The sequence below is a fragment of the Oncorhynchus tshawytscha genome, linkage group LG04, assembly GCF_018296145.1.
Source record: "Oncorhynchus tshawytscha isolate Ot180627B linkage group LG04, Otsh_v2.0, whole genome shotgun sequence".
NCBI lineage: Eukaryota > Metazoa > Chordata > Actinopteri > Salmoniformes > Salmonidae > Oncorhynchus > Oncorhynchus tshawytscha.
This window is the reverse complement of record NC_056432.1, coordinates 27,383,000-27,436,925: the sequence shown is the minus strand read 5'-3', so window position 1 is coordinate 27,436,925 and position 53,926 is coordinate 27,383,000. Positions and strand designations below refer to the sequence as shown.

General features: G+C 42.7%; 1 protein-coding gene across 10 annotated transcripts; it reads right to left on the bottom strand.

Moving 5' to 3' along the window:
- Positions 1-7,022: 7,022 nt before the first annotated feature.
- LOC112248453 (fibroblast growth factor receptor 1-A-like) lies at positions 7,023-52,878 on the bottom strand. 10 transcript variants are annotated; one of them, XM_042320536.1, is made up of 18 exons: positions 52,811-52,878; positions 36,346-36,526; positions 22,121-22,369; positions 21,899-21,988; positions 21,077-21,249; positions 19,065-19,188; positions 17,806-17,996; positions 15,273-15,423; positions 12,365-12,561; positions 11,800-11,945; positions 11,548-11,669; positions 10,828-10,938; positions 9,717-9,943; positions 9,519-9,641; positions 9,330-9,400; positions 9,086-9,223; positions 8,215-8,320; positions 7,023-7,989 (listed from the first exon to the last, which is right to left on the bottom strand). In XM_042320536.1, exons 2-18 carry the CDS (start codon positions 36,497-36,499, stop codon positions 7,813-7,815), a joined length of 2,550 nt encoding a protein of 849 aa, XP_042176470.1. In that variant the 5' UTR covers positions 36,500-36,526; positions 52,811-52,878; the 3' UTR covers positions 7,023-7,812. The 10 variants fall into 10 exon arrangements, with proteins under 10 accessions (XP_042176470.1, XP_042176473.1, XP_042176471.1 ...); XM_042320539.1 differs by lacking the exon at positions 52,811-52,878 and adding an exon at positions 52,113-52,804 and having other exon boundaries at positions 12,371-12,561; XM_042320537.1 differs by lacking the exon at positions 52,811-52,878 and adding an exon at positions 52,113-52,804 and having other exon boundaries at positions 12,365-12,558.
- Between the last annotated feature and the right edge of the window lie 1,048 nt (positions 52,879-53,926).

The window sequence follows — 53,926 nt, the reverse complement described above, 5'->3', positions numbered from 1 at the left end:
AGAAGAGGGGCCATGCCTGCAGGCATCACTTTTGTGAAGAGGCCAACACGCCTTGTCAACCTGACACAGCCATCTGCTGGTAGCTTTACACCCACCTACACAAAACCACTGTTCTCCATCTCCTCTTCCCCAACCACACCCACACTACCAGACTCCATAAATGCTTGAGTCAAGTAGCTTCTTGCCACAGTGTCCCCTCCAGTCCAACCTCTTTCACAGTCATAATCCCTCATTCATGGAATGAATTAGTCACCATATGTTTTCACAAAATATAGACTTGAAAACATTTAACATTTTCAGAGTGGCTATTAATAGGTGATGGAATGTCACTGCATGGGTTAGTTGTCCCGTTCTCTGTCTCTCTGTGACGTGTGAATGCCAGGGTTTATTCTTTCACTTTGAGCACAAGACCACTTCCATGATGAGCATGGAGGGAGGAGCAGGGCAGGAAGTGAGAGACAATACTGTGACGGCCAGTGAGGGACAACCTAACTGACTGTTGGGGTTAGTGTAGAGCAAGGCCTTTCCTGGACAGGCCTTGCTCTACGCTAAACCCTATTGTCAGTTCTGTCCCAGGGCACTGGCGGCCTGTCACAGACACAGCCATCCCACAGACATGGGCCCTGCCAACAGCTGTCATATTGACCTCTGTATGCTGTTAGAGATTCTACACTATACTGATAAGACTGCTGCTTTCTTTATCCTTTTGTTTTGAAAACATTTACATCATAAAAATGACATATAATGTACCACTGCAAACTATGTTGCAAGAACTGAACTACACCCAAAAACCACAATGGCCACAGTCGGATAAAAACCCAGACGATCATCAACTCCTAACCCTCAATAAAGAGGATGGAGAAACAACCCACCAGACAAAGTAAAATATATAATTTCTGACGTTATTTTAGGATTCAAAACATAACTGAGTAATTCACAGCCCACATTTATCTCCCTTGTTTGTGCTTCAAAATGGTTATTTTGATTCGTCTGTGTTGGTTACAGCTCATTGTAGGTGACATGGTCTTAGTGGCTGTTAAAGAGCTCTAACAGCTCTGACAGCACAGTGCCCCCACACTCTGGAAAGTGCCAGTGCCCCCCTTGCTCTGGACACTGCCCACTTCACTATGGCAGTGCCCCCCTCGCTCTGGACACTGCCCACTTCACTATGGGCAGTGCCCCCCTCGCTCTAGGCAGTGCCCGCCTCATTCTGTGGGCCCTGCATGTGTAGACACTCTGCCTTTAAGACAGGAGACAGGCCTCAGTCTCCTCCACAACACATAGCAGATGGAAGCTGGCCGAATTGATATTCATGAGCCCCTGCATTGTCCCACTCCCCTTTGTTCCCTTCTACCCCTCATGTGCAATGACAACCCCCTCCACTTTTCTCCTCCCTTGTTCCCATAAATAATTGTCTCAATTGCAATGAAACAGCCAGAGGCGCACAACAACAGGCTGATGTCACCACTCCTCTCTCTGGTGGAGGCTTTAATAAGCAAGTTTCCCCCGCCACCTTCCCAAGCCCCACTCTCAATTGAAGCTGAGTAATGATGGCTGATTGACAATGCGTCACCTCCGTGGGGAATCTGCAAGGTGAAGAGCAGGTCATCTGTCAGTCCTGACAGGCCACAAATTGTGGACAATAATGGAGGGTTTCTGTAGCTTGAAAAAACACAGAGACAAGGAGCCCAAACTTCAATAAATCAAGACAACTTAAATGAACAAGAAAATAAATAAATTCATCTGAGTCCCCACAGTCATGGTCAGTGTTAAAACACCAATGACTAAACCAGCACTGTGTGGAATCATTACGCATCTTAATTAAAATTAAATCAGATATTTTCTTGAGGCTAAAGCAGTTATTTAAACAAATATTTTCCAGGCTTTAAATGAAGACTCATTATTGACTGTTATTTCTCACACTTTTGCTTGTTTTCTCAGTCTCAAAGACTCCACTGTGAAAAAAACTGCATAGACCAACATATGCTGGTCACTACTGCTGGTTTTGCTGGTGACCAGCCTTCGCTGTGTTTTGGACACTGGTGACCAGCATATGCTGGTATGCTGGTTAACAGCATACCAACATAAACTGGTTACCAGTAAATGCTTACTTACGAGCCCCTAACTAACAATGCAGTTTAAAAAAAATACAGATAAGAATAAGAAATAAAAGTAACAAGTAATTAAAGAGCAGAAGTCATTAGAGACGGTAGTGGCAACATTACGTACAAAATAAGTAATTTTTTATTTGACAAAAACACAAATAAACACACTAAAAAACAAAATCGATTGGGGACACATAAACGTCTGCCTTCTTCTCCGGGGCCATTATTACCAGGCCTACATTATGCAGGCTTGCAAATGTATGTTTAATTCCTATTGGAATCCAGAAAGTGGGGATATCCAACAGTTAAAACTTCTATTCACCCACAATCTGCATTCAGAATGACTGGCAAGGTTAGAAAGACAAATAAAAGAGACAGCCTAGGAACAGTGGGTTAACTGCCTGTTCAGGGGCAGAACGACAGATTGTCAGCTCAGGGGTTTGAACTTGTAACCTTCCGGTTATTAGTCCAACGCTCTAACCACTAGGCTACCCTGCTTAATCGTATTACTTTGTTACTTTTAGATTACTTTCCCCTTAAACAATTCCGCCACTTTTCAACATCATATTCATTATCTCCAGCACAATACCAGTGTCTACATGTGAAAATATAAGAAGAAAGGTCCTAAAACATGCTTCTCTGTGACATCACAGGTTAGGATTAAAAGTAAGAAAATCTGTGATTTTCAAAACTCGTAATGAGTTCCTAGCCAGAGGGAGGGTGTCTTCTTGCTCCCCACGTCACCGTGAATCTCATAGTGTTTGAAAATCAGTTTTTAAAATGAGGTTGAAAAGTGGTGGAGTTGCCCTTTAAGAGGCATTAGAAGAAGACACAAATGCATATTACCAAGAAAATTACATCTATTGCAAGATAAATTAATGTTTGAGGTTACATAGCTGGCCATAAATGAATGTTGCATTTCAGTTTATATGTAGGTGTTGTAGGCTTCTTTTAACCCATTACCTTCTCCTACAGATATAACCTAATTGTATTATCTTTACATTAAAAACCAAAGTCTGTCAGATTTCCAGTCATTACAATTAATTGAATACCCCTTGATCTTCAAGAATATGACTTGGAAATATGTAAATATAGATTAGCGTAACCCATAAACTAAGGACTTACAGTGGGGCAAAAAGGTATTTAGTCAGCCACCAATTGTGCAAGTTCTCCCACTTAAAAAGATGAGAGGCTTGTAATTTTCATCATAGATACATTTCAACTATGACTGACAAAATGAGAAAAAATAATCCAGAAAATCTTGGCCATAGTGGAGTTTGGAGTGTGACTGTTTGATGTTGTGGACAGGTGTCTTTTATATTGATAACAAGTTCAAACAGGTGCCATTAATACAGGTAACGAGTGGAGGACAGAGGAGCCTCTTAAAGAAGAAGTTACAGGTCTGTGAGAGCCAGAAATCTTGCTTGTTTGTAGGTGACCAAATACTTATTTTCCACCATAATTTGCAAATAAATTCATTAAAAATCCTACAATGTGATTTTCTGGATTTCTTTTCTCATTTTGTCTGTCATAGTTGAAGTGTACCTATGATGAAAATTACAGGCCTCTCATCTTTTTAAGTGGGAGAACTTGCACAATTGGTGGCTGACTAAATACTTTTTTGCCCCACTGTATTAGCCTTTAACCTACTCTGCTGTTGATGATTTTGTTGTCATGGAGGACTTATTGGTCTCATTGCTTGGAGTTGAAAAATAAATGCTACTCTCATGGAATGGCATGCTTTGAGCACTACTGAAGTGCTATTTGCATGTGAAAAATGTATTCCAAACGCTGCATTTGGTATAGCCCTTCGTGTAGCCAACAAAAGCCTATTCCTGATCTTTTCCCACAATCCATCAAACGCATTTGGTGTGTTAGACGTCTCTGACTTGTGGTCAGACTTGCTCAGGCGGAACAAATGTACATTTACGACCTTTTTACCATACGGATTTGAAAGATATTCAGAAAACTGAAAAGGTGTCAGATCGCTTTCGCAAATATCCTTTCTGGATTTAAAAGTAATCCTAGAAGTAATCTAGTTTTTCACAATATTATTGCTTGTGATATACCAGATTAGTTAGTTTTTTTATAATCAGTTACAAGTAAGAGATTAATCCGTTATTCCCCAACCCTGCTGTTCCGACGAGTTTGACATTTTGGCTGGTCTGAGGCTGGCTTTTTCAGCAGGGTCAAAAGCACATCCAAATAACAACAAAGAACAATAAATGATGCTTGAAGACATCATCCAGTGTAGCCTGTATACCAAAATAAACAGATATTAAACACTAGTCTTATTTTAACACGGTGCTCATAAATCAGATGCACCCCAAGCCAGTATGAAACTATTAGTAGAGCCCTGATCATATCACTGTTGCTGTACTGAACACTAACTAATTAACTTTGCCCCACCCAACTCTTCCTGGACCATCTGTCAGAAGTGATAATACCATCCACTTAATTGCATCTGCCTTCTTAGCGATGTACCATTAGCCGGCTATAAAGCAAGGTTCCAGGGGTCCATTTTATTTCCATATGGAGCCCTTGATGGTCACAGCCACAGCACACGGAAGTCCTTTTATTGGTACACGTTCCCAGGGATTAATACAATTCCACCCAAAACAAATCAACATTCAAGTGACATCTTTGGCCTCAGAATCCAGGAAGGGAACAGAGGTGGCTTCTCATTTCCTGGTTAAGGACTGATGAGAGGCAATGTCCCTGGAAAAGCCTTTTCTGATAATAGGGCCATTTGAAACTTTCACTTAATCCCCTCTCCAGTACTAGTCCTTAGTTACCATTCATATTTCAGTTCAAGTACACTGGCCTGAAGGATGAAATAGCTCACACAGAATCAAAACCCCAACTCGTTCTTGCATCCTTTCCCTTTTAGCAATGATATACAGTAGGTACTAAAGGCTAGATCCATTGACCCCAGCAGTAAAAGCTAGCTCTTAACAGGGAACAGGAATTGTCCCTCTGTGTGACTGGTTTAAGCCTGTTGCGTGGAAACAGCAATCCAGGTGATGCATCAGTCCATGGCAGGAAGCCAGAGGCAGATATCAGGGTCGGTGGAGGCTGATGGATGGAGCTGGAGAGCCAGCCAAACCAAGCCATTCACACTGCAATAAATGACATGTTTACAGCTGCCCATGGCTCTCTGCACTAGTGGACATTTCTTCTGGTGTCAGCAGCACATTAAATATGATAATCACCCCCAGTAACCTGAGCTAAATGGGGAGATTGAAGTGACTATCGCTCTCGCTCTGTAAACACGATTTACATCACAAACAACAAAATCAAGATATTTACAGACCCGTTTATTAAGCTCTTTCAAACTGAGCTTTAAATTAAGAGTTTTTCAATAGCATTTTATTTGATGTAATTTTTACAATGACACAAGCTCTGAAAACAAATGGGTCTCCTGGTAGAAGCATGGAGGGGATCAGTTCATTACATGGCAGGCATGCACAATGAAAGTGCATGGTGTTTTCTGAAGCATATCATTCTGTTTTTATTTTAAACATGGTTAACTAGAAAAATGTACAGCTGTGATCATACTTAAAATAAATGACCGATCATCAATGAGAAGAGGTACATAAAAGAAGAACACCCTCACACAGGCACAAACTACTACAGCATGGATTTCAGTGAGAGAACATTGCTGGTTTCTCTAATCGACATCAACTGCAGACGTGGAGCTAAGAATAACGCTGTTTTGCAGGTTGACATGAAAAACATTTGTACTTGAAAAGAAAAATATACGTAGAATGTTTCCACTAATGGTTAAGCGGCTGATTGATTAAAGGAAAAAAAGCAAAGCTGACAAAGAATTGAGACAGCAAAAACTGGCCATGTAATATTCAATACAATTTAAAAGTAATTTCATGTAGCAAACTCCCCTATGGATTATACTGAAATGGATCATACATTAGCATCCTTGTACAAAAACAAATATGGTAATAAAAACAAGAACAGTGTAAATATATATATATTCTTATTAATGCCTAACTGTATTTACAAGGACATACTAGTTTGAAAGAATAACTGACCACTGACCCAACATACACCACATAACCAAAAGTATGTGGACTGCTGCTCGTCGAACATCTCATTCCAAAATCAAGGGCATGAATATGCAGTTGTTCCCCCCTTTGCTGCTATAACAGCGTCCACTCTTCTTGGAAGACATTGCACTAGATGTTGGAACATTGCTGCGGAGACTTGCGTCCATTCAGCCACAAGAGCATTAGTAAAGTCAGGCACTGATGTTGGGCGATTAGGCCTGGCTCGCAGTCGACATTCCAATTCATTCCAAAGGTGTTCGATGGGGTTGAGGTCAGGGTTCTGTGCAGGCCAGTCAAGTTCTTCCACACCGATCTCGACAAACCATTCCTGTATGGACCTCGCTTTGTGCACAGGGGCATTGTCATGCTGAAACAGGAAAGAGCCTTCCCCAAACTGTTGCCACAAAGTTGGAAGCACAGAATCGTGTAGAATGTTTGTATGCTGTAGCGTTAATATTTCCCTTCACTGGAACTAAGGGGCCAAGCCCGAACCATGAAAAACAGCCCAGACCATTATTCCTCCTCCACCAAGCTTTACAGTTGGCACTATGCATTGGGGCAGATAGCGTTCTTCTGGCATTAGCCAAACCCAGATTAGTCCGCCGGACTGCCAGATGTGAATCGTGATTCATCACTCCAGAGAACACGTTTCCAATGCTCCAGAGTCCAATGGGGGAGAGCTTTACACCACTCCAGCAGATGCTTGGCATTGCGCATGTTGAGCTTAGGCTTGAGTGCGGCTGCTCGGCCATGGAAACCCATTTCATGAAGCTCCCAACAAACAGTTATTGTGCTGACGTTGCTTCCAGAGGCAGTTTGGAACTTGATAGTGAGTGTTGCAACCAAGGACCGAGGATTTTTACACGCTTCAGCACTCCCATTCTGTGAGCTTGTGTGTTCTACCACTTCACGGCTGAGCCGTTGTTGCTCCTAGACATTTCCACTTTACAATAACAGCACTTACAGTTGACCGGGGCCATTCTAGCAGGTCAGAAATGTGATAACGTAACGTGTTGGTGCCACGTTGAAAGTCACTGAGCTCTTCAGTAAGGCCATTCTACTGCTGATGTTTGTCTATGAAGATTACATGGCTGTGTTCTCGATTTTATACACCGGACAGCAACAGATGTGGATGAAATGGCCAAATTCACTCATTTGAAAGCATGCCCACATACTTTTGTATATATAGTGTATACAATGTATGAATGTCCCTTGGTAATATATTCTCTGGAATTGGTCATTTATTATTGATTAACAAATACAACAGACATAATTCTAACTCTGATCCATCTATTTCATAATCTTTTCAATTCAATCCTGTCTGTTTCCCTTGTTCAGTGGAATGCTCAGAGTAGAGAAATTAGTGAGTGTTTCTTTCTCCTGCACTGTTTGACACAAACAGAAAGAAAATCCCAGCAATACAAAGTGCCCTGAAAACATTTCCACCTCAACCACGAGCAAGCAAACTGCCTTGAGTTCTTGATGCCCTACCGGTCAGTTTAAACATTTCCGAAGTAAGCCCGTCACATTCTCCACTGGTGTGTTACCTAGTCTCTGGGAGGGTGGGAAATATCCATACCAGGCCAGTTGTGCAGAGGAGAACACAGGAAAATGAATATTTGGTATTTGAGGGGAGTGAGGTATCAGCGTTTCTTGATGGCCACCCCGTTGGAGTGGGGAGGAAACTTTGGCAGGCAGGGCTCCTCAGCACCAGCATCGTGGGAGAAGACCGAGTCCTCGCCCGAGGAGCAGGTGGAGCTGCGTGTGTCAGGGTAGCTGGGGGAATACTGGTCCAGAGGCACAGACAGCTCCAAGTACTCCTGCAAACACACACAGATGGCATTTATGAGAGAAGATTAGACACTGGCCAGAACAGTCATATCTAGCTTTGGATATCATTACTTTTACACCCACATACAGACAAGTGGCTTAAATGTGAAGTAAAAACATTAACATTTTGCAGTTATACTCCTGACAGTAACATGAGTGTATCAGCTCTGTTGACTGTGTGAACTGCTGAGGTGTGCTCAAATGTGGGGACTCACCTGGTTGGACGTCATGGCCAGGGTGCGGTCCAGGTCTTCCACCAGCTGTTTGAACGTGGGCCGGTGAGAGGGAACAGCATGCCAGCAGTCCCTCATCATCATGTATCTTTGGGAGGGGGGAGAAATGTAGAAAATAGAGCGGGAGAGAAGGAGAGCGGGAAAGGTAGATAATTCTGCTGCTGGCTTGTGTCAATATCTTTACTGCGGCGTCCCTGAGCTCTGGGACAGTATCTTTACTGCGGCGTCCCTGAGCTCTGGGACAGTATCTTTACTGCGGCGTCCCTGAGCTCTGGGACAGTATCTTTACTGCGGCGTCCCTGAGCTCTGGGACAGTATCTTTACTGCGGCGTCCCTGAGCTCTGGGACAGTATCTTTACTGCGGCGTCCCTGAGCTCTGGGACAGTATCTTTACTGCGGCGTCCCTGAGCTCTGGGACAGTATCTTTACTGCGGCGTCCCTGAGCTCTGGGACAGTATCTTTACTGCTGCGTCCCTGAGCTCTGGGACAGTATCTTTACTGCTGCGTCCCTGAGCTCTGGGACAGTATCTTTACTGCTGCGTCCCTGAGCTCTGGGACAGTATCTTTACTGCTGCGTCCCTGAGCTCTGGGACAGTATCTTTACTGCTGCGTCCCTGAGCTCTGGGACAGTATCTTTACTGCTGCGTCCCTGAGCTCTGGGACAGTATCTTTATTGCTGCGTCCCTGAGCTCTGGGACAGTATCTTTAATGCTGCGTCCCTGAGCTCTGGGACAGTATCTTTAATGCTGCGTCCCTGAGCTCTGGGACAATATCTTTGCTGCGGCGTCCCTGAGCTCTGGGATAATCCCATAGTATCCATTCGAATGATAAAACACTGAGGAAGGAGGCTTACAGTTCATGGGTGCAGGTGGAGGGCTTGTCCATGCGGTGGCCCTCCTTCAGCAGCTTGAACAATTCCTCCACAGGAACCCCCGGGTACGGCGAGCCCCCCAGTGTGAAGATTTCCCACAGCAGCACCCCGAAAGACCATCTGCAGTCAGTTGAACAAACCCGTCAGTCAACACACAGGTTACATGAATCTGACCAACTTCTGCACATTCCAACAAATAGTGAAGGTGCATCTATTCCATACTCACACATCACTTTGGTGCGTGTATATCCGGTCAAATAGAGCTTCTGGGGCCATCCACTTGACTGGCAAACGACCCTGTGGGTTAAATGCTAGTGTAAATTGGCTTATTTACAAAGGAGATGGAATAAGGGGAAGCAATTCTCACATGAATTGGCATGGCTGAGGTAGGTAATGTAATTAGTAGCACACTCACATTGGTGGTCTTCTTATAGTAATCAATATGGTGGATATCTCTGGCCAGGCCAAAGTCTGCGATCTTCATCACATTGTCCTCAGTCACCAGTACGTTGCGGGCAGCCAGGTCTCTGTGGATACACTGTACACAGACACATAAGAACTAGGTCTAGCTGGCCCAGCACATACACTGCATCTTTACTGTACTATACTCAACTGTGCTGATGTACGTAGAGTCGGATCCTGATGTTACCTTCTTAGAGGACAGGTACTCCATGCCGCGGGCCACCTGGTAGGCACAGGACACCAGGTCTTTGATAGACATGTTCTCTATGGGCACCTGGTCAGGGTTGTAGCAGTACTCCATGCCTGGTGGACGCCGAGCTCTCAGGTACTCCCGGAGGTTTCCCTTGGAGGCATACTCCACAATAACATAGAGAGGACCTGGGGAGGGAGGGGGAGACTAGCGTCACTCACTATTCAACACCACTAGAGGATGTGGCATTTAGAATAACTTTGTGACATCTGACAAGACAGACTGATAGGAGCAAAATGGCATTTCAAGCAGTGAGGAAGGATTTCATTGAGGGGTGGAAGGGTCATGGTGAGAGTTAAGCTCTGAATTATAACCAACAGCTGTATCTTTCTCCTAACATGTCACACACACAGAGACAGAGAGAGAAGACTAATGGTGTATTCTGGACAGCCATTTTGTAGTCAGGGGGAAAAAAACATTAAAATCACAGAATTAAGATTGTACAAAATGTAAATAAAGAACAAGAAAAATAATCTATATGTCTGTTAACATGTGTACTCAAGTGTTTAAACAAAATCTACATCACTATCTATAGTAAATGCATTGACTTGAAAACAGTTTGCCAAAAAATTTGAGTTTTTTGGGAAACCGGTGGGAATAATCTGTGCAATGCTACCAGATTCCTACAGTAACTTCTACTAGAACTTCTCAAGGGACGAGGTGGAACAAAAACCAGCCTTGTGTCGAGGACAGAAAGCTCTGCAATGTTCACAGCAGGGTCAGAACACAGTGCTTGGTGCCAGGGCTTGTCAGTGAAGATTTGAAAGATATGGCAACCCTGGCAGCAGCTGTGGTCACCTCAAACTGAAAGCTCGGAAGTTAGGTGTCAGAATCCCTTACTCATAACATTGGACACATTTCTGCATGCTGATCTGAACATGCTGTTAAACAACTGAACAATGCAAGGGTCTCAAAACACCACATTTTTCTCTAAATTAAACATGTTTTCAGCATTTCTGAATGAAAGATTTGAAGGGAAGAAGAGGGGGGTCTGTGCCAGTGTGAGACCCACCATCCTGGGTACAGGCTCCCAGCAGGTTAATGATGTTCTTGTGCTTCCCAATGATCTTCATCATCTCCATCTCAGAGATCAGATCTGACAGGTCTTTCTCTGTAGCATCAGCTGAGTGGAGGAAAGAAATTCCATTTGGTTTTACTCATAAAATTCACTCAATCTTGAAACCTCTATGATTTGCAAATAATAAAGAATTCCCATGTACAGTAAATCAATCCAAGTTTGTAAAAAACGAAGTAGATTATGCTACACAAAATGATTTCAAAGTACATTTACAAAACTATTTAAAAATGTTTCAAAGGCACCACCTATACGCAAAAGGCTACAGACAGTCTACTTCCAGAGGGACATTCAGGTAGTGGGGGGGGGGGTCAGTCTGGAGATAAAGGCAGCACATAAATTGTTATTTTCCTACATTCCCACCCCCACTCATCACAGTTTTATTAACACAGTCACATATCCCAAGTCAGGGGGTTCTCATACATTTTTACTCTGGTCTCCCATTTACAGCGGCCAGGAGCCCGCAGCAGATGCCTCTTATGTCTGTGCATCACGGCTCTGAGTAAAACTCTCCTCCCATCTTGTAATTATGGTTGTGGCTTTCTGCTACCTTCTATGCTCCTTTTAAATAACTTCAGAACATGCAGTATAGGAGAATAGGCCATGTGCCCAAATCACAGGTTCGATATGGTTCATGAGGGGGAAAAAACGACTTACATTTGAGCATCTTCACAGCCACTTTGGTGATCCTGTTTGGCTTCTCTTTGTCCATCCCTACAGCCTCTCCCATCACCACCTGGCCAAAGCAGCCTTCTCCCAAGGGTTTCCCCAGCACCAGTCTGAGTGGGTCAAAGGGTGAGGAAGAAACAAACAAATTTGAGAGGATTGTGACAGACAGGCAATTTTCCCATTCAAAGGTGTGTTATGTGATGTCTGTATTTGATAGGTGTGTTCCAGTCATCTGGGTACCGGTCTCTGGGCAGCTCCCAGCGTGGATCCTGGGGCAACTCGTACTCAGACACCCCAGACAGCATAGGAGAGCCGCTGGATGAGAGGCGGGAGGGCCGCACCAACATCACCCCGGAGTGGAGGGAGGAGCTAGAGTCCACTGACACCTGGAATACAGAAGCCTGCTGTTACTCTCTCATAGTGGAGCCAGGAAAGGAACAACAGACAGAAAGATGTCCAGTGTGGACAGAAAGTAAATGTACAATTTGTTAAACCCCCAAAATGTTACTGAAATAAGTCTGTAGACACAATGTCACAACTAATTGATTCCAGTGGAAGCAGAGAGCAGGATGGAACGAACACCTGCCCTCTACTCTCACTAACCTGAGTCAGCCCATGGGCTCTTTGGGGAACCAGAAGCTCAAGGAATTAATGTTTTTTTATTTTCACAATATAATGAACACTTCCATTTGAAAATAATAAGTTATACAAATTCGAAGATGCCATAAAGATTACACTAAATGGGATGAGAATACTACAAAGAGCAAGAAAAGGTATAAAGATTTCAAACCCCCTATCTACTTTCTGTTACCTGTCTGCGCAGGGGGATGCTTTTAGCCAGCTTGTGGACAGCCAGCTGACTGCTGAAGTCACTCTTCTTTGACGAGCTGCGCATCTTTAAGATGATGGCCACGGCCACCATGACAGCAATGAGGAAGAAGCCCACACAGTAGATCAGCACTTCCAGGTAGGTTTGGTTGGGTGGTGGAGAAGGGGGGACTGCTGGATGAGGGCAACGCGATAGGATAGGTGGCAGGAAGTCAGCCACACTGGGTCAAATTGCAACTACAGAGGTCCATGCATTCTCAAATACCAATCACACTTTCACCACACACAGGCATTTAACACACACAATCACCCTGATGCGTTCACTAAGACCACTCAGCTGACATGTACAGAAAAACAGAGCCCTTGACACCACTGGCACAAAGCGCAGAGCACAAACTCCTATTGTGGCACCATGATCACTTCTTTCAGGCATAGGGTTTTACTCCACATTCTTTTCCAGTGTGAGCCGCAGCTATATTCTCATCAGCCAAGTTCTCTTGAGTTGGGACAAACCCAAATATATTACACAGAGCCTTTTGCAAACTGATGAGCATTAAACTGGATGTACATTAAAATATACTAACTTGAATGTATTTATTTGTGTGCAAAGGCTCTGTTTTTAAGGAGAACATATATCACAGGCAACAACAAAAAAAACATGCCATTGAACACCGACACACATTTTAAACATGTTCAATAGTAAGTTTAGTTAAATTATTTGTCTAAAGTAAAATGTCCCATTCTGACTTCCTTAGGGCACATAAAATGGTGGTTCTGCATAAAAACCCAGTTTTAAATGGCTTGTGTGGTGGTTGTTGGTACAAACAATTTTCATTATGATTTCCTTGTAATTACAAAATTTGACATTGATTCATGATAAGGAGCAAACCACCTAGGTATTGAAGTAGACTAGACACAAAATATAACATTTGTTTAATCAAAAATCTACTTATCTCCAATTCAGAACAGTGTTGTAATATTTTGCAATATAGATTCAAATCACCATATTAGACGTTTCTTTTTTTACCTCGCTTTCCAAAAAACACCAGAATGATACCAACACCAGCAACACAAGTGAGCTGCCCTTGTGTCTAGAGGCTGAATGACAAGCAGCTTGATAATTGGACAAATTCCAACCCTGAGGAATGAGCTGTCCACTACAGTGGGCCAATTATCAAAGCTAGCCTTAAGAGCAGGCTTTGTCCTCACAGCAGGAAATGACATCAGGGATATATGTCATTTGCAGTGCTTGTCAGAAAACATTAGCCGTACACATAATCAAATGTAAACACCATATTGAAACCAGAATGGGAGAGACATAGGTTTGAGTAAAACACCAACAGTACTGCCAAACAACCCCTTTTCAATGTGAAACTTCACCTTAAAGCAATAAAGTAGAAGTGCATTGTAATGTTAATCACTTGAAACAACGTGGAAAAATGACAAATAATTTATGAAATTGGCCAAATAATGTTAATTGTAGTAATTCATTTTTATTCTACTTTCCAATATTGAGGGTATAAACACTTGAACTTCACTATTCAAGGGTTGTCAGTTGAGGTTAGTACTTTCTATGGGTCAGATAGGGTGTTTGGCATTCTGTTATTCCATAAAACAGAAGACAGAGGGGAAACATTTCTCAACATGGACCATACTGTCCCATCCAGAAAGGTTGGATGGGCCTGGAACATGGCTTACAGGGTGAGGGTGAAGGTTAGTAGCACAACTTGGCCTGGCTTCCACACACATTTACATTGTTCACTGAAGTAGGGTCTACAGAGACCATATTCAGAGAAATGTGGAAAGCGGATGACCAGGCCAAAGGGAAGGAGGAGGAAGGAAAGGAGGAAGTAGAGATCAGAGGAGAGAACCATTGATACCTTTAACAACGGACAACCATGCAGAGTGATGAGATAACCCGATAGAATTGCCCGCCAAGCAGGTATACTCCCCAGCGTCATCAAAAGACACATTCCTCAGTTGGAGGATTTCCATTTCCTTGTCCGTGGTGTTAAGGCCAGCAGTCTAGAAAAGAACAATGGAAGCAGACCCAACAAGAGGCCCAGAGGGAAAAGGGAGGCATGAGTAAAAGATTCTGAAAAGAGGAAAACTTCTGGTAGTGGAGGGGACAGGACAGAGGGTGGCTGGGGTGTTCACCCCCACCCCCCCTCCCCTCTCAGTCCAACACCATCCCCCCTACCAAGAGTAAAAATCCACACTGCCATTAGAGGGCGCTGACAGAATCAGCCCTCCAGTCAGTTAGTGGAGGAGCTAGTTAGGTAGAGACCGCACCACAACACTGAACACCTTCACTGTACCATCACCATTTGAGGAGAAGCAGGGACGGACATCCAATACCCTATAGACTCATCTCTACATGCAAGAGATGAGCTACATGGAAAACCCCTCAGCAGAGCACAGTCACTCAAGACCACACACACTTCACCATACAACAAATCCACAAGGAGAAAAAAAAGGAGCTCATCGAAAGATGGAACGGCTGAGTAAGACAGATGAAAAGCAGTGGGGGGAAAAACAAGGCAGTAATAGGAGCATAAGACTTTGAAGGGCGAGGGAGTGAAAGTAATAGCAGTGGATGGTAGGAGAAGCCCTTATTTGGATGGCACAGGAGAGGCATGGGGCAGGGAAGAGAAAGCAGTCCAATATAAACGAAGACTAAACACATTCAACCGCTCTGCTGGGAATTTTCCATAGAGTCATTTACAGTCAGAAGCACCGAGGCGGGATAGAGGGAGGGAGCGAGGGAGGAAAGAAACAGCTGAGGTTGTCCCTAAATAAGTCCCTACGTCTCCAGGTGGTCCTAACAGCCCCTGGCTGAGGCTCTCTGTGTGCTCTGAGCTACTGCTGCTACATGGGGCGGTTACCTTGGGCCTCATGCCTGATGACGGTCAGCCAGGCTGACTGATTGGCCTCGCCTATATAATTGGACACTTTACATATATACTCCCCGCTCTCCTCCTCAGTGACATTGTAGAGGGTCAACACCTGAGTGTCCGAGCTATTAACCCCAGAGTGCTGCAAACAAAAACAAGTCACGTGCAACAAGTCAATGAGGTTGTAACAAACATTTAAATCAGATTGAGGGGTCAAAAAGCAGTTGTCTCTGTTGAATGAGATCACAATCATTTGTTAGTGTGGACTTTCCTCTGTCAAGCATAGAGTTTTACACAACAGGGCACAGGAAACTACCTCTTACATAGAGGGATCATATCCTAGGAGAGGGATACTACACTGCTCAAAAAAATAAAGGGAACACTTAAACAACACAATGTAACTCCAAGTCAATCACACTTCTGTGAAATCAAACTGTCCACTTAGGAAGCAACACTGATTGACAATACATTTCACATGCTGTTGTGCAAATGGAATAGACAACAGGTGGAAATTATAGGCAATTAGCAAGACACCCCCAATAAAGTAGTGGTTCTGCAGGTGGCGACCACAGACCACTTCTCAGTTCCTATGCTTCCTGGCTGATGTTTTGGTCACTTTTGAATGCTGGCGGTGCTTTCACTCTAGTGGTAGCATGAGACGGAGTCTACAACCCACACAAGTGGCTCAGGTAGTGCAGCTCATCCAGGATGGCACATCAATGCGAGCTGTGGCAAGAAGGTTTGCTGTGTCTGTCAGCGTAGTGTCCAGAGCATGGAGGCGCTACCAGGAGACAGGCCAGTACATCAGGAGACGTGGAGGAGGCCGTAGGAGGGCAACAACCCAGCAGCAGGACCGCTACCTCTGCCTTTGTGCAAGGAGGAGCAGGAGGAGCACTGCCAGAGCCCTGCAAAATGACCTCCAGCAGGCCACAAATGTGCATGTGTCTGCTCAAACGGTCAGAAACAGACTCCATGAGGGTGGTATGAGGGCCCGACGTCCACAGGTGGGGGTTGTGCTTACAGCCCAACTCCGTGCAGGACGTTTGGCATTTGCCAGAGAACACCAAGAATGGCAAATTCGCCACTGGCGCCCTGTGCTCTTCACAGATGAAAGCAGGTTCACACTGAGCACATGTGACAGACGTGACAGAGTCTGGAGACGCCGTGGAGAACGTTCTGCTGCCAGCAACATCCTCCAGCATGACCGGTTTGGCGGTGGGTCAGTCATGGTGTGGGGTGGCATTTCTTTGGGGGGGCCACACAGCCCTCCATGTGCTCGCCAGAGGTAGCCTGACTGCCATTAAGTACCGAGATGAGATCCTCAGACCCCTTGTGAGACCATATGCTGGTGCGGTTGGCCCTGGGTTCCTCCTAATGCAAGACAATGCTAGACCTCATGTGGCTGGAGTGTGTCAGCAGTTCCTGCAAGAGGAAGGCATTGATGCTATGGACTGGCCCGCCCGTTCCCCAGACCTGAATCCCATTGAGCACATCTGGGACATCATGTCTCGCTCCATGCACCACAGACTGTCCAGGAGTTGGCTGATGCTTTAGTCCAGGTCTGGGAGGAGATCCCTCAGGAGACCATCCGCCACCTCATCAGAAGCATGCCCAGGCGTAGTAGGGAGGTCATACAGGCACGTGGAGGCCACACACACTACTGAGCCTCATTTTGATTTGTTTTAAGGACATTACATCAAAGTTGGATCAGCCTGTAGTGTGGTTTTCCACTTTAATTTTGAGTGTGACTCCAAATCCAGACCCCCATGGGTTGATAAATTTGATTTCCATTGATACATTTTGTGTGATTTTGTTGTCAGCACATTCAACTATGTAAAGAAAAAAGTATTTAATAAGAATATTTCATTCATTCAGATCTAGGATGTGTTATTTTAGTGTTCCCTTTATTTTTTTGAGCAGTGTATTTTCCAGCCTTTGTCAGACAACCTTGAATTGATAGAATAGAGAAGACACAATGAAACTGATACAATGAAAATTATAAACTAGATTTAATTTAAATCTAATACGGTTTGGCTGTATTCTCCAAGTATTACATGGGTTGCCATCTCTTACTTAGGGTGTGTTCGTAAATTCACCCTGGAGTGCGCTCTGGGCATTTGTAAATACAGAATGTTGGCAGATTGTCTGTTCCTAAATTCTGAGCGTTTTGATCTTGAAGTGTTCAAAGCGCCCTAGCAGAGCTGATTAGGATGTTGTCATGTTATCTATAGCCGTTGGTGACTAACTGTGCTGCTGGCAACAATTTAATAAATAATTTTGCCTACGTTTACTGACACCGGTCATATTCAACTGGTGTTCCGTGTTCGTAAATTCATCAGTTATTCTGCGCTCTGGCACAGTCAGACGAGAGTGCTTTGAAATCTGGAGTAGATAGCCAGAGTGAATTTACGAACGCACCCATAACCTACATTTTATCACCTTTTGTTCCAGACTGAAAATAATACTTGCAGCCATGTGGTGTGTACAGTCTGGTGGACTCAGTCCGTGCACTGCGAACCCCTACCTTGAGGACACGGACGTAGGGTAAGCCATCAGGGCCCACGCGGCTTCCATTGACCTCGATGTGCTTCAGCCACTGGATGTGAGGCTGGGGGTCGCTGAACACCTTACACTCAAACTCCACATCACTGCCCACCACCGCAGTGTTATTGGCTGGCAGTCCCGCCTGCAGGATGGGTCTGTGGGGGGAACGCTCTGCGACACAGACACACGTCAACCACATAAGACGACATGTCAACCACATACTTGTTGAAAATCCTAGTTGTTATTGCAACAGAAATACCTTGGTAAAAACAACAATGGATTATCATTGAGGAAAAAACTGCCTGGTGATTTGATGACGTTTCTAGTTCATTCCAGTAATGAATAGGGATTGAGGAATTGCTGAACTAGGAGAGTAACAAGCAACAGGAAGAGGACAGCTCTGTCAGTAGAGCCTGATCTAGGCCAGGTTACAAGGTTACCCTGATCTCATGTCAAGGTTACCCTGATCTCATTTCACTAAATATGGTAAGCTTTACAGCCAGGGATATAACTGTTCTCCTACTACTCTGTCGCCTGTATAATTGTTGCCATTTGGCCCAAATGACTGGAAACACAAGCTTGCAGACAAGTTTGAAGCCGCTGCCCTGAAAGAAATGTTCTCTGGGCGCCCTTTTGATGACTGATAACTCCCCCAACCGTACTAATGAGCCCAGCATCTGGCAGGGAAACAACTTGTCAGGCTTTGGTTGCTTTCCTGATACAGAGATCAGTGTGGTGCTTTGCACACATTTTGTAGAATTACACTCAGTCTCCAAAATGATCTCACAGCTGATCAAGGTTGGGGAGTGAAGTCACGCCAACCCCGGGCCCAGCCACAAATATCCCAGGAGACACCACTGTCTGTGGTGGAGCTTTGATTTATAGAACCAATGGAGCGTGAGTAAGTCACAGGGCAGGTCCAGGGGGGAATATTAATTTCACCCTTTTACACAGCTCCATCGACAGAGCCACAACGCAAACAAGGTTCATTTAAAAAAAGAAAAAAGAAAAAAAGAAAAGAGAGACTAATTTAAAAGACCATGTGACTCTCCTTGGAAAAAGGGACACTGTTACTTCAATTACTAGGGCCTAGTATTGTAAACCATTAGCTATATTGAATCAACAACACACTTAGGCTACATGGATATCCAATCGATGATTAAACCAGGGGAATGGGTTAGGCTTCGGGATGCTTAACAAGAAATTTCACCTATACAACGGCCCGGAGAAGAGACTCACCAACAACATCCAGCTGGTAAGTGTGGTTAATGCTTCCATGTTGGTTTTCTACTACACAGGTGTAGTTTCCCTTGTCGGATGGCACTACAGACTCCATGATTATGGTCCACATGTGTTCTCGAACCTACAAATTGGAGAAGAGGAAGGTTAAATATTTTGTCAGAGGAGGAAGTATGGAAGGCACTTGATGACAGCTGGTCCAACCAAAGCACTGAGACTTAAATAAATCCCCAAAGCCCCATACATCCCCAAGACATCCTATCAATACTATAAAACGCGAGAGACTTGTTTAGATAATAAAAAAAAAAAGGCCGTAAAGCCAGCCTGATTCACAAGTTCATTTCTTGAATGATTATTTTCTCTGACATTGGGATTTACATAACCCCTCAAGAGCACATTTAATTCTGCTAGTTAATATTTCCCCATTTTGTACAAATAACTAACGAGTTCAATGATGTCTAATGAAATCCAGATCAAAAGTTTTTTTTTCCCCATGGGAAGGAGGAGGAACTATCAGGATACTATTTCCCATGCTGTATAAAACTATTGTGGTCCATTGCTTGAAGAATAGTACATTAATGCACTATTGGAAACATATTGAGGCTGGGAAACTGTTTTTTGGTGGTTACATGACTTGTATGTCACAACCTGTTCCGGGAAAAACTATGGTTGACTACAGTCAGGTTACAGCCCATGTACATCTAAGGCAAAATCCTGTTCTCTATATTCCAAGTTATAATTGTTCTTCCATAAATCTGCCAAGACCGGTAGTGTGTGATTAAACTTGAACAAATCTCTCAGACAATGGCAACATCAAACACGCAGACCCTGCATTACGCTTTCTCTCATTTAGCTAAAATGTACTGGGGTTCTACAGCTGCTTCTGGCCAGATGTGCTGTGCTTGGGTTAATACATGTGGTCTGCATTATTTCCTCCTGCCGTCTCCATACATTAAGACTATATGAACAATGCAGCCGTGGTCATAAAACCAAAGCGCGGGGTGCTTGGCGAGCCCCATTCATAGACATCCCCAGCCTCCCATCTAGACCTTGACTGAAAAAACAGCAGCCAGATGGTAAAGCTGGGCGGGGGAGAGAAGGCAGGGAGCTGATAGGAAACTCCTTAATGTGTCCCAGCTGGGGGGGCCTGCCGAGGACAAGACTGGACAACACCTTGATGGGAAGAGCAGATGAACAGGACCCTGGCCCCCTACAACATCCCAGCACATCTTACACCACGTGAGGCTGTCGCAAGCCAACACACAACCGTCCACGCTGCAGTGCAGATATGGTCAACTTTAAAAGCCAAGCACACAGTATACAGATGCTATCTGCATCAGGGAAAAGATAAGTAAACGGACTCATCACCACCACGCCCATTACTGTGAACTGTTTACACGGTCTCACTTCCTCTGACAGCGAGCTGTCCTATTCTGCTCCCCAACACAGAGATGGAAGGAAAACTGCCTAATGTCAATTGAATCAGACATGTAGTTTGTCAACAGGCATCAAATAAAAAAATAAACTTAATTGGATGTTTAATGGATTTATCCTGTCTCCTCTATGAAAAACAAATGACATTGAGTTTCCTTTTTGAGAAGTTGGTTTTGCTATACGCAGATATATCTTGACAGAAAACAAATGCAGTAAACAGCAGTTACTCAGATGCATTAAAATGAGGACAGCCAGGTGTATCCTGCCTCTTAAGGAGGGCTAAAATTGCTATCCTCGAGGAATGCTTTTGTGGCACAATCATCCCTTTGTGGCATTGGATTTCACCTTGCATTGTTCCCCAGTTAGAGGAAAGCAGGAGCTAGTTTCACACCTATCTAACAGGCCTCTAATGCTGTGGGGTGGGGGTTGGTGATCTAAAAGTGATGATATCACCATCACACCTGCACTCATGGTCAAGGAGTTTGGGGATATTCAATTAGGATCAATGTACAGTATGGTCTTTGGGCAGTCTAGTACCAAGGGGTGAATTCAGGGAGGGGCGGGGGGGCGGGGGGTACCTTGAAGCCCCCGATGCGCTGATCCCTCTTGAACTCCTTGCCGTTCTTGAACCACTTGAGTGTTGGGGTAGGGTTCCCACTGGCCTGGCAGCGGAACTTGACAGTCTTACTGGCTGGGACAGCATGCAACTTTTTTTCCATCTTCTCTGGCTGAGCCCACTGAGGGGCCATTGCTGAAGAACAAGGGAGAGAAAGACAGAAAAGTTAAACACCTCTTCTGACAAAAATTGACATCAATTATGTGTGCAAGTAGTTTCCATCAGGCTAAGGAGTATTCCATAAAACCACAAAAAGTCTAGGCCATTTCCTGTTAAAATAAATAAATAAATAAAAAACGAAACACCAATATAGGATTGACTAGTCTCCTGGGGCCCCAAGGTCATCATCATCATAAGGGGTGCCCGCCACGCTAGCTGCTTACTTCCCCGTGGGCCCAAGGCAATCACCAGATGCCAGCTGACCACGACTGACTGGCTTTATAATGCACCGTAGACTCAAACACTAAATCAGGGGACGCCTGGAATGGGCCGAGCTGAGTCACTAGCGTGACATGTCTTACTCAAGTGTAACCACCACTGTGGGCTGCTATTGTTCCTCAATCACGACTGGGGACAAATCACTCTTAGATGAACAGCAAACATGCCTAATAGGTGAATCACACATGAACTGTAGCTGAGACTGTAAATAACTAAATGAGTTAAGCTTAACATAACAAAGCCCTAAGACATTAACAGGAGCAGAATCTGGTCCAAGCTCTGTTCTACCATTTCAAGGAAACAGCAATGGCGACAGGTAGTAGGGCTAGGAGGATGAGACACTTACGCAAAAGCTTTTGACTGCTAGACAGCTTTGCCTCCTCTGAGGAAGACTCATCCTCCTCTTCTTCATCTTCAGAGGATGCCAGGATATCAACTGGTGAATAGGAAAAGAGGACAAATATGTCATAGGACTTGGGCTTCCCTGCATTGATATACCTTTAATTGTTTCTCTCTACGGGACCAGGGATTTGAGCGCTCAGTTGTAGCTTTGTATATTTAACCTTACCTGTGACATTGACAGAGAAGTAGGAGCTGTGGTTGCCAAAGGCGACGCAGGTGTACAGGCCCGAGTCAGCCGGCTCCACTCCCTCGATCTCCAGTTGGCCGTCTCGTAAACGTGTGTGCTCCCCATCCACCACCAATGTCTCATCCTTGGTCCAGTTGACTGACTCAGTGCTACATTTCAGCTCCAGTCGGTCTCCAGGGTACAGGGTGTAAAGCTCCGCTTGGATTTTCACAGGTGGTGCAGAGACGACTAGGGGAAAAAAACAGGGCAAAGTGAGGGCTAAGTACCTTCCTGTACAATAGTATACATTAAAAAAAGCAGGCACGCTCCAACGAACACACTGCTAGCAGATACCCATAGACTTCAATTAATTATGCTAATGCTAGTTAGCAGTGGCTAGCGAAACTACCTCTAACTTCCTTCATACTGGACACAAAGGCATAGAAATGGTATCCACGATTTCATCTGACTCTGGGGAATTAGACAAAGGACCTCATTGCCAAATTCCTGAAGTATCCCTTTGGTCACTGGGCTGATGGGAAAACTACAGAAAAAATGGTTCATATGATACTGGGAGATGCATATCAAAACGTATGCAACTGTATACAGCAGGAGACAGATTATATAATGTCTACAACATGACCAGTCTTAAGAAAATGTCTTATGGAATAAAAAGTACAAAAATCTAGAAAATAGTGCATATAGCTCATGTCTGACATTTGGTAAATGTACAAAAAGCTCTCATACTGTGATGCAACAATCTATGTTCAAATCAAATTGACTGATAAAAAGGCATATGTCTTGTGACAAAAATCTTGTGCCCAGCTATATGATAAAAGGAATCACAAAAAGACAAGGGAGCAGCTCATTCCTCGATGCCCCTGAAAGTACCATCGTCCACATTCACGCACGGTTTATTGAATCTAAGCCCTTGTTTGCGTTTGCAGAGCTGAAAATCGAGCTGCAGCCTCTTACCTTCTCCACCCAATCCCTGACTATGCTCTCCATTAAATTCAAATCGCACCCCAAATTAGTCAAGGGCCAATCATCAGGCTGGTAAGGAGCTCTTTGGGAGAGGAAGGTGGAATTAGATTAGAGGAATGGGGAGGAGGCGAGCTAGACACCTGAGTCCCCCGTTTTCTACGACTACATAGACGGCCAGGGGGTGGGAGTAAACCAATTATGTTGACATTTTGTCCATCACATTGTCCATCAAGCTAAACTTGTCTGGGAGTCTATGGGGACATTTGTCTGTTCCAGACGCTGGAAAAGCCTTAGAGGACAATGTGGTCTAAACCTTAGCTATAGACTGAGGACTGGCTATACAGTGAAAAAGCCATCTTTGCCTTTTCCAAGTGGTATTGTCTGGCACAAACACTTGTCACAATACATTTTCTGCATCCTTTGCAGTGATGGGAGAAATGTTTTTAATTTTTTTATAGTTACATATTGCAATATTATTCAGATACTTGACTCCATGTATCGATTTGCTATGTACACCTAGTGTTAGAGCTAGTCGTCTGTACCTAACCAGTCAGGGGCTTCAAGACGGTGTCAATCAACAGACTGCTGTGTCACGGAAGCTCTCCTCACTGCCAAAGCTGACTCACTCTCCTCGGTTCTCATCCTCCTAGATCTATCCGGTGCCTTTGACACCTTGAACCATCAAATCCTCCTCTCCACACTCTCAGGACTGGACGTCTCAGGCTCTGCATGCTCTTGGATTGCATCCTACCTAGCAGGCCGCTCCTACCAGATGACATGGAGAGGATGCGTCTGCACCACATACTCTAACTACTGGTGTCCCCCAGGGCACCACGTCAAGCTCAACAAGACTGAACTGCTCCCGGGGAAGGCCTGCCCACTCAAAGACCTCTCTGTCACGGTAGACAACTCCAGTGTCGCCCTCCCAGAGTGCAAAGAACCTTGGTGTGACCCTGGACAACACCCTGTCCTTCTCTGTAAACATCAAAGCAGTGACCCGCTCCTGCAGGTTCATGCTTGACAACATCCGTAGAGTACGACCCAACTTCACACAGGTCCTAATCCAGGCACTTGTTTTCTCCCGTCTGGACTACTGCAACTCACTGTTGGCTGGGCTCCAAGCTTGTGCCATCAAGCCCCAGCTCGGGCTCTACTGATTGCTACCTTGAGGAAAAATGTACTTTCTATGCCTGTGATGTGGTTGTCCCACCTAACTATCTTTAGATTAATGCATGTCGCTCTGGATACGAGCGTATGCTAAATTTCTAGTCTAAATGTACCTGTGCCAAAACTCAGGAATTTTTCATCCTATAGCTTGTTCCCCATCTTCTTCTTAAATAGCGAGCCAACATGTTCAGCACTTTCTTGCAATGACGGCGCAAAAAAAATTCCCATGCTCTCGTCTCAGAGTACCCCAGTATGAGTCATAATACCCATAAAACCTAGCGGTAACATGGAAAAGGTTACATTTGTTTTTCCTCCATAAAATTACTCCTATAGGGGATTTTATAACACCCCCCAATACCACTACACCTCCTCCTCCATGCTTCACGTTGGGAACCACAAATGCGGAGATCATCCATTCACCTAGAAAAGGCGGTTGGAACCAAAACTCTGAAGCATTTCTTTGGGCTGCCATTGGGGAGGTGCAGTTAACTCTAATGAACTTGATTAGCTGTTCAGGTGTCTTATGGCTTGGGGGTAGAAGCTATTAAGATGTATTTTTGACCTAGACCGCTTGCCATGCGGTAGCAGAAAGAACAGACTATGACTAGGGTGGCTGGAGTCGGACAATCTTTAGGGCCTTTCTGACACTGCCTGGTATAGAGGTCCTGGATGGCAGGAAGCATGGCCCCAGTGATGTACTGGGTCGTACACACTACCCTCTGTAGTGCCTTGTGGTCGAAGGCCGAGTAGTTGCCATACTAGGCAGTGATGCAACCATGCACTTAATGGTGCAGCTGCTCTTAACTGCACTTGAAGAAACGTTCAGAGTTCTTGAAATGTTCCGGATTGACTGCCCATGTCAAGTAGCCTAGTGGTTAGAGTGTTGGGCCAGTAACTGAAAGGTTGCTGGATCGAATCCCCAAGCTGACAAGGTAACAATCTGTTTTGCTGCCCCTGAACAAGGCAGTTAACCCACTGTTCCTATGCGGTCATTGTAAATAAAAATTTGTTCTTAACTGACTTGCCTAGTCAAATAAAGGTAAAATGTAAAAAAATATATACAGGAAATATTGAAATGCAACTGCAGGTGGTGTTGCTATATACACAGAGTGTACAAAACAATTATTATTTTTTAAACTCTTTCCATGACAGACTGACCGGGTGAAAGCCATGATCCCCCTATTGATGTCACTTGTTAAATCCACTTCAATCACTGTAGGTGAAGGGGAGGAAACAGATTAAAGAAGGATTTTTAAGCCTTGTCATGAATGGTCCACCACACAAAGGAAATCCAGCCAACTGTGGGAAGCATGAGTCAATATGGGCCAGCATCCCTGTGGAACGCTTTTGACACCTTGTAGAGTCCATGCCCCAATGGAGTGAGGCTGTTCAGAGGGCAAAAGGGGGCTGTAACTCAATATTAGGAAGGTGTTCTTAATCGATTGTACACTCAGTACATGTTTAGAGTATTCCTGTTAGGCTGAGAGAGGATCTCATATCAGAATATATGGAAGTAATATGGCAACAGGTTCATCTGCCTTACCTAAAGTTTATTCTCGTAGGAAGTGAATAGACCACTGAGTCCTAAAAGTTTGTATTTCGACTGTTGAAACGGTCGATAATAATATCAACAGAGGTATATTTTCTGGGTGACCTAAATATTGACTGGTTGTCATCAAGCTGTCCATTCAAAAATAAGCTTCAATTTGTAACTGATGCCTGCAATCTGGTTCTGGCTCAGTCAACCTACCATAGTATTTATAAACAAAACAGGAACTAAATCATCCACGTGGATTGACCACATCTTAACAGTCACTTTCTTGATGAGCGCATGCCTATCAGTAACTAGAAGAAGCAGTTTCATATATACTTCACGTGTGGCATTCGGTTGTTCCTCATTACACATATCAGACCAACAAATATTTTTCACATCCTTGACATAGGAATCATTGAAAAACCTCTGATCGCTCATACACAATTTCAGGTCCAGTCTTCGGAACTTATTTTTTCTGAATATAGCTATTATGATTTACTTCATTCGATAGGTGTGGATACTGCTTTAGAGTAGATTTCTGCTGCATTAGTTAAAACAGCCAAATCCCCATGGATAGATGAATTGAAAAACTGTATGGAACAAAGATAAATTATATAAAGAATGATAGTAAAAAGCTCTGGAGTAGCTTAAATGAAATTCAAGGCATAAAAAAAAACGAACTAAGCTCCATCCTTCATTGAGGCAGATGGCTTGTTCATAACAAAACCCTTTGATACTGCCAACCACTTGAATAACTTTTTTTGTTGACAAGATAAGCAACCTTAGGCATGACATTCAAACAACAAACGCTGAGCCTTCATATTCATGCATAACGGACCAAATAATGAAAGACAAGCACTGTAGGGTAGCTAGATTGGTGTGGAAGAGGTGAAATTTTTTTGTCTATAAGTAAGGACAAGCCACCTGGTACTTTTTAAATCAAAAGTAGGCCTAATTATTGCAGTAACCTAAATTATTTTATATTTGTAAAATTACAGACGAGTAGGCCTCAATAAATAATTCCATTTTCACCTCACAACTTGGCTATCACTTTGAGAAACATGTCAAAAAAACTAAACAATTTGACCCTAACCCCTAAATTCAGAGCAGAGCAATACCCAACGGACTATTATGAGTCAGGCGAAAGGCTGTTTTGCAAATTCTGTCAACATACTATTGATTGGACCCGTAACAATACGTGTGATGACCACTTGAAGTGTAAAGCCCATGTTAATAACAAGGAAAAGCATCATTTTAGCCAGAGCATACCTCTTCAAACAACCATTTCTTGTCCAAGCGCATCAGCAGATTCAAGACGAGAATTTATTCAGGACTTTGTGCGCCGAGTCTGACAAGCTAAGAAAGCTACGGCCGCTTCTAGTGAAGTATGGCAAACAGGGAGGAGCGTTGCCGAAAATTAAAGCAGTCTCAGTAAAACCCACCTGCCCCATGTGTTCGACCAACATATGACTGCCATTCTACAGAAGATCCGTGGGAAGAAATTTGCAGTGGTTGTTGACGAGACAACAAATGCAAGGGATTGCAGCGGTCTAAACATCATCATTGGTGAGTTAACAGCCTATTAATATACCGTTGCAATAGCCTACATTTACATTCTGCAATGTCAATTGTCTGCATGCAAATTGTGATATTACAAACGACGAGCTATCGTGGTGAAATATAGCGATGCATAATGTCAGCAGCTGTCTGACTCTCCAACTATCGCTGTATCTATAGTGTTCACACTTGCAATTTAAATAACACTTATTTCAGTTAAAACATAATTCCTGTTTTTCCTTATCTTTCATTGCAGTGTTGAAAACCAGTACTTTCTGGTGGATGTTTTCCCAAGCTGTACTAGCTTCCCTCCACAGCAACAATCTGAACCTGAATGATGCCTGGGCAGTGGTCACAGATAATGCCTCCTACTGCCTGAAAGCATACAAGGAGGTTCTGAAATGAGTTACACCCAACAGTGTCCATGTAACCGGTCTCTGCCATGTCAATCTGGTGGGTGAGACCTGGCAGCACAACAAATACTTCTCTGAAGTTGCATCACTTGTGATATGGATGAGATCTGTCTCCTTCAAGAAGCCTGCCAGAAAGAAAAGATGGGTGAGCTTCCTCATTATGAAGGAGTTTGTGCAGGACAAGGCTCCTCCTGAAGCCGTGAGCTCCAGATGGAATAGCTGTTTTGAGGCAGGGAAGTACCATGCAGAGCACGTTCATCTGTACAGAGAGTTTTTGTTGGCAGAAAAGTCATCCCAGGCAGTCACAAACATCCTCAGCCAGCTGGAATCAGAGAAGGTGCAGGCCCTCACTGTCAAGCTAACCTTTATCTCGGAGGGCTGCTTCAAACTGATGACAGCTCTGTCAATCCTGGAAGGAACCCACCGTCCCACAGCAGTGTCTGCATACAATGTCATGGAGGATCTGGGCTCTTACCTAGTGAATGGAACGGCAAAAACATGTGAGTATGGTGCCAAGACAGATGAGCTATTGAGAAAGATGGGGATTGGAGAGAGGGGGGAGGTGCTTGACCATCTCCATGATGCATTCCACTTGACCTTCAGAGTTCTCAACGCACTGGGACACACATCCAGCCAGAGAGGTCTACAGGTTGGCTAGGGTGTTCAATCCTAGGCAGGCCCCAGCCATGGCAAAGCAGATTGAAGCCTACACACAACTGAAACCCATGGCAAGCCCATCAACAGAGCTCAGTGAAGAATGGATTGCCTATCAGCACTGTGTGTCCAGTGAGCCCTCACCTGCTTTGGAGCTTGCTGATTACTGGAGGTGCCTGAGTGTGAGATTACCAAGAGTTGCAGAAGTGGCAGTGCCCTACATCTACTTCCCAGTCAGCTCAGTCGACTGTGAGAAGAGTTTCAGCAAATACAAGACTCTACTCACAGACAAGCGAGAGGCACTCACCGAGTTCAACACAGAGGCTGACAATCATGTAATACAATGGAGATGTCTGTGATAGATGGAAAACTTACAATGGACCAACATAGGAGCTCATTAGATAGCTCCATAGGTAGCCTATTGTTGCATTATTGCCTAGATTCTTGCATGACTCTTTTTTCCATTTATAACAAAACACTTAGTGGGGCAAAAAAGTATTTAGTCAGCCACCAATTGTGCAAGTTCTCCCACTTAAACATATGATGTAAATTACAGGCCTCTCTCATAAGTACACTTCAACTATGGCAGACAAAATGAGAAGAAAAAAAATCCAGAAAATCACATTGTAGGATTTTTAAATTTATTTATTTGCAAATTATGGTGGAAAATAAGTATTTGGTCAATAACAAAAGTTTCTTAATACTTTGTTATATACCCTTTGTTGGCAATGACAGGAGGTCAAACGTTCTCTAAGTCTTCAAGGTTTTCACACACTGTTGCTGGTATTTTGTCCCATTCCTCAATGCAGATCTCCTCTAGAGCAGTGATGTTTTGGGGCTGTTGCTGGGTAACAGACTTTCAACTCCCTCCAAAGATTTTCTATGGGGTTGAGATCTGGAGACTGGCTAGGCCACTCCAGGACCTTGAAATGCTTCTTACGAAGCCACTCCTTCGTTGCCCGGGCGGTGTGTTTGGGATCATTGTCATGCTGAAAGACCCAGCCACGTTTTCATCTTCAATGCCCTTGCTGATGGAAGGAGGTTTTCACTCAAAATCTCACGAAACATGGCCCCATTCATTCTTTCCTTTACACGGATCAGTCATCCTGGTCCCTTTGCAGAAAAACAGCCCCAAAGCATGATGTTTCCACCCCCATGCTTCACAGTAGGTATGCTGTTTTTTGGATGCAACTCAGCATTCTTTGTCCTCCAAACACAACGAGTTTTTACCAAAAAGTTCTATTTTGGTTTCATCTGACCATATGACATTCTCCCAATCTTCTTCTGGATCATCCAAATGCTCTCTAGCAAACTTCAGACGGGCCTGGACATGTACTGGCTTAAGCAGGGGGACACGTCTGGCACTGCAGGATTTGAGTCCCTGGCGGCGTAGTGTGTTACTGATGGTATGCTTTGTTACTTTGGTCCCAGCTCTCTGCAGGTCATTCACTAGGTCCCCCCATGGGGTTCTGGGATTTTTGCTCACTGTTCTTGTGATCATTTTGACCCCACGGGGTGAGATCTTGCGTGGAGCCCCAGATCGAGGGAGATTATCAGTGGTCTTGTATGTCTTCCATTTCCTAATAATTGCTCCCACAGTTGATTTCTTCAAACCAAGCTGCTTACCTATTGCAGATTCAGTCTTCCCAGCCTGGTGCACATCTACAATTTTGTTTCTGGTGTCCTTTGACAGCTCTTTGGTCTTGGCCATAGTGGAGTTTGGAGTGTGACTGAGGTTGTGGACAGGTGTCTTTTATACTGATAACAAGTTCAAACAGGTGCCATTAATACAGGTAACGAGTGGAGGACAGAGGAGCCGCTTAAAGAAGAAGTTACAGGTCTGTGAGAGCCAGAAATCTTGCTTGTTTGTAGGTGACCAAATACTTATTTTCCACCATAATTTGCAAATAAATTCATTAAAAATCCTACAATGTGATTTTCTGGATTTTTTTTCTCTCGTTTTGTCGGTCATAGTTGAAGTGTACCTATGATGAAAATTACAGGCCTCTCATCTTTTTAAGTGGGAGAACTTGCACAATTGGTGGCTAACTAAATACTTTTTTGCCCCACTGTATAAGAAGCACTTTTTTACCTAAGTATAGCAGTAGGTTTTGCCTATTGCTTGCTGCAATGTTGACTAGACTCTTGCATTACTTTTTCCATTTATAATGAAACACTTAGAACTCTATTGATGCACTTGCCTTGATAAAAAACCGTGCAATGTTGTGTTGCATCATTACAAATTAAATTGACGTTTTATTCATTCACATTTTTAGACACGCTTTCTGATAAAATGTCCGTAAATCATAAAACACAGAATTCAGAAAAATGAAAAAGGAAAAAAAGGAATTTGGAAAAAAAACACGGATTTCATAGGGCCGTAGTTATGGCAAGCCTAAATAAGTTTAGCAGTGAAAATGTGCCTAACAAGTCACATAAGTTGAACACACACTGTGTGCAATAGTGTGTAACATGATTTTTCAATGACTTCCTCAGCTCTGTACCCCACACATACAGATAATTGTAAGGTCCCTCAGTTGAGCAGTGAATTTCAAACAAAGATTTAGCCACAAGACCAAGGTTTTCCAATGCCTTGCAAAGAAGGGCACCTATTGGTAAAAATAAAATAAAAGCAAAGCAATAAACTTATTGTCCTGAATACAAATCTAATAGAACACATTACTAAGTACCACTATCCATATTTTCAAGCGTAAATGGTGGCCGAATCATGTTATGGGTATGCTTGTAATTGTTAAGGACTGGGGAGTTTCAGGATAAAAAAAGAAACAGAATGGAGCTAAGTACAGGCAGAACCCGCCCAATTTTTCAGTTTTTGATTTGTTAAAAAAGTTTGAAATATCCAATAAATGCCGTTCCACTTCATGATTGTGTCCCACTTGTTGTTGATTCTTCACAAAAAAATACAGTTTTATATCTTTACGTTTGAAGCCTGAAATGTGGCAAAAGGTCGCAAAGTTCAAGGGGGCCGAATACTTTCGCAAGGCACTGTATACATGGAGAGCAAATGTCAGTGGTATGGATGTCAATATCTCATTGCTCAAAGTTGAGAGATTGACTGCATGGTTGACTGCATGGTCTTTGTGCAAGATGTTGATGGGTTAAAAGGTACTGAACTGTCTGTTCAAGCAATTGGTATCTTCCCAGTCCCCAGGTCCAGGACAGAGGAACTCAGTATTTTGAAGCACCTTTGGCAGCGATTACAGCCTTGAGTCTTCTTGGGTATGACGCTACAAGCTTGGCAATCCTGTTTTTGGGGAGTTTCTCCCATTCTTCTCTGCACATCCTCTCAAGCCCAGTCTGGTTGGAAGGGGAGCGCTGCAGCATAACTATTTTTAAGTCTCTCCAGAGATGTTCAATCGAGTTCAAGTCCAGGCTCTGGCTGGCCCACTCAAGGACATTGAGACTTGTCCCGAAGCCACTCCTGCATGGCCTTGGCTGTGTGCTTAGGGTCGTTGTCCTGTTGGAAGGTGAACCTTCGCCCTCAGTCGGAGGACCGAAGCACTCTGAAGCAGGTTTTCATCAAAGATCTCTGTACAGTTCATCTTTCCCTCGATCCTGACTAGTCTCCCAGTCCCTGCCGCTTAAAAACATCCCCACAGCATGCTGCCACCACGCTTCACCGTAGGGATGGTGCCAGGTTTCCTCCAGATGTGACGCTTGGCATTCAGGCCAAAGATCTTGCTTTCATCAGACCAGAGAATCTTGTTTCCTTTATGTGCCTTTTGGCAAACTGCAAGCGGGCTGTCATGTGCCTTTTACTGAGGAGTGGTTCCGTCTGGCCACTACCACAAAGGCCTGATTGGTGGAGTGCTGCAGAGATTGTTGTCCTTCTGGAAGGTTCTCCCATCTCCACAGAGGAACTCTGGAGCTCTGTCAGAGTGACCATCAGGTTATTGGTCACTTCCCTGATCAAGACCCTTCTCCCCCGATTGCTCAGTTTGGCCAGGTGGTGGATCTAAACTTCTTCCATTTAAGAATGATGGAGGCCACTGTGTTCTTGGGGACCTTCAATGCTGCTGAAATATTTTGTTACCCTTCCCAAGATCTGTGCCTAGATACAATCCTTTCTCGGGTCTCTACAGACAATTCCTTCGACCTCATGTATTGGTTTTTGCTCTGAAATGCACTGTCAACTGTGGGACCTTATATAGACCGGTGTGCCTTTCCAAATCATGTCCAATCAATTGAATGTACCACAGGTGTACTCCAATCACATTGTAGAAACAAGGATGATCAATGGAAACAGGATGTAGCTGAGGTATAATAGCAAAGGGTCTGAATACTTATGTAAATAAGGTATCTGTTTGTATTCGTAATAAATTTACAAACATTCCTAAAAACCTGTTTTCACTTTGTCATGGAGTATTTTGTGTAGATTTATGAGGGAAAAATGTTATTTAAATACATTTTAAATTTAATTTGACCTTTATTTTACTAAGCAAGTCAGTTAAGAACAAATTCTTATTTTCAATGACGGCCTAGGAACAGTGGGTTAACTGCCTGTTCAGGGGCAGAACGACAGATTTGTACCTTGTCAGCTCGGGGATTCGAACTTGCAACCTATCGGTTACTAGTCCAATGCTCTAACCACTAGGCTACCGTGCCGCCACAAAATAAGGCTGTAACGTAACAAAATGTGGAAAAAGGGGTCTGAATACTTTCCGAATGCACTGTACAATGTAGCATATACTAGGCTCTTCAACCAGGGACCACACCCATACTGTATACCTTACCCTCAGAACAGCATTAGCAATTCTGATCACGGTAAGCACTCTCTCCATCTCAACAAAGGTTCTAAACAATAAGGGGGAGTATGAGAGAGAGCAAGAGCGTGTACACAAGAGAGGAGAGAGCAAGTGGGGGCGTGCAGCAGCAGGATCTAGTGCCAGTTGCCATGGTGACCCCAGTTGAGCCTAGTAAAGGTATTTCCTGGATCACATGTCTGACATGTCCTTAATCCCAGCAGTAAAAAGGGGCCAGAGGGTAAGATCAACTTTCTCCTCAAACCAAAGGGAAGGGGGGAACGGGAAGAAGCAGCAGCATTTAGGGATGGGCCACAACTATCTAATTGAGACAGGCTAAAACATAAAGAGGTCCACCACACTCTGTGTGGGGCCATAATATTGTTTTGGTTTTTTCCCTCCTAAAGTCTATCAAGCTGATAAGGCTATGTCAACATTCCAGCTATCAATCTAGCTGCAGACGGCTCTTAAATATCCCATTGACTTGTCGCGGTTGTCGAGCAAAGTCAATCTAGTCTTATGATTACAATTGGGATCACAAACAGCAACAAGTTGCAGCATTGGCCTCACTATTGAGGAGCAGACATACTTTGCATACCCTTATTTTTTATTTCTTCCAAAATGGGAGAATCAAGTGGGAAGCATTGAGTCAATGTCTAATTGAGGCCACTTACTAGTTTATGTATTTCAAAATCAAGAGTCATCTAAATGTATACCCTGTGTCACAGTGGGACCTAAATTAACATTGTAAATAGTGATGGAATGAGTGTAGACATTCATTAAGGGATATCTGTGTGTAACTAAAAATACAGGTGAATAGACAGTCAGTCAAACCAAAGTAGTAAGCTTTCCATGAGGAAGTTGTGGCTCAGTTGATCCTTCTGCTTCCATGGTTGGATTAAGATGAATTAGGGACCATATTTTCAGAAAGCAACCCAGCTGGAATAGTCTTGCTGGCATGCTTTCTTCCAACCATTTGGAAAAATTGATTGACAACCCTGAAAATCAACTTAATTACACAAAATCATGAAAGGGATTTTGTCTGAGAAGTAAGCATGCAACACAGGGTTTGAACAACAAAAAAAAGTGCTCGAGTCTATGAGCACAGGACTGCCTCCAAAAACTGAACACATTGGCTCCAGTCTATAGAACCTGCGCTGGCTTCCAGATAGGAAGCAATATGCCGTGTGAATGACTGTTGGGATTTCCTGCTCTCGCCGGAGTGATGGTTGAGTTGCAGCACAGAGATCTCAGTGAAAGCAGGGAGATGGCGTAAGCAGAAAGACCACTCTTGGTGGCCAGTCTCCCCCCACTGATACGACCGACCGAGTGAGTGAAGGGTTGATCGTGACAACAGACAGGAATTGCATGAAGTGATAGAACACAGGGTCTATTAGCAAACCCAAAAGTTTACATGGAAGGGATAACCTTTGAAAAACTTTGAGCAAATGACCAACATTTCCATCTAACCCCCTCTCTCTGTACTGTGCCTCTAAACCCCTCTATGTCTGAAGAGAGTCTGAATTAGAGTGACCATGGCAGCTCTGGGTTTTGAGTCCTCTACTGAAGTGTCAGTGTCTTTTCTGCTTTGACTGACAGCGCCACAGGCCTCAGTACAGGAAGCAGATCTCACAGTTCAAGGAATCCACTGGGAAACAGTTTTCCCATGCGGCCCCACCATTCGATGACTTGTCTCCTTTAGAGACTTCTCCTTTTGAGGAGGGCCTTTTCAACCCAATCCTCCTCAAAGAGAAACAAGCCACAAACAAATACTCAAGAGTAAGCAAAAAAAAAGTGTTTTTAAAGGAACTAAGTGACATGCATAAAAACATGACAATTTCCACGTAATAAGCTATTTTGTTTTCCACCCATGACAAAAAGAATGTGACCAAATAATTCTGCCGTGATTGTTTGTGAACAGCTGAAGCAATCAGTCACCCAGCGGGGAAGCATGAGGAAAGTGATGCACTCCCAAGTAGTGTAGAGAGGGGGGCTGGAAGAAAAGCAGAGGGGGCCCTAAATAATACCTGGCCATTTGGTGATTGAAAAGTGGGTGGAGAGAATGCATCAAGCTCCCCACTCCACCAGCAATACATCCTCCAGTCTTTCTCATTCTAGCTGTAAGAATATACACTGTCACTCTCTATGGTTTAGGAAGGGCTCCAAGTGGATTCATGTTTTTTTTCTTCTTTTTAACAGCTAATTTATAGTTTCCTGGTAGTTTACTCTATTCCATCTGGCAAAAAACAACAACAAACATTTTCATTACAAAAGAGAAGGAGAGGAGCAGGGACTGCTAGCTAGGTAGTGAAGCTGCCTGGGCCTGAGGCTACAGATGGGAGACATTTACTCCCTCCCCTCCCTCGGTATTGGGATAAACACAGCCTTGCCTAGTTTATTTAGAAGGCTTACAGCCCAAGATACCCTCGTTCATAATTACTTTAATTATAATGCTGGGCTTTATTATATTCCTTTTGCAGCACTCTACTTCCGACTGCTGAGTGGAAGCATCCAGAACTATACACCCACAAATCCAGGCAGCCATTACACTATTGGAATTTATCCAAAATACACATTTTTCAGGATTCTGTTTCAGTGACCCCTTTCCTTTTTTTCAGCCGAGCTTGTGCAACTATTGGGTTGCCTTTTTGTAGGCAACCTATAAACATAGCTATTTCAGTGCTAAAACAATAGAACATAGTAGAAACAGAGCCATGTCAAACTAGATCCAGTTAGGCTCATACAGGGAATTGGGTGGGGGCTGCACTGTGACTACAAAGAAACTTAAAACACTGGAAAAGTCTCTAGATTATAGTACAACTATAGAGACCAGAGGAATAAAAGCATTACAGGTAAGATGGAGTGCTTGTAAAATAAAATTACAAATTTAGACCATTGTTTATGTTGGTAACTACATCTTCTCTAAATCCATCTACTGAAGTACATTAATAATAAAAAAGGGCAGCATATGACCTATTTCAAAAGGGTCTGGGATAAGAGCCAGTCAAATATATTGTGGTTCATTTTGACCACAAAAACTTGATCAGGAGAAATGTGACAAGTAGACATACAATTTAGGTGATGGACTGGCGCCATATTTAAAATAAAATAAAACATAATAAAAAAATTAGGGGCCAGGGAGGGGAGTCTTACCTTCATCTGGGATGGCAGGCCGGGCCTGGGAGGGTAAAATCTGGGCAAGAAAGGCCAGAACCACCAGCATACTCTGCACCGCCAACATCCTGTGGGGTGCGCTACAGCTGTTGATTACTCTGTGACTGGAACTCCATCCGGACCTCTGGGGCATCAGCACTGAGGCATTCACTGTGCCAAACTGGAGGAACAGACAACAAGGTGAAACTGTGCTCACGTGACATGTGAAACACAAAATGCAAAATTATGATTTGAGAGCCTTGCATGAATACCCATGAGACCTAAACTGAGAGTTGGGCTTACCGCATGCTTCCCAGTCTAAACAGATAGCGCGTATATGAAGATGAAATGGTGACACTTTGGTTTTGGTGTTTTTTTCCCCGGCTGTTTGAACAACATTTTTCTTGATGCAAGCCAAAGTTCGGTAGCTGTAGTCTACGCCCCTCCGTTGGTGATTGGGCAACAGTAGGAATTCTTCAATTAAGTGCTTGATTTTATTCAGTGACAGACGACTAGTTTTCATGCAAATTCTTTCACTTGAGAAATACTGCACCAAAACGTCTTAGAATGAAAATTGCGTGACTAAGGCCTCCTCGGCAAAAACATCAAAATGAATGACAGATTTCTTGATTTACCTTAGATTGATTCTGACTATTGAGGAAGAGTTACTGTATGTTGAGTAAGGCATCTCAAGAGGGACAAACCGTAATATTGCCAATTTTTTCTAATTTTTCAAGCAAAGGTATTTTAAGGGAGTATGCAAAAACAGACATTCACGTCACCTAGTTGAGTTCTGATAGGAGCAAACTGAACCTGTATGCAGATGCCTTTAGCATGCTGAGGAAAAGTAGATGTTGAGCTTTGCTAAAAACTGAAACAGCTTGATTTCTCTCACAATGACTATTGCATTTAATGCCAAATTAACATGTTGTTCATGTAAAACAAACACCTTGAAAGACTAACGCTGCACCAGAGAATTATACTGAGCGGTAATATAAAAACACAACATGCAACAATTTCAAATATTTTTCTGAGTTTCGGTTCATATAAGGAAATCAGTCAATTGATATGAATTAGGCTCTAATCTATGGATTTCACATGACTGGGAATACAGATATGCATCTGTTGATCACAGATGGCCATTTTCTTTTAAGGTCTCACAATGGGCCTCAGGATCGTCACGTATTTCTGTGCATTCAAATTGCCATAGATAAAACGCAATTGTGTTCGTTGTCTGTAGCTTATGCCTGCCTATATCATAACCCCAATGCCACCATGGGGCACTCCGTTCACAACGTTGACATTAGCAAACCGCTCACCCATACAACAACATACACTTGGTCTGCGGTTGTGACGCCAGTGGACGTACTACCAAATTCTCTAAAACGGAGGCGACTTATGGCAGAGAAATTAACATTAAATTCTCTGGCAACAGCTCTGTAGGACATCCCTGTTGTCAGGATGCCAATTGCACTCCTCAAAACTTGAGACACCTTTGGCATTGTGTTGTGACAAAACTGCACATTTTAGAGTGGCCTTTTATTGTTTACAGCACAAGGGGGACCTGTGTAATGATTAGGGATGCACAAAATATTGGTGAACATATCGGAATCGGACAATAATAGCTAAAAATTCCAACATTGTATCAGCCTGATGTCTAGTGCAAACCAGATGTCAAAGCTGACGTGCATACCTATATAACGTGACGTAATGACCAAGTAAAATTTTGCCCTACATGTGCAACACAGCATTCCTAACCTAGCCCACAATGTCTGCTGTGTGCATCGAGTCGTCCACAAGTCGAGCAGTCATTTGAAAGATTAAGAACATTTCAGAGGCAACTCAAAGGCGAAATCCATTAACGCCAAGATAATGGAATTCCTTGCCAATCAACCGTTCTCTGTCAGGGGTGATGTTGGCTTTCACGATTGGTCGAGCACCGGTACACACTATCAAGTGCGCTATTTTTCAGATGTTGCCCTACCAGAGTCACAGTGATATCGTCACTGCATACTATGGAACGCCGTTTGGGTCTTTGCGTATTTGACACGTCAAATAACACAGTTCTATTATATAATGTGTGTTCTGAATTTGCACGTGCAAGCCAAGTGCCACCACTACTATCAGTAGCAGTCAAAGCTGTACGAAAAAGTCAGCAGACATAGGCCACGAACAATGTTTACAATACCGCGTTGGTAATAAAGAATTATTTGTTCGACCGCAACTTCTGGGGTAGCTAGCTTTAGCTTTGTGCCAAGCTAGCACTAATACAACCAGCCTGAAAACAATGACCAGTAGAAACTGCAGTCATTTTTATTATTCTTAGCAACGATTTAGGAATCCTTGTGAGTAAGTATTAGCTAGGTAGCCACTTGTTCGCCTATTGAAATTTAACTTCAGTTCATGAAAATAAATAGCTAGCCAGCTACTTAACCCTGTTGACCAAAACTAACGTTATAAGCAGCCAGCTAGCTTCATCTGGCTAGAGGCTCGACCGGACCGAAGCTAGCCACAATAAGGATTAGGCACAAGAGTGGAATTTGCGGTTTTCCTTCAACATAAAAGTACCTCTTTGAAAGTGATGTAGAAGGTTACAATTGGTGGAATCATGCCATATTTAGACTAGATAATGTTAAACAAGGTTGGAATGTGAAGCAATGAAATGGGGTATCAGTCTACTCCAGTGGTCGCCAACCGGTTGATCAAGATCGATCTTCAAGGCATTCCTAGTCAATCACCAAATATTTCTGTAGAAAAGCCAATGAACGATAAAGGCTTGCGCTCCTTTTTAAAAATTGTTTTGGGCAGTTGCCGGTAGGTGCACTTGATTCAAAAGTCCTGTGCACCAGGTAAGCAAAGTGTTCTCATGAGACAAACTCCGCCTACCCGGCAGACCGGCAAATCTGTGACTAAATCGAGTGCAACTACTGCGCTGCCCAATCAGATAGCTCAAATCACTGTGGCTACAGAGCTTACATGATCCTGGCCAAAGCCAAGTTTAATAGGCTACTAGTCTACGTAAGATTTAATAACTTTTAAAACCATGACCATAGAAAGACTCAACGAATACAGCAAAGAGCTGCTGTTTATATGAGTGAGTTCATGTTTAAGTTTATAATCAGCACTGTCACTGTTTATATTCAACACTATTACAAAACACGCTTCTCTGTACTTCCGCTCGGGCTGCCACTGCAATGAATGAGTAGCCAAGTATGGAAAGCCCTACATTTAATTACTATTAGCTTGTGTCAATTTTAATTATTAAGGAATATTTAACTTTCTCTGGTCATAGGAACAACATGAATTTGTGCATGATGCAGATGCGGTGCGACTCGAGTTGCGCCATCAGGTGGAAGACTGTGTCACCTCTCTCAGTCTCATCGGAGGAAAGGAAGGAGAGAGCAGGGACCGTGGTAGGAAGGAAAAAAAATTGTTTAACGGTCATCCAACTCGGAAACTTGGGCATCTTTCTAGAGCTCCGACCTGAAGATCACTGATGTCGTGATTTGACCTCGTTGACCATCAGATGCAGTCCAGTAAAATTAAAACGGATATTATTTAAATTCATGCTCCACAGTGCCTCACAAGTGCTAAACCAACTGATCTAATTTGTTATCAAAGCTCGAGTTTTGAAATATAATATGGTCTGATAAACAATATTGGCAGGCCAATCATACATCTAATATGCGGTGATAATGTATTAGGCCTACTGCCCAAACCTCATACCTACAAAACTGTTTGTGTGAGGTTAATGTAAAAAAAATATCTGAGCAGTAGATCTCAGCTTGCTTTTTGACTGCAAAAGTTATCTTGTCTCAGAAAAGGTTGGTAACCACTGGTCTACTCGGTGACACCCACAGAACACAACTGAAGAGTTTATGCAAATATTAGCGTTGTAGCTCTTATCGCAGGATTGTGACTGTGTGAAATCACCTCCCCAGTCAGCCTATTGTGTATTGACATTCATATTGCACTGTACAGCTTTCACGATTGGGGATCAATTAAAATGGGGTATCAGTCTAGTCAATACCCAAGATATTTTTTCACAACGTCCTCCTCAGAGTTAGACTCCAAAACATCCACGCAGTATTGTTTTCCCTTGGGAATAGTGTTCAATACACATAGATTGACAATAAATGTGGATCAGTTCACAGTTGTTTCAGAGTCCCGCAATAAGAGCTACGGCACTAATGTTCTCTGGGTGTCACTGAGTAGACTGATACCCCATGTCATTGATCCACAATCCATAGGTAAGGCTGTACAGTGAAATAAGTATGCCCTCAATGCAATTCTAAAGAATAATACATCCAGTGTGATTTCAGATTGTCGAACTAACAAAATTGTCCTCATTTTATATAACATTCCAACCTCGTTTAGCATGATCTATTCAATTATGGCATAATTCTAGTATTTGTATTCATTTGCATCACTGTCAATGACACTTATTTTTAAGGCTAACTGCAAAGTCCACTATTGTGGCTAGCTTCACATAGATGGGGCCGACCATTAAATCGAAGGGTTATTTTAGATGACACCTAGCTATAAAGTTAGCTAGCTAACTATAGCTACTGAAACAGATGTCGTTTTGCTATGTTTGGGGGAAGAACATTGTTTGCATCCATGAGCTAGCTAGCATTTTTTTAAATGACCAGCACTGCAGGTGCGCGTGACAACTTTACCAGTATACCATTTCTGGTAATGGGGACATACGTAAATGCCAACAAAATAACTTTTGTCAGTGTGGTGTGTGTGTAACCTTTATTTAACTAGGCAAGTCAGTTAAGAACAAATTCTTATTTACAATGATGGCCTACCCCGGTCGACGCTGGGCCAATTGTGTGCCGCCGTATGGGACTCCCAATCATGGCCGGATGTGATACAGCCTGGATTCGAACCAGGGATTGTAGTGACACCTCTTGCACTGAGATGCAGCGCCTTAACGCACACACATGGACGCAGCGGTCTAACTATTTAACTGTACTAGAATGCTTATAAAGGTCACTAACATTTTAAATATCGGTATAGTTTTGTTGAGCGAGGAAAATATCAGAATCAGAAAAAATATAATCTCGGTGCATCACTAGCTATTATCATGCTGTTTAAATCAGCTTCTTGATATGCCCCACCTGTCAGGTGGATGGATTATCTTGACAAATGAGAAATGCTCACTTATTGGAATGTAAACAAATTTGTGCACAAAATTTGAGAGAAATAAAGCTTTGTGTACATGAACATCTTCTGGGATCTTTCACTTCAGCCCCCGAAACATGGGACAAACACTTTACATGTTGCGTTTATATTTTTGTTCAGTGTAACAAGTACAAGAGATTTTCCATTGTTGTTTGATAAAAAAGTAGGTTTTTGAATTAAGGTTGGTGTTTGCATTTTTTTCATGTGCAGATACTCCCTGTGTGATAAGAAAATACAAAGCATGCATCAGATTGTTTTGGAATACCTGAATAAACAAGTGAAATTGTATTCCCTAGTTCTAAAGAAAGTTGTTTAAGTATTTATATGCAAAGAGTAGCTAAAACACCTTTCTTTACAAGCAGTAACTTTAAATAAGCTTGTTCTAAAAAAGGCAACAATCTTTGTTGCCATGATACAACAAGGAGGAAACAATATATAAGAATAAAGAGAGGATACAAGAGATAACTGGGCAGGCAGAGCTCATGTGACAGACTTGCTCCCCCATGGCTGTTGATAGCCAATTGAAGCTGGGGACGTATGTTGTAAATTGGCACACTGCTGTGGGTGACCCTCACATGCATATCTGCTCACCCCTACACCATCTGGCCAAAGAGATTAACACTTGCCCCTCACCCCCATAATCCCCCGAGGCATTTGTTAAGGACCCAAAAACTAAGGGCTGTTACGTGACACCCCTGTAGAGAGGCAGCCAAGCCATAATAATATATATATTTTTTTTTACACTCACAGATCTATCACCCAAGAGTTGGTTTGGCCCCAACCCCAGCGCAATCTCCAACCACAACTTGTTCTCATCCCTGTCAAGTTGTTGTAGTGTGCTGGATTCTGAGAACATGCCTATTCGAAAACAATGAAGTCCACATACATTTTGCCTAAAGTAACAAGCATTAGCATCTTTGGAATCAAATCAGCAATATACATGATATTGGATGCATATATGAAAATAGTCTACATAGTTCACTGATGTAAAAGCATGTAGGAGTAAAATCTATAGATCCAAACAAAAAACGGGAAACGTCCAGGGCAGGTCAGGTCATCCATATGAGTTAACAGATTGGCTGTCTAACAGGCAATAATGATGGGCAAAGTCTGAATGGTCTTCCACTTAAACATGTTCCTTGTACTGTCGTCAAAATAAATTCAATTTCACTTTCCAAGAATGGCCTAGTGTTCCGGCACAGAACCGTAAGCAGTGAGTCAGTGCCTGGTCAGGCTCCAAGAATCCACTTCAGCTGCCAAACAGAAGGAAGTCCGCACAGCACACGGCCAACCACGTTCCCTGAGCGCTCATCACTACACAACTCTCCATGATGAGGGAACCAATGATGTCGTCAGTGTGAAATATAACGCAACGCCCATTTCCAAGTTTGTCAAGTGCAACCTGCATTTTTACTGTAGGCCTACGCTAAAAACATTCCGCACAAAACACACAAATGGTTAAATTAATGTTTTCTGAATATTATATAATCAGAAACAACTATTCCAAAAAGGAATTATTGACATTAATAAACACTTTTAATCTTGTGGTCCACTAGACTCCTCAGGTACCTTTTGAGAAAAGCACACAAAACAAACAAGACGTTCAGTTAATTTATTCTCACCATCTCTGACAACTACGGATATTGACATAAGCATTACGCATCTGCAGCACCGCTTGAGTTGTAAAATACCCTCATCTCATAGATGTTGTGCAACAGGGTTTGGAAATAAATACACAGTCACAAGAGATGTGGTCTCTGGCAGTTGACACTAGCATTGTTAAATGTGTTCTTGAATCGAGTCCGTAAGGCTGCTAGAATACAATTACTTTTAGTGTAAGTAGACACTTATCCAAGTAAACAAAAACATTTTCTCTCAAACAATAGGTGTGGGGTCCCAGCTTATCGTGTCACATAGCCTCTACTGAACATACAATCACACTGAATCCACACGGAGTCACATTTGAGACAGAGATGAGCTGCTGGATCAATGTGTAATGCAGGTCACACAAGAGTTGTGAGTTTTGATAGAGACAAGAGAAATTTGTAAACGTTTTAGCAATCAGAATGCGACGAGATCTGCCTTCACAAAGCATGAGTAAGTCGCTTTGGATAAAAGGGTCTGCTAAATGGCATATTTTTTATAATATAAAGTTGAATTTAAACATGTAGAGAGACAGGGTATAAGCCCAAGCATGGCCCCATAATTACTGTATCCATCCATGCATTCAATTCCTTAGCTCTGTTAGATTCTGTAGTCCAACCCCACTCATTTCTCCCCTCCCAGAGCCAGTCTACGGAGCAGACACACCAAGCTTCTCTCCATGGAAGTTCAATTTAGGGGCCTTACTCAGTTTGCCCATTCCATCCAGTTAAGCTGCTTTCACAAGTCGGCAGCAGTCAGATGTGTTTAGTCTGCTTTTCACCATTAAGTATGCCATTGCCGACTGTTGATCTGGTTGTGTTAGAACTACAAGAAAGATTTTATAGCCATTTAAACTCTCGTAAGAATGTTTCAGATGAACAACATGTTCACTTATTAGATGGTTCTCCAATTGAACATGTTCCAGCATATAAATACTTAGGTACTTGGATTGATATGGATTTGACGTTAAAAAAAATCATAAACATATGAGCTGGTTAAGAAGCTAAGATTTAAAGTTGGCTATTTCTACAGAAACAGATTGTGCCTTTCTCTAAACTGGACCCAAGCTACGTTAATGCCATTCGTTTCGTCACAGGTGACAGTTTCGATACACGTCACTGCATCAAAAGGTTGGCTGGACTTCGCTAAAAGACCCACAGATCTATACATTAATCCCTATTTGTTTAAAAATTCCATCTAACTAGGTAAATCTGCACCCTTTGCCTTGACTGTTTTACACACTTGCCATTCTCTCAACCAGCTTCACATGGAATGCAGTCTTAAAGGAATTCCCACATATGCTAAGCACTTGTTGGCTGCTTTTCCTTCCCCCTGCAGTCCACCTCATCCCAAACCATCTCAATTGGGGTGAGGTCGGGTGATTGTGGAGGCCAGGTCATCTGATGCAGCAGTCCATCACTCTCCTTCTTGGTCAAATAGCCCTTACACAGCCTGGAGGTGTGTTGGGTCATTGTCCTGTTGAAAAACAAATGATAGTGGAAGAAAGGGCAAACCGGATGGGATGGCATATCGCTTCAGAATGCTGTGGTAGCCATGCTGGTTAAGTGTGCCTTGAATCCTAAATAAATCACTGACAGTGTCACCAGCAAAGCACGCCCACACCACTCCTCCGTGCTTCACGAGGGGATCCATACATGCGGCGATCATCTGTTCACCTACTCTGCGTCTCACAAAGACACGGTGGTTGGAACCAAAAACCTCAAATTTGCACTCATCAGACCAAAGGACAGATTTCCACCGGCCTAATATCCACTGCTCGTGTTTCTTGGCCCAAGCAAGCATATTTTTCTTATTGGTGGCCTGTAGTAGTGGTTTCTTTGCAGCAATTTGACCATGAATACCTGATTCATGCAGTCTCCTCTGAACAGTTGATGTTGAGCTGTCTGTTACTCTATGAAGCATTTATTTGGGCTGCAATCTGATGTGCAGTTAACTCGAATGAACTTATCCTCTGCAGCAGAGGTAACTCTGAATATTCCTTTCCCGTTGTGGTCCGCACGATAACCAGTTTCCACAAATTAACAAGGCACACCTGTTAATTGAAATGCATTCCAGGTGACTACCTCATGAAGCTGGTTGAAAGAACGCCAAGTGTGCAAAGCTGTCATCAAGGCAAAGGGTGGCTTTGAAGAATCTCAAATATAAAACATATTTTGATTTGTTTAACACTTTTGGTTACGACATGATTCCATGTGTGTTATTTCATAGTTGTCTTCACTATTATTATAGGAAAAAGTACAAATAAAGAAAAACCCTGGAATGAGTGAGTAGGTGTCCAAACTTTTGATGGTACACACACTTAGGATGGAGTCATTATAACTCATTTTTCAACCACTCCACAAATGTCTTGTTAACAAACTATAGTTTTGGCAAGTCGGTTAGGACATCTACTTTGTGCATGACAAGTAATTTTCCCGACAATTGCTTACAGACAGATTATTTCATTGTATCACAATTCCAGTGGGTCAGAAGTATACATACACTAAGTTGACTGTGCCTTTAAACAGCTTGGAAAATTTCAGAAAATGATGTCATGGCTTTAGAGGCTTCTGACAGGGTAAGTGACATCATTTGACTGAATTGGAAGTGTACCTGTGGATGTATTTCAAGGCCTACCTTCAAACTCAGTGCCTCTTGATTTTCCCATGATGTCAAGCAAAAAGAAATCAGCCAAAAAAAAGTGTAGACCTCCACAAGTCTGGTTCATCTTGGGAGCAGTTTCCAAATGCCTGAAGGTGACACGTTCATCTGTACAAACAACAGTATGCAAGTATAAACACCATGGGACCACGCAGCCGTCATACCGCTCAGGAAGGAGACGCGTTCTGTCTCCTAGAGATGAGCGTACTTTGGTGTGAAAAGTGCAAATCAATCCCAGAACAAAAGCAAAGGACCTTGTGAAGATGCTGGAGGAAACAGGTACAAAAGTATCTATATCCACAGTAAAACGAGTCCTATATTGACATACCCTGAAAGGCCGCTCAGCAAGGAAGAAGCCACTGCTCCAAAACCTCCATAACAAAGCCAGACTACGGTTTGCAACTGCACATGGGGCCAAAGATTGTACTTTTGGAGAAATGTCCTCTGGTCTGATGAAACCAAAATAGAACTGTTTGGCCATAATGAGCATCGTTATGTTTGGAGGAAAAAGGGGGAGGCTTGCAAGCCGAAGAACACCATCCCAACTGTGAAGCACAGGGGTGGCAGCATCATGTTGTGGGGGTGCTTTGCTGTAAGAGGGACTGATGCACTTCACAAAATAGATGGCTTCATGAGGATGGAAAATTGTGTGGATATATTGAAGCAACATCTCAAGACATCAGTCAGGAAGCTAAAGCTTGGTTGCAAATGGGTCTTCCAAATGGACAATGACCCCAAGCAGACTTCCAAAGTTGTGGCAAAATGGCTTAAGGACAACAAAGTCAAGGTATTGGAGTGGCCATCACAAAGCCCTGACCTCAATCAGAAAATTTGTGGACAGAACTGAAAAGGTGTGTGCGGGCAAGGCCTACAAACCTGACTCAGTTACACCCGCTCTGTCAGCAGGAATGGGCCAAAATTCACCCAACTTATTGTGGGAAGCTTGTGGAAGGCTACCCGAAATGTTTGACCCAAGTTAAGCAATTTAATCTCTTCGGGCTAGGGGGCAGTATTTTGAAATCTGGATGAAAAGCATGCCCAAAGAAAACTGCATGTTACTCAGGCCCAGAAGCTAGGATATGCATATAATTGGTAGATTTGGATAGAAAACTCTAAAGTAAAATAATGAGTAATGAGTATAACAGAACAGATATGGCAGGCGAAAACCTGAGGACAAACCATCCCCCAAAAAATGTTCAGCCTACCACTTTTCCAATGGCTGTCATGTTATTTCTGAGGCGAAAACCTCCCAGATTGCAGTTCCTAGGGCTTCCACTATATGTCAGTCTTTAGAAAGAGTTTCAGGGTTGTTTTTGAAAAAAATGAGTTAGAATTTGTAGTTTTTCTAAGTGGCTGCCATTTTGGCTGTAGTGTTTCCATGTGCGTGGATGAGAGCACGTTCTTTGTTTTTTTAAATCTCCGGTAAAGACAATAACGATTCTCTGTCTTAAATGTTATCGTTTATTTACCGATTAGGGTACCGGAGGTTTGATTATAAACATTGTTTGACTTGTTTGGAGAAGTTCATTGGTAATGTTTGGGATTAATTTTGTATGCATTTTGAAGGAGGGAAACCGGTGGAGTATTGAATGAAGCGCACCAGCTAAACTGAGTGTTTGGGGATATAATGGACTTCATTGAACAAAAGGACCTTTTGGAGTGCCAACAGAAGAAGAGCTTCAAAGGTAAGGCATTTATTATATCACTATTTCTGACTTTCATGGCGCACCTGCCTTGGTTTAAATTTTTTCCCATGCTTTTGTATGAGGGGCGCTAGACCTCAGATAATCGCATGATGTGCTTTCACCGTAAAGCCTTTTTGAAATCTGACACAGCAGCTGGATTAACAAGAAGTTTATTTTGACGTATGACACTTGTATTTTCATGAATGTTAAATATTTCTATCATTTGAATTTCACGCTCTGCAATTTCACAGGATGTTGAGGTGGATCGCTAGCGGAACACCTGCGCCAGAAAGGTTACAGAAAGGTTTGCCAGCAGCATACCACCCTGCATACCACAGCTGGCTTGCTTCTGAATCTAAGAAGGGTTGGTCCTGGTCAGTTCCTGGATGGGAGACCAGATGCTGCTGGAAGTGGTGTTGGAGGGCCAGTAGGAGGCACTCTTTCCTCTGGTCTAAAAGAAATGTCCCAATGCCGCATGGCAGTGATTGGGGACACTGCCCTGTGTAGGGTGCCGTCTTTCGGATGGGACCTTAAACGGGTGTCCTGACTCTAAGGTCATTAAAGATCCCATGGCACTTATCGTAAGAGTAGGGTTGTTAACCCCGGTGTCCTGGCTAAATTCCCAATCTGGCCCTCAAACCATCATGGTCACCTAATAATCCCCAGTTTACAATTGGCTCATTCATCCCCCTCTCCCCTGTAACTATTCCCCAGGTCGTGGCTGCAAATGAGAACGTGTTCTCAGTCAACTTAACTGGTAGAATAACAGATAAAATAAATAAAAACAGACAATGTTACCAAATACTAATTGAGTGTATGTAAACTTCTGACCCACTGGGAATGTGATGAAAGAAATAAAAGCTGAAATAAATAATTCTCTACTTTTATTCTGCCATTTCACATTCTTAAAATAAATTGGTGATCCTAACTGACCTAAGACAGGGAATTTGTACTAGGATTACATTTCAGGAATTGTGAAAAACTGAGTTTAAATGTATTTGGCTAAGGTGTATGTAAACTTCCGACTTCAACTGTATGCATGCATGTATGTATGCATGCATGTATGTATGCATGTATGCATGTATGCATGTATGTATGTATGTATGTATGCATGTCTAGTACCAGTCAAAAGTTTGGACACACCTACTCACTCATTGATTTTGACAACATATTTAGAAACTTGGAAGAATTCAGTCCTTTTTTTATTTTTATTCATTTTTACTTTACCAGGGAAGACACATTGAGACGTAGGCCTATTTTTCAAAATGTGCCCTGCACAATACAATACATACACACATATGCAGGGCACATTTTGAAAAATAGGCCTACGTCTCAATGTGTCTTCCCTGGTAAAGTAAAAATGAATAAAAATAAAAAAAGGACTGAATTCTTCCAAGTTTCTAAATATGTTGTTTAGTTACTATGCATGTGCATCAAGTATTGTAACAAGGTGATCTCCATTTCAAAAGATGTATAACTTCAGTCTATTTTTCATATAAATTACAGGTAAGATTCTCCAATGTAGGTTAAGTTATTCAATGCCACATTTCACCACAAACTATTATTAAATCACTGAAACAACTTTCCAGAGAAACAGTAAGCTACAATAACTCTGTGCCAACCCAGCAGCCTAGTAAATTACAGGGCAGGACAATTCCTCACTTCCTTTCCTACAGCTCAACAGAACAACTTTTTTTTCTGGTAAACTCCCTAAGGGAATGCCGCTTAGCTCAACCATCCATCTTCTCCCTCTCATTTAAAACCAACTTGATAGTAACTTTGTAGGCTCATTGACACTACCATTCTAAACCTGCTTCCATACAAAGTCAGCATTAGCAACACTGAATTGGCAAAGCAGGCTTTTGGGGTGGACACATGATTTAATTTATACTGAACAAAACTAAAATGCAACAATTTAAAATATTTTACTAAGTTACAGTTCATATAAAGTAATCAGTCAATTTAAACAAATAAATTAGGCCATAATTTATGGATTTCACATGACTGGGAATACAGAAACACATATGTTGGTCACATATACCTTTAAAAAAATAAAGTATGGGCAAGGATCAGAAAACCAGTCAGTATCTGGTGTGACTACCATTTGCCTCATGCAGTGCGACATCTCCTTTGCATAGAGTTGAACAGGCTGTTGATTTGTCTGTGGAATGTTGTCCCACCCCTCTTCAATGGCTGTGCAAAGTTGCTGGATATTAGCGGGAACTGGAACACGCTGTCGTACACGTTGATCCAAAGCATCCCAAACACGGTCAATTGGTGGCATGTCTGGTGAGTTTGCAGGCCATGCAAGAACTGGGACAGGTTTAGCTTCCAGGAATTGTGTACAGAATCTTGCGACATGGGGCCGTGCATTATCATGCTGAGACACGAGGTGGTGGTGGCAGATTAATGGTACAACAATGGGCCTCAGGATCTTGTCACGGTATCTCTGTGCATTCAAATTGCCGTTGATAAAATGCAATTGTGTTGGTTGTTCGTAGCTTATGTCTGCCCATACCATAACACCATGGGGCATTCTGTTCACAGCATTGACATCAGCAAAATGATCGCCCACACAACACCATACATGTGGTTTGCGGTTGTGAGGCCGTTTGGACCTACTGCCAAATTCTCTAAATTGACGTTGGAGACGGCTTATGGTAGACATTCAATTCTCTGGCAACAGCTCTGGTGGACATTCCTGCAGTAACCAATCGCACGCTCCCTCAAATCTTGATACATCTCTGGCGTTATTGTATGTGACAAAACTGCATATTTTAGTGGCCTTATTGTCCCCATCACGAGGTGCACCCATGTAATGATCATGCCGTTTGCTATGCCACACCTGTCAGGTGGATGGATTATCATAGCAAAATAATAATCTGTGCACAAATCTGTGCACAAAATGAGAAATAATATTTTTGTGAGTATGGAATATTTCTGGGATCTTTTATTTAAGTTCATGAAACATGGGACCAACACTTCACATTAAGCATTTATATTTCTGCTCAGTGTAGTTTCAGAGGTGTGCACTATAAAAAGTGATGGGGAAATCTACTTTCCTCACACCACATAGATAGATCTCAGTTGTTTTCACAAAGAGCCACAAGCAAGAATGAATCTGCAAGCAGAACAGTTACCTGTTTGCATTGTACACTATGTACCATTCTCCCAGTAAGTATGCTTACTACTTGGGGAAACAGACAGCCTGAAATCAAAACCCTGTAACTGATACTTCTAAGTAGTATTATTTCACAGCAAAAAAGCATCTTCCAATCAATATGCTCTTGATCTTATTTGTTTCACGTTGTAAACACTCGACATGTGCATTCATGGAAGTCAATTTAGTTGACTAAGCTTATTCCCAGGAGCCTTTGAGAGTTATGTGAAACAAACAAGCGAGTACTAAAGCATCTTTCCTTAAAAACGATCTAAAAAAAGACTGAATCTGAAGGAGAAGGCGTAGGGATTTGGCTGGTATAAATCAGGATCCCTCCCTCTTGAAAAGTTTGGGAATGTTAGGATGGCTAGGCCCTACTGACGACCACTGGAAATGTTGGCGATTAAAGATAAGAGTACTATAGGCTAGAGAGAGCAGGGGGGTGTGATCCTAGAAACCCTAAAAAGTATCGATATTTTAAAGCAGAAGGGTACCTAATTCCAATCTGAGGTAAATAAATAATGCAAAGAACACTTTTTTTGTTTTCTTCAGAAGTTAATTTCAAATTATGGGCTATTTTGAAGACAGACTCAAGCAAAATCTTGTGCAAACGTGTTATGTCAAAACAAGCACTGACTTGAAGCTTTTAATTAGCCAGGAACACAGGTGACGGCGGTAAAGGCAATATATCTAACAAAAAGGGAATGACAAACATTTTCAAAATAAACATTACAAAAACAGTAAATACACTGCATAGCCACCACGCCATAATATTTCTTAATTGAAAATGCAAACTGATAAAAACCCTCTAACCAAAGGTGTAACATTATGCATGTCATACTGAGGAAGGGGAACTTAAATCCTAATGTAGGCCTATGTTAGGGCTAATTGAAGGGATCAACCAGAAAAGCAACAAAATAAATTACAACAAATAAATACTCAACATTCTCCCAATGTTCCAAGTGTTTGAAGATGTGACTGAGCTTCCAGATGGTTATTGACCCCCCACTACTCCAAATGCTCTCCCAAACGAATTAAGCACGACAAACAAATTAAATTACAAAACCCATCACCAAATGTAAAATTTTCAACCGAATACACAGGCAATTTTCTAAAATGTGTCAAATAAAAAACTTGAAGGGGAAAATAAAAGTCCAGTCACATCATTGGTGCATGGTTTGTTTCCAAACCAGAAACATATGTCCAGACTCCATATAGGAGGGGGACTAGTGTTACAGGCAATTAAAAAAAAAAAGTTAAACAAAAATGTTCTTTCTGAGAGTCATCTGTCACAATGTGGATACCTGATACTGATCTAAATAATGCTAGATAGGTCTCCCTCACTAAAAATAATTCTAGCAGCACATGCTGTGCCGAACATGTAAATACAAATTATTCCAATTTACACCTTTAAAAAAAAAACCTACCTTTTTGACAAAACCCTCGAGAGGCGACGAAACTGCCAGTGTAGAAAAATGTTGTACTCCGAGATTTGATGTTAATTTTTTCTTTTACAAAAGCTTGAATATCCAACGTAGTTTATTTTAACCCGTAAATATGCGGTATTAAACGAAGAAACTTTTACAATATATTATACTTTTCCCACGTTTACCCAACTTGCCCAAAAGAAAAGAAAACAATGCGCAAAGCATCAAAAGAAACCTTCCTCCAGGGAGAAGTCTGCCCCAATCCCAGACCTTCAAAATGTACAAGGTAAAAACGTAGAAAGAAAAAAAATGTAGGATAGGACTACATTAGCTACTATAAAATGTGATTAAGTCTAGTTGTACCTTTCGGTACGAAAAGGTGTGCAATATTCCCACTTCAATTCTAAGAGATTTTAGAAGCGATAGAAGATCCGTTCGTCGTTTTCATAAATCCATTAGCTCACGAAGAAACAGTCAAACCGACTCCAAAAGTTCCTTTGCTGGGGTTTTACTGGCTGAAAGACTCGATATTAAATTGTTTTATTTGTGCGTTCATGTCTAACTTCTCTCAACTCAGGCTGCCCTCGACCACCCCCGGCCAAATTACTGCATACAGACAACGAGATTCCAGATTCGTGGAAGCCTTCCCCCCGACCATCGCAGCAAATGCCTATTCGCATCACTCGGTTAGAACAAACCTGGCTTCCCCTGCCATCCACAACACCTCTGTACCCACGTTTTTCAGCGCGCTCTTTGCATTGTGGGATTGTAGTTCTAAACGCGCGCTCTTTGCCCTCACACACAACACATTTCAGATTTTTTTTTTTTAACAGGAAATTATCCTAATTTGTATTACTGCATGTATGCTAATGTTCCTCTGAATGCTCAGCATTGATCCCGGAACAGACTTATTATAAAAGACGCACACATACACACACACAACCACACCATTCTATTTATCACAGTAGCTGCTGGGCATTAAGTCTTAACTGTATAGAACACAATATGTTGGCAATTAGACCTGACATAATAAATGTAAATCCGGGACACTCAAATTAGTATAATACTGGATGGGTAGGCGTATAATGCGAACGTCTAGCAACCCGAAGGTTGCGTGTTTGAATCTCATCACGGACAACTTTAGAATTTTGTCTAATTAGCAACTTTGCAACTACTTACTACTTTTAGCAACTCCTTAGCATGCTAGCTAACCCTTCCCCTAATTTTAACCCTTTAACCTAAATCCAAACCTTAACCCTAACCTTAACCCCTAGCCTAGTTAACGTTAGCCATATAGCTAACATTAGCATTACCCACTGAGCCACCTAGCTAACAAATTGCAATTCATAACATATTGTACGAATTGCAATTTGTAACATATCATATGAATTGTAATTCATAACATATTATACGAAATGGATGATGGAAATCCACAAATTAATACATACCATACGAAACGTAACATGTCATACTAATTGGAGTGTTCCAGATTTACATTTACTATGTTACGTCTACCCCTGAGTCCAGGATGGATAGAGATGCTACAGATTCTGCTACTGAAAGACAAATACCTCATTTCAGGCTGGGCCAAAAGTATGGCTGTTTAGAACCGGTAGTAGTTACATTCTTTCTGACGTTTTCTGTAACAAGATTCAGTATCTACCTAGTTGACCATTACCCAGTCTTATTCTTTTTGAGAGCAATAATGCAGATCTGAAAGGCCCCCATTGACCTACTAAAGGGGGGCCCCATTGACCAACTATAGCAATGCATGGAGGTGGCAATGAGGTGTGAACCAGACCAACAGAGACTAA

What these genes read in the sequence shown, in the direction of transcription:
- LOC112248453 (XM_042320536.1), bottom strand. Translation starts at nt 36,499, where the DNA reads ATGCCCCAGAGGTCCGGATGGAGTTCCAGTCACAGAGTAATCAACAGC. An exon ending in AGCGCATCGGGGGCTTCAAG is followed by an intron (nt 19,189 to 21,076) that starts GTACCCCCCGCC and finishes TCCAATTTGTAG; the next exon opens with GTTCGAGAACACATGTGGAC. An exon ending in CCCTGCGCAGACAGGTAACA is followed by an intron (nt 11,946 to 12,364) that starts GAAAGTAGATAG and finishes TCTGTATTCCAG; the next exon opens with GTGTCAGTGGACTCTAGCTC.